General features: G+C 38.8%; 1 protein-coding gene across 1 annotated transcript; it reads right to left on the bottom strand.

Moving 5' to 3' along the window:
• Window positions 1-1,876: 1,876 nt before the first annotated feature.
• On the bottom strand, window positions 1,877-57,478 carry LOC308053369 (myosin-IIIa-like; the record flags this gene model as incomplete). Its single annotated transcript, XM_080364219.1, has 23 exons — window positions 1,877-1,991; window positions 3,811-3,981; window positions 5,367-5,407; window positions 7,905-8,014; window positions 17,762-17,900; window positions 18,610-19,543; window positions 20,447-20,477; window positions 23,680-23,766; window positions 24,415-24,577; window positions 26,068-26,179; window positions 28,227-28,432; window positions 31,172-31,251; window positions 36,313-36,466; window positions 42,908-43,055; window positions 45,093-45,303; window positions 46,239-46,365; window positions 49,659-49,773; window positions 52,091-52,293; window positions 53,018-53,101; window positions 53,186-53,290; window positions 54,395-54,511; window positions 56,011-56,110; window positions 57,474-57,478. The coding sequence occupies 23 exons, from the start codon at window positions 57,476-57,478 to the stop codon at window positions 1,877-1,879; spliced, it is 3,558 nt and encodes a 1,185-aa protein (XP_080220345.1).
• Between the last annotated feature and the right edge of the window lie 4,924 nt (window positions 57,479-62,402).

The following is a 62,402-nucleotide window of genomic DNA, read 5'->3' as shown; positions in this document are numbered from 1 at the left end:
CTGCACTTTCCACCCGAGCCAGTTCCCCACAGGAGCACGATGCCCTTGCTTGCCGTGGCTCCGTCCCCACTCAGCACAAGAAGGATTTCAAACCCTAACCCTAGGAGGGGGGCAGGCGAGACCACACCAGTCCAGGGTTCGGTCCTGCCGAGAGCTCTGGTCACCCAGGCCCCGCACTGCTCCCCGCACCCAGGCCGGGGGGGCTCCCAGGCTGTGCTCAGCCGAGGCCATTGCTCTCGGCCGAGGCCATGCACCCACATGGTTACTAGGAAGGTCCCCCTGAAGTCTCACGGCAGTGTCCTGATGTTTTTCAACACTGCCCTGATGGGAAAGTAAAAGAAAACCACTCCAGGCATCTCTGAAACTAAAGGTCTGTTCCAGTTTCCAGATCACATCGGCTTTAAGGAAATGTAGACGATAATTCAGGCTTTTCGTGGTGAGAGGCTGCTGTGAGCTCTTCCCCGCCTTGCTCACTCACGCCTCAGTCCGGTGTTCTGTCAGTTCTGGGTGTTAATTCAGATACAGCCAACCACATAACTGCTTTGTGCATTTTTATTTAGCTTTTAATGATACATGAGAAAGCAACTTTAAAACTGATTTCAAAATTTAAACAATTTATCACAAATTTTACACTGCAGCGAATTTTAATCCGATGCACATCCTTCTAACTAGTTAAAGATCAGGAAGCAATGGTTACCTGTCTCTGGGGAAAGGGGCAAGTGTGTGGTAGGAACGGACACAAACCCAACCCCTGTGGCTTGCTGCTGCCGCCAATTGTAGTATTTAGGAGAGCTAAGCAACGGAGCAGGATCAGGGCCCTATACAGCATCATGAAATTTGCTTTCTCTTGCTTTGCAGCTGGGAACATGCAATTATGAATCCTGAAAGGAAGTGCAGCAATTCTTAATATCTGTGTGGTTTCTGTGGAATAAAGTATTTTGAATAAGGAATGGGGGAAAATTCGAACACGGTGGCTATTGCTTTTATTTCCACTTAATTTCTAGTGGAACTGATTAAGAATGATGATTACATTTAGGCAGCAATCAACCAGAAAGCATATTTCTATTCCTTTCTTGGCACCCCAGAGATTAAGATTCCTAAAAATCTAAAGCAAAGGAAAACAAAGCAAACACAATTTAAAAGTTTATCATTAGTCACAAAGCCCAGAGGCAAAGGAGAAGGCTGGATACACTTCCCATAAATGGACATCTCCAACATAAGGATTATACACACAATATTGACCTTTAAAACTGCTACTCGCTTTACAGTAAAGTCAATAATGAAATAAACTGCCACAGTATGCTATCCAACTAATCATTTATGTTTGTTTTCATTAGAGGGACACTTGCCACACAGTTCATCCCAAAATTTAGGCATTGTAAACCTAAATGAGCAGAAATTCCCCTATGGCATTCTTGTAATTCTTCTTTCCTGTAAAACAATTAATTAAGAACAATAACTAAGGTTTTTTGAAGGTGCATATGGGAATTTGAAAGCTTGACTAGGGAACTATAAACTAAATGATCTATTTTAATTGAATGAGGCTGATGAAATGCTAAAAAAGAAAGAAATATGCATTGAAGAAAGTAAACTAGATTTAAGGTGCTTAGTGTCTAATAATTTTAAGATGTAGCACTGGCATCTGAAGGAAATCTGATTTTTACACTACATTTTCTTAAAGGATATGAAAAGTGACTGACAATGTCCCTTTGCAACGGTGTTGGGCTGTAAACCACAGTATACTCACATGAACACACACGTTGTAAACTTGAAACATTGGAGAATAAAAAAAAAAAAAAAAGGAAGCACATGGTATAAAATGATAAAAAAGATTATGCTAATAAAAGCCAAATGGCAGCAGGAACAGCAGCAGCAGCTAGAACTGCTGGATAAGGCGCCGGCGCTGTGAGGTCTTGCGCAGCAGCCGTCTGTAGTCATAGGGATTATCTTCGGTTTTACTCTCTTCCAGGGGGCTTTCTGCAACCCTCGACCTAGGGATTAAGCACAGAAGTGTTTCAGAAATTAAAGTAAGAATATTTACCTTGGCAAACACGCTTAATCAACTGCTTAACTTCCTCCCTTGGGTGGGGGTAGGGGGGGAAATAAAAGGAGACAGAAAAAAAATTAACTGACTTTGCTAGGCCTCTTCCCCGGCTGCATAAAGCAGGCACCTCGGAACAAACACATTGTACACTAAGAGTGGATGAACACAGAAGAACAACATGTTCTTCTACAAAGGAGACATAATAGAAGGACATTAAAATGTTGAGAACATCGGGGTGCTGTGCAGTAGTGTTTTCCTCAGGGTTACTGAACCAGATTTTCAGCTACCATAATTGTGTTTGCTCTGTTTTTAACCTGCCTGTGGAGCTCACTGTACATGTCCTTTTTCTTTTTTTATTTTGGAAGCCACCTTTGACAGGCTGGAATGGTGACCTGGCACCAAGTGTTACCACGAAGCAAAATTAAATTAAAACTCAGTTATTTAAAAAGTGTATTACTCTGAAATAACTACATAACATTGTAGTGTTCTACATTAGAGGCATACCTCACCACTGGTCCTACACCAGCACCAAAGTTAAACTGCCAAATAAAAAATATTCAGTGATTCAGTTCTGTAGATTGAAATGGCTGTATAGTCCTTATCCAGATGAGCCCATTCAAGAGCTACTGAAGTGCAGAAATGTTTCTTAATTGCATTCATCTGCCCTCAGAGGTAACAGTGTAAATGTTAAAGTTACACAGATTTTTTTCACTATAGCTGATTAGGATGCAATCAAAGCAGCACACAGTAAAAGGTAAGAAATCCCTTTTAGCGGCAAAATTCTCATTCGTCTAAACCAGAGCTCAGGGTGACACGCTTGGCATAATTAACAATACTAGAAATGCAACATTTTCCACGGGATGTAAACAATATGGTATTTCCCTGTTATTATCAACTTCCGTGCCTTCTCAACCCTTTTCTAAAACAATTTCAAATCCTACCTGAAAAATGCCAAAAAAAAAAAAAAAAGAAAAAAAAAGTAAGGGGCATAAAATATTCCACAACATTTCCTCTGTTAGTATGGATACATTTTGAAACTCAACAATCATCCCAGGCTTAGTGTTTCCCTTAAGCCTTTGACCTAGATACTTTCCAAGTTCTTCTTACATATCTGAAGACACAAGAAGATATAAACATATAAAGATGTATAAATATGTATTTGCATGTGCCATGTGTGCGGGTGCATTGGCAAGAGCGAGAAGCTGAATTCCTTAGCCCAGCAGACCTCACGCTCTCTGAAGTGTGTGTGAAGAGAGGAGGCTGAGCAAGCCCACCCTGTAGTGCTCTCCTCCTCCTGCCCACCCTGGTGGGGTCCACCACATGCGATGGACACGTGTGACACAGGACAACACAAGGAGGCAGCCAAGCTGGTGTCCTGTCTGCAGAAAGTGGGCAGCAAGTTGAGCACACATCCACCCGGTTTAAAGCCCAACTGAGGCAGAAATAGAAGTTTTAGGTTCTGCTTTAGTTTAATTGATTTTAGATCAGAGATTTACAGTAGATGTCCACCCATCTCATCTGGCACTTGGGAAGCCAAAAACTAGCAGGTAGCCTGAACACCAGTCATATAGCAAGCATTTTCCCTGCTGCATAAAGATGAGGAATTTTCAGCTATACATTTTACAAGATAATTTGACAAGATTCCATGAATAAAACAATAGATTTATGTCTAATTTGTTTATGTCTATCTTTCTTTTTATGAATCTTTTGAATATCTCAACAAGTATATACAACATTTTCCCCTATTATTATTTTTTATGAATTACCGCTCAGTAGCTCTTAAAACTGAAGTCCTGCGCTCAGTATCTCTTAAAATGGAAGTCCGGCGCTCAGCTGGGTGTCTCTTCCTTTTTATGGTACAACCACTGTCCTTTGAGGTGGAATCAGTAGATGAAATTTCTTGGTAGTAGATATCTAAATCTAGCACTTTGCTCAGGCTGTCAATAAATAAGTACACTAAGTTAACAGTTTCACTTTTCAATATTATATTCCACATTCAAAAATAAGGCAACAAATTAAATTATTAGTTGTGTCTACGTGTTGAGGATCTAAGAAAATATGTATTTATATATAAGCACAAGAAATGAGTCTCTGAAGCGTGATTCCTGTATGATGCAGATATTGAAAATTTAGAAACGCTAAATACTTTTAGATGTTCATAAAGTAGATATATATGACTGAAATCGTTTGGGTTTGCCATTATACTCATGGAGAGTAATTTTCATGGTATAATTCACCTGACCTATTTTAGATATCTCTTTGAAGAGGAGATGAATGATTTTCCTAAAGATTACCATTTTTTTTTTTTTTTCTGAGTAGAAGAAGAGAGTCTAAAACAATTAGTTCAGATATCGGTGTCAATAATGTAGATGTCTGTTATTTTGTCAGATGAATGCTATCCAGGGTATCGTGTGTACAGAAAAAAAACAATCCCAACATCCCGTTTAGAATGGCTAGAGAAAAAAGAATATCCTAAAAGCAACAACAACAAAAAAGGTTCAGAATTGAATTCTGACATTGGTAGAAAGCAGAAATAACTAACTGATTCCAGTTGTGATGTTCTACTAATACCGAGTCAGCACATGAAAGAAGATGCAGCCATGGAACTGGTTAACTAGATCTAAAATGATTGAAACCTAACTGAGGCCAAATAAGAAAAAACACTGGGGAGCTGCCCAAAAGCTCAAGTATAGAAACACAAATAAAAGGAAGCTATGATGTATGTCAGGAGGTGTGAATGAGGTCTACAGCACACATAAGGATCCAAGATACAGAAGGGCAGAATTTATCTATTGCTTCCTTCATTTCTGCAGAGATCCATCAACATAGGTTAGGTATATTGTCAAGAAAAGACTTTCGGTTGAAATTTGAATAGCTATTCTTAACTGTTATTAATAATTCCTTTTTTTTTTTTTGTTAATTTAATGATCTATTTCCAAACAATCATCTGTTTTTTTAGGAAAGAATTTTAGCAGGCTTTGTATTTTTGCTCATAAAAAAGAACTGGTTGCTCATTTGCTTTCACTGCAATTTTAAGCACCTTCAATTATTTTCTGTGTCAGAACTAGCTTTGATGTGGACCTTATCTTAACTTATTATTGTGCTTGTGTTGCCATGGTAAAGGGCCATGCTATAGGAAAACTGAATGACTGAATTCTATAATGGATTTTTGTCACTGAAAATTGCATATTTTAACTTTGTATACAGTGTCCTTCCTGTGAATCATCAAATTACCAGGCTATTTTAATGCTTTATTCTCCTGGTCAAGAACAGCTAAAAACTATTTCTAGACTACTAATAGTGAAATAATGAAAAAAATTACCTTTCTTTTCTTGGTCTCCGTTTTTCATCTTGTATTGATTTCTAAGAAAATACAAAGTAATTAAAAAATACGAAAGCTTATGCAAAGATACAATTTATCGATATGTTAGGTAGGAGAGTGTTATATATTTTTTGTTAAAAAGAAAATACAGAGAATCTAATTTGCTGAGCAAATGCCTCAGAAAAATCTCTTTTCAGGATCCTTGCGATTAAGAATGAGATTAGCATTGTTACTCCCAAATTTCAGTTGCCATACCGTGAAAAAAAGCTGAAGTGACCGTGATCAGAACAAAATGGAGATCTAAAACTTTCAAATATCTGTAGTTGTTTTAATGAAGTGGATAACACTATCTCACTGAGGCAAAGGTACTGCGATGCCATGAGAATTTCCATGAATACAGGCAATACAGCGGGAGCAGGTATAATCTTCTCATTAATGTCAATGCAGTCTTGTCACAGGTTTTAGTAGACCAAATGGACATATAAAAAGCAATATACTAGGTGGCAAAAGCACCTTTAGGATATAAAACATCCAGAAATGCAGAAGGGAGAGATGTAAAGGAAATACAAATAATTTCTTATCTCTGTCCCTGCAGCCAAAACAATGCTATGATGCAGCATCTAAAGCATCATCACACTTCAAAAGCAATATTTTTAAGTGCAGATGGTCTTAATTTTGATCTTCTGTTTTTCTTGCAAACTGATGAAAACTTATTAGAATTAGAGAATTGTACCACTGCAAAGCCCCTGAGAACCAGAAATCCTGATGGGCTGACACTTGTGCAGGTAAATGCACAAGACACGTAATTTTAAAATGATAGGCTGATCTAAAGAAATAACCCCCAAAATAAACTTTTAGTGCCTTGTATGAGCCATGGACTATTGTCAGACTTTGTTTGTATCTGTGCACCACTTGAGCCCATTTGATATGTAAGGAGATGAGTCAGAAGGCAAGGTGTCTAATTCATATCTGTAACATGTGAGAGAAATAATCTGGTTTTGCAGAAGACAGAGGAAATTTTTCAAAAAATGCATTGTTTTAATTATTTTTTTTTTCCTGGGCTTGATAATCATCTGCAAACACCTGCAGGTCACAAAGATTTTTAATAAGGTAGAAAATTCATGATAGCTAGAAAAGCTGACTGCCCTCAAGTTAGAGCTCAATGGCTTGGCCAAGGTCTGAGAATATACAAACTAGTAGGTCTCATTTCTAAGCTTCAGTGTATAGATATTTATACTGAACCCTTCCCTTACCAGTGTTAGGAAGACAGGCTTCTCTTTTTCACGGCTTCATGAAAAACACAACTAATTGAGGTTAATATTGATTAATGCCTTGAAAAACTGCTGCTAAAAATTTGTTTTAAAATTCCCTGGCATTACTGCAGTTTTTGTTTGCACTGATGTGACGGCTGTTTTCTGACATTGAGCTGGTCATGTAACAAATAAGCTTTCAGAAAATATTATGTTCCTGACAGTATAGTCTCAGCTTTCTAAATGCGAATTTACTTCAGAATTACACTTCACTTTCAAAATTTCCTAATACAGAATTCAGTGTCATGTCTTTCATTTCAGTCCTTTATGTCACCAGTCTTGCTTTCACAAAACGAATCTTATTCTTACATGCCAATTTATTTTTAAGAATGTCATTTATTTTCAGAATACCATGGTTCCAAAGCAGTGTTATTTCAAAGCCACGATAATAAAACATAGCTGTATTTGTCTATTTTGGTATGCCAGACACAGCTCTCCCTGAAGGCCCTGGTGACACCTTCTGTTGAAAGGAGAAGCAATTGCTACGGTTAGTTTATTAGCTGGGCTCTCACCGGCTGTTAAAATAGGTCACAAAGATACAGCCACCTCGAGCAAATGAGTTTAATTGCTTTTCTGTTGGAACTGCTTTCTGAGCTGCTTTTACGTTTTCTCTCTGCTTTCTTACCTTTTTTTTCTTTTAAGGGCACTGACGTCAAGAGTGGAAAGCAGCCCTCGGTATCTGAACTTGGACCACAGGCTATATATAGAGACACTCAAATCCATTAGTCTCCTAGGCTGTTGGTATTTGCCAGTTCCTTCATAATCACAATCTGACACATTTGTAAAGGAAGTTACAGTATGCATACTAATACAGCCTATTTTAATATTTGCTCTCTCTGCAAGATCAAGCACTAATTTAGACACTCAAAATAGCTCTCCGAATGAACCTGTTTCTCTCTCGTGACTTACAAGGAACTACAGAGACCGGGCACTTAATGTGAGTATGGAGAGTCCAAATGCTGCTTATGTATATAAAGAATCTGCATATGTTTAGGTACAAAACTAAAAATTGGCCTGACCCAGGGCGCAAATCAACCTTAATAATATAAATTGAACCTTAATAATATCAAATCCAGTTCAAAATGTGAAGTCTGTGGACTGACTCCTTTCCGGACGACAAAGGTCTTATGTTGTGGTAGAAATGAATACAGGAAATCGGGCAATAAGAAAGACAGTTTAGGTGGGAATTATCTGACGGTCTTAGCCAACAAAAGCTTGCTAAACTCACATGTATTAGAGTGTAGTAGGTGGAGTCCTCAGGATTATTTAATGTCTTAGGCTTCCGTGGCCTCCTTGGGGGTCTCTGCTTTGGGCGAGAGTCTTCTACTTTGGCTGCAACTGTAAAAAAGCAGAAGATAGCAAAGCTTTCTTCTTCACAGAACGGGAGGCTTCAATAAAAACAGGAGAGAATTTCATAAAAGAGAGAAAAAAGTTCCATGTAGCCAGTTTGACTGCTTGCAGTGACCCAAGAAAGCAAGCGGGGCACTTCCATGACCAGACTGGAAAGGGGAGTGGGTTTAACCGTTTGAGGCCTGACTGCCACGTGGACACGTGCCGCATAACGGATGTCAGCCCAGCAGTATGCTGGGCACAGGTTTCTCCTTCTGAAAAGGGTTGATGCTCCACATTCCAAAAAAGGCTCTGAAAGGTAATGGCTACTGGAAGGTTACCATCTCCTAACAGGGACCTGGGTGGTGGGGGTGATATCTTTTCAGACTCAAGTCAATCACTAAGGTGCCGAATGATGGAATTACCATTAGACTTCTGATTCAGAGGTTAGCCCTCTACATTATCAAGGTGTTGACTTTCTGCAGGGTCTCCTGCTGAGGCTGTTCTGTTTCAAGCCAAATCATGTACCACTGAGCAATACGGTGTGACCACATCCATCGCATCCAATGTATTTTTGTTTAGAGTATTCAACTTCCATTTCTATAAAAACTTTCTGCAAATGTGCAAAAAATGTCTCATTCTAATGCAAACAAAACCAAGATTTTAACACAAAATGGAACCGCTGTCCCCTGGCAGTCTCCAAACTCAGAGTTAGACAGTGACATGGGGGTTATACTGGTTGGCACATAGCGAACTACATGAATGTGTTGGATATTTGCTTGTTAAAAATCTATATGCAATTCTCACTGTTCTAAGACATAGGGCTACTAAGGGTTCATGGGCTGATAGGTTCTGAGACCGCAGAACTGACCCTGGGGGGTTGAGGAAACACAAATGAATAGCCTGGTGAGCATGATCACCTTACATTCAGCTCCAGCTATAGGAGAAGTTAATAGGGGGCTACGTGAATTCCTTTCTGATGCAGCAGGTGGGTGTTGCAGGGCAGCAGAACACTTGCAATAGAGATGGGTCATAGGGACACATGTAGGGCAATGAGTGAACACACAGCACAAGGTCTAGGCACAGTGAACCATGTGTCCAGGTATATTGCATAATATGGTGAGGTTTTAGATTGTTCCTGTCCCATCACAGAAGTATTCAGAGAACAGTCCATGGGAGAAAAAACATCTCCTTTCTCATAAATGAATATAGTATGAGGGTGGCATGAGGGTCTGCTCCCAATGAATTGCTGAGGTGTGTTTTGCCGATCTAATCCTCTTTCACATGAAGTGAACTCCATAACCCCAATGTGCTAACTACATGTGATTGAGTCTCAGAAGGAAGAATGTATTTGGTCTCTAATGACCATCAGAAACCATTTTACATGACAAAAATAAAAACTCTCCCATGTACATCGGGTATCTTTTTAATTAAGGAGGTGGTGCAATCATTTAAAATGAGAAACGATCAGCAATACATCAGTGTTGACTCCTGCAAAATTAGCTGTGCAAGTTTTTTGTTATGTGTGATAAATAAAGGCTTCTAAAGGTCACGGATATACAGAGGAGGCAGGATTAATAATGTTAATTTAAATTGTAGCTGGATAATGATTACATTTGTTGTTTTAGTTCCTTATCTGAAATGCAGACTGCTTCTCATGTAATGAATGAACAAATATCTTTTAACATTTTGCACTTAAGAGAACAATGGTGTTTTTCTAAGCCAGGGTACAGATAATTCATGTTAAACAATGACATTTAGATGCAATAAATTCATTTCAGTAACCTGCATTAAATATAAATCACATTATTTGATTTGAATAGGTATAGCAGGCTTGACTGTGCTCTTATGTGGGCTGTTGAATTTCAAGTGGGCCACCTGGAGTTATCCAAGCTTCCATTTGTGACAGAGGCATATCTTCCTTATTTTATTTTTAAACACAACAGGAGCCTAAGATGGAAACAATGCCTAAAAAAAAAAACCCCTTAAAATTCAGTATAGTTGAATAGAAACACTTAACCCTGTGTCTGTAGGACATTTTCAAAAATCGTACCAAAAATCTTGACTGCATGAAAATCTGGAAAAAGAAAATGAAACCAAATTAGGAACTTTTGGAAAATCCCAAGGAAAATGCTCTCATACCTAAAAAGAATTATCGTTCCCTAAGAATTCATCACTATATTTGCTTTTACATTATTTAATTCATCACTGTCAAACACACAAAGCATTATCGTATTCTAGATTACAATTTTTTCCAGCTGAAGTTACTTGTATACTTCTTGCATACGTGCTCTGCAAAGAAGACTCCTCTTACATTCAAAAACCATCATTTCGACAATGATAAGGGTTTCGGTAAAAATAGCTTTTCATCTCAGCTTCTGTGTTGTACATATGTATGAGCTATGCAAAAGAACTGAGGGGACAGAAATACCATGTTGGGGCAGCCAGACTTCTAAGCTTGCACCTCCATCGTTCCTTTATAAAATTGCAGAGGGCTGGAAATGCAATTCTCAGTGTTGTCTCCAAATCACACAGTAAGTAAAAAATAGTTTGATGGATTTAGCTTTCTTTGTTTCACCAGAAAGTGAACCTGTGATTTTCTTCTGTACTTAGATTTTTGTGTTCATTGCTACTGAAATAAAGCTGATGTGGTAGTTGCTTGTATTGGATAACTCACTGTGCAAAGTAAAATTTGCTTTTTCATTAGTTGCTGGTAATTCCAGAACTCGTTTACTTAGTGGAATTAAAGGTGGAAGGCAAATTAGATACCCAAGCCCGATAAATGGTTAGTTTGATGCGCTTGTTTTCCAGATGGCCTATACCTTTCTGCAGTAGGCAATGAAGCAGAAAGCAGGAGTAAAACCATTCACTTATTAATAGGCCAATTATGTTGCTTCTAGAGTCCATTACAAAGAAGAGCTTTCTATTCAAGCTCAATCTCTCCACAGTGAAATATCTTAGAGCCCATTTTTCCTTAGGACTGCAGGTATCTCTAGCAAGATCTGGCCATGTACTTCACATGTAAAGGGAAAACCAAGGCTTTCTCTATCTAATAAACATTTAACTACATACGTCACAACATTGATATGAAAACCATTCATAACAGCAGCTGCCAAAGCACTTTTAAAATGTCAGGCGGGCACTATCATCCCAATCCTACTAGCAGGGTAAATGAGACGCATAAAGCAAGACACACCGAGACTTGTTACGTCCCAGCTGGTCGGTACCACAGCTAGTGCACAGGATACGTCCCACTTAGCTGGTGGCACAGCTAAGGAGCAGGACCAAAGGCCTGTGCTGAGGCTCCCGGCTCTGCAGCCAGCCTGTGTCCTACGGTTGTATCTACCTGCACAGGTGCTGTCTGTGCTGTGACACATTCCTGTGCCTTAGAAGCAACGCATAGGAGAAACTGGAAACAAAAACATTTGATGCTACACAAACATTCATTTTTAAAGGCTTTACCAACAGGAAGATGAGTTGAACAAGTTGAAAGGGACAAAGATTTTCCTCAAACTGCCCAAGTGCATGCAGTCAGTACTCAATTAGTCAAAAGAAAGATGTTTTGCTTTTATTTTGAACCTTAGCAAATGTCAGCAATGCTGTAACCCATACTCAGGAAGTGACATCTCTCTGCTGCCCAAACCTGAAGCAGACTGTCAAAACATACATTTGGTCAAGTGATGACGGAAAGTCTAATAAAAGTTAAGGTAATTCTCCATGACAGTGAATGAATTACAGAGTCAGAGGTCAGCAAAGGAGTGTGCATGGTGTGGCTGCCAGGTAACATTAAAGAAGGTTTAACAAAACTAAGGAAAATTCCTTATTCTTATCAGTATCTCAGCCAGCTTGTCTAACACCACTCCAAAGGTTCTTACATAACTTGCACACACAACCTTGGACTCTATGGCGTTCAATTACAATGTATTACTACTTTCACACTCAGTCCTCACTGAAAGCTCTAAATACACTTAAAAAATAAGAAAAGGGACAATGAAATATAGGACCAGCTCATTTCATATATATACATCCTGAATACCACCAGAAACTACGGAAACTGCGAAGAGCTGCATGTGCTTGAAACATTCAAGTGTGAGCAAGAAATGCTTACATAAAGATGAGACCGTATCAACAGCCCTTTAGGTTGAACTGTGTCTACACATTCTGACATACGATAAGCTTGGAAGACAATAATCTTGAGGAATCAACAACCACAGATGCTAATGTAAATTAACATATGACTTACAACAGATCTTATACTGAAGACTGGAGAAATAGTGTGGTTACAGCTGTGATAAGCATCTAAGTGATGAAAGGTCTCTATTTACTAGGCCACCTGGCAAAACAGATAAAACTGTCTTCAGGTCATTTAAGTGAAATGTTACGTGTTTGATTCAGTGTCATTCCACATCTTGTGGGGATAGGAAGTATAAAGACAGGCTCAGAACAAAGCAGGAAGAAAAATAAGAGGGAGAGCAGTGAACTGGAATTCCAGGATTTGACAACAAGAAGTGAACAGCTACTACTGCTTACAACATTTATGTGCATACCTTTTTACTGTCCTAATAGTACACAGTATTAGGATTTAGTTACTCAAGTTTGGGATTTGCACATAGAAAAGCACTGCTCTCTAACATTCTGGTCAGAAATTTTTAGTTATTGTTTATTCATGGGATGTTTACCACAGCCAGGTTTGGAAATTACAGTTGATGGGTGCAAATACTTAGCAGTCTGGAGAAAACAGAGGCATTATTCTGGCACAGACCTACAATTAGGAACTGCAAGAGACCAAGAACTTCCTGACTTCATCCAGCAGGAGCTGGGAGTGCTGGATCTCTTGCACCTAAGTCCTGTGAGATCCACTGCGGGAAGCAGTTTCAGTCTCTAGCTGACACTAAAACTCTCATTTCGGAGCATCTGGTGACCTGGGATTATTGCTATTTAGGAGAGGATGTTTAAGGAAAATGGCTGTACTCCACTTCTGTGACCTCCCAGATCTTATACTCTGCATGGATCTGACCAGTTCCCCACACAGATCTTCTGTGGCCTGGTGTCCACTCCAGTAGCTGACAATGATTGAACAGCAGAAGCACTTGACTACCCTGCTTTTCTCCAGTCCCACCTTGGTGGTCCCTGGCTGGCCACTCACTTGTGAAGAAAGACCAGCCCGTGAACACTGCTCTGCTCGCCCAGGGCTACATGGGCTCCCTTCTTGCAAAGGCTGCCCACAAACCCCACACAAACAGTGCTGCGGCAGCCTACAGCAGGAGGAATCCTGGATGAAAACCCTGCCCATATCACAGCTTTGTGTTGCTGAAAAAGTTCCCAGCTGCACTGGAGTTCCTTGCACCATGTAAATTTATTTCTAAATATAGAAAATTCTCTTCCTGAGATTTTTGTACTTGAACTGTCATTTAATACTTACAAGGATGAGCGCCATGATTCATCTGGAGAAAAAAAGAAAAAACTTGCTACCATAATGATCAAATTCTCCTCACTTCAGGCTTTGACCTCAAAAAACTTGACAGTGGCTCTTTGTGCATCTCTTCTGACACCACTGTAATCCAAAGCTCACTAGCAGTCCAAAGTTGCAGTCCTGAGATGCAGCCATTATGTTTAGTTGAATGCATTTAGCAAGCAAATATAACCTACTCAGAAATTCAAGCCACAGGAAATGTTTATTCCAGGAAACTTGTGCAGCTTGCTTTATGGATTTTTATAAATACAAATAAATTCACTTAAGAACAACTTAACCTTGTGGATTTAAGATTATTTTTTTTTTCTCATATGTTCTTTAAACTGCAGGCTTTGTATTTTTATTAAAATAAACAGTTTTGAAAATCTGAACATCTGTCATAGTACACCATCCAGCTGCCCCACAGTTCCTCCTCTTCTGTGGGTAGCAATGTAATAAAATATTTCATCAGAGGAGCCAGTAAATTCTCAAACTGAACAATGGCCATCTACCCACTGATGAAGGCAGATGAGTATTCCTATCTGGCATAGAGCTATAAAACACGATTCACATGTTATGGCTGTAAAACGACATATAAAACTAGTGAAGCTAAGGAAGAAGTGTAAATAAATGTAAATGACCAAAGTAATTACAAATAGGTAAATGCTACATGATTTAAAGAACAGCTAAAGCTAAACAGATATTGCCTTTGTAAAGGTAGGACAGCAAAGGTAGTCCTAGAGGGAAATCAGTAGTAAAATAATATTCTTCTGTAAATATGTGTGTATAAATTACACTGTAACACATAATGTTGGCAAGAATGTAGGAAAGCTCCTCCCTGTTTAATAGACAGTAGATCACTCACCATGTCTACTCGCTTCACTTCAGCATGATAGTCTGCAGTGAGTCACTTCAAGTGTTTGTTTTATGTAGTTATCTTCCTATATAGCATATAGGAAGAAAGTATGATATTCAGAATGCTGATAACTCCTGTGCTGTAGACAGCCCAACCTAAATGAACTGAACACAGGCCTGTTTTTACTTAAATATTGTCTACATCTAGTTAGGTCAGGTTTTCTATAATAAACTTCTACTTAAGAGAACACAGCTTTGTGATCGGGCTCTGTAATGCTTAGGCTCCAACTGGCTTACAGGCAAGCTAGGGAATTACCACAGTGTTTTCCTTCAGTACCCTGTGCATTGATCAGATCTGGAATGGAAACAGTCTTCCTGTTGTAGGAATTACATTCAAATGTAGAAAAAGAAAGTTCATGTTCCACACCAAGAAAGGTCTTCCAGTGGACTGGTTAGCAGTTAGAAATCTGGCTGTGGGGATGTGAGAAAACAGGGCCTGGGTCGCTGCTGCCATCGCTCCATATCCCCAGTGAGCAGCTGAGCCTGGTGCCCACTGTCACACTGTGCTGCAGTGAGTGAAACTTCATGTCATGGCCAGGAAGGCTGGCAGAACATGGTGTCTGGCTGAAGCCCAGACGGCCTTCTTTCTTACTTTTTCAAAGTTCAATGCCTGGCAAAAGTCACCTTCATTACATTTATCGTGAGTAGCCATACAAGTTGTCTGAGGTGTTTGGGCAAACAACAGAAACCAGGAAACACAAACTATGGCTGCCCAGCTCAGAGCAGTGGGGCAAGAGGGACAGAGGAGCCAGACCCAGCTCCAAGTGTGATACTGCCTGGTGTATCAAGAGAGAGTTTGCTACAGAAAGACTGGGAACATGAGTTCTAACAAGAACTGAATGAGGACTGTTTTTGGGGTGGTTTGACTTACTGGAGCAAAGCATTCAAGTGATTGACTGGCAGTGACCAGGCTGGAAGGGCCAGTTTAGTTTGAGATAGAGGGGCCCAGCTCATGCTTTATGATGTTTAAGGGCAGGTATCAGCAGGTGGGACAACTTTAGTTGGCCTGTGCTTTAGTGGCAATTTCTCTGTAGTGAGTTCAGTTATAGCTTCTTAGTCAAATAGCACCCACTACTCCATTTTAAATGCAGTCACCTTTGAAAAGAGTAGCTCCTCTCAAGCTCTGTATCCACCTTGTCTACATGCCAACTTGCACCAATTTAATAAAAAACAAAGCGTGTGTCCATCATATTTATTTTGAAAAAAAAATTGCAAAAATTCTGCATGAGGCATGTGTTGCTGACATTGTTTGCAAAAGGCAGTCAAGACAGCAAACGTTCAATTTTTGCATCCATAAGATAAAAAGCTGGGGACTTGTAAGGCATCAGAATTTCTATAAAGATTTTGCCTGGTGCACAGAAGAGCTAAGTGTTGTTTTGTCACATATGCAGACATTTGTCGGGAGAAAACATAGAGAAAATAAATCCTCCTTTTGTTAAGGCCACACAACATTAGCTTGTAAAAAAAATCTTATTTCCTTCTATTTATTAAAATGAGGCAAAAGACCTGATCTCTTATGCAACTCAACAACTGTTTCAGTGTTGTCGTAAAAAGCATTTTGACTCTGTTCGAAGAAATGTATGACATTTTTCATGTCAGTGTTCAAAGGGATACAATGCAGCACTTTCACACACACTACCATTGGCAAAACACTGTATTATAAGATGACAGAGGTTTAAAGCAGTGGGACAATTTCAGAGATAAAGGGAAGGGAAGTGTCTGACTGGTCAACACTTTAAGCAGGTTTGCATGCACAGATGACGAACTCTGGCATCCTTTTGCTTCCTGTAGAGCTACTTAAATTTATAGCAATGTGAAGGGTAGACTGCTAAATTTTGCACATGGCATGAACATAATGATATATTTTCACCTGGTTCACTTGTGTAAGTAGTGAGATCTTTAACTGATAAATCAGGGATTTGTGTATTCTCTTTCCCTCTATATATCTCTCTTCTCTAGCTTCTGTAGGAAAATATGTAAGAAAAAAGAGTTATTTTCCAAAACGTGAATTCCTCAAGTTTATCTTGTCAAAAATCAGCAATATTTAATAGAGAACTCAGTACAAACCTGTTAATGACAAATACGAGCACTGTTCTGTCTTTAATGAAAGATAATGGCACTTATTTTTCCATTTCACATCTGTCTTCTCTTAAAGTCTTTGGTTTTGGAAACAGGTTGAACTATATGGATTATCTACTACCAGCCAGTTTGCACTTAGAGGTTTAGATTTTGTAAACACCAGGCCCTCATTTTAGCATCTTGCCCATTTGAGAGAACTGCAAAGTTGGGGTGAAGTACTTTTAGGGTCTCTTCAATGTAAGAGTGGGAACAGAAAGAAGTTTCAGCATACATGACAACTGAATCCACAATGTTATAATGAAAATAGTACAATTAGCTCTGGGCAGCAAGGGACAGTCCTGGACATGGCCCCAGATGAGCAGGGAGGAGCAGAGATCTTCCCCACAGGCAGTGCGGTGGCACGGGCTGGCACAAGTCCCCCTGCAGAAATGGAAACCAGCCCCGTCATCTGCCACATTTGCCCTCAAATTCCTCCACATCTGCGGCCCAAGACACAGGCTGAGGAAGTCTCTTATTACATCTATTCCAACTGAAGAGACGTGAGCAGCTCAGTCAGCTGTTGTGGATTTCCCCATGGGCACAAGCCTTAGCGATCTGCCTGAATCCCATGTCTTCCACCTCGATTCTCCCGGTACTCCTCTCCACTGCCGCCTAACCTGCCCCAAGTGTTAATTGGCCCCGTTAACTGGAATATAAACAACTTTAGAGTGTATTTTCAGAGGTAATAATGTCCTCTTAAGTGTCTGAGTTAAATGGATGCCAATTATTGATGAAACTTTACTTGCAATTTTAAGAACATGCCCACCAACATGGTTACAAGTTTTGACAGCCTCAGTTGCATTTGGGGATAGTTAAAACTTTACTCAGCATAAATGTGACAAACTTTGGTAAACTGTTTGACACAGTATCTAAAAAGAATATTTTGTTTTTGAAACATAGTCCCATATCTTACCAATAGCACACACAGATGAATAACACGAGTAAAAAAGAGCCAATGAGGAATATTTACCGAACAAAAGTATTTCTAGAGATGCTATGTCTACCTCTCACAATGCGTCATTCACCAATCTAAATCAATACTGAAACAAAATATCAAGAAAAATGGTGAATATGTAAACCACAATAAAGTTTGGCTACTTCTCTGGAAACTATGTTCCAGACGTATACTGACACAGTACCAAACCAAACAGCGTGAGTTATACAAGAAGCCAGAGCTAGCTCATTTAGCCTTTAAAGTAATGACTAGGAGCTGCTTCTTGACAGACCTGTTTACAAATGAGAAGTCTGCTCACAGTAAGGTTCAACATTACCTGGCTGACAAATATGAGAAGGAAGTCGACCATTAGCTTGCTTATCTTTGGACAGCATCACGGGTCTCAACTGATGTGACAATATCATTTCATTCAATTTTTGTTGCAATGCTAGGTAATCTTCAGATAATTTCGATATCTGAAAAATATAACACAGGATTTTACATTATTATATAAGTGCATATGTTCCAAGGCAATCGAAGGTAAAACAGTGAGAATGAATTTAAAAGGTATTGCTCCACCTACTGCATTTAGGCTCCTACCGCACTTATCTTCCCTACTCCTCTTAAAAAAAAAAAAAAAGAAAAAAGAAGAGAAGAAAGACATGTAGGAAACTCCACACTGCAGCCTAGTCCTGCAGGTACTTTATCTTGGGTCACACATGTGAGCAGATGATGCCTTGCTGATGCAAAATAGCTTCTACAGCTGTAGGCAAACTTCTCTGCACATGCGTGAGTCTCTGACATTGACACACCAGCTTCTATTTGCATTTACAGAGACATTTCACAAGTTAATTGATTTAATACCTTGCCTGGTAAACACACATTTCGACAAAGGCAAAACTGCTGCATTTAACCTAAACCAGGTTAAAACTAGCTTTTTTTTTTTTTTTTTTCTGCCAGTGCTCTAACTTTGCCTTTCCCTCCTTCCTGAAAAGGGTACTTTCTCTTGCAGCTCAAAATATGCATTTTTATAGAACACTTATTACAAAATCTCAGTCTCAGTTTACAGAGTGAAATTTTGCCACTGAAGCCAGTAAAATAACTTTGCCATTCTGTCATTGCTCAGAGTCTACTGAGATTGCCCAGAGTATTATGCTCAACATATGTAGCTTATAAGCTTCTTACCTGCCGTGAAAAGGCTGCCAAATCACAAGCCTCTTTCTCTGAGTCTCCCTTCAGCGTCTTAGAGTTTTCAGCCTCCGTATTGGTGCTTTCCTTGTCTTTTGTTGGTTTGGGATCATTATTTTGAACGTGTACTGCTTCTGTTGGCTCCTTTATAGTTTTCTCTTGAGTTTTGCAAGGTAGTTTCCCTTCTTTTCTGAGTTGTCCCCTTCTTCTGTAACATCGGTAACTGCTCTGAATAACCACTGCTGCCTTCTCTTTGTCTTCTGAACCTTGTTTTTCTGCCTCAACTTGCTTCCGTGAGCCTCTTAGTGACTGTCTTCTTATAATTCCTTTATGTCCTGTAGGCACCACTGCTTCATGTTTCAGATGGTTTCTTTCCACATCTCTGTCAGTCCTGGGCTGGACTACAGCAGATTCTTGGTTTTGTCCATTTGCACTGAGCGTGTCTTGATTACCTTGCTCTTGCTGGGAACAAGGTTCAGCTGTGACTTTGACACAAGATTTCCTAGACAGCTCTTCCGAAGAGGCTTGTTCTTCACCTTCACCAACATGTTCTACTGAAGGGTTCTGCTTCACAGAAGCTCCCTCTCCTTTGGTAAATGTTTCCTGTTGCTCCTGTATGTTCCTTGTGTCAATGTACCCAGAGCACTCACTGTCAGTAAGAGCATCAGCTTCATCTTGAGTCTCCTCGTTTGCTGCCTCTTCCTGTGTATCATTTTGAGCTGGCTGCAGTTGTGCTTCAAGGAATTCCACAGCAGACAATTCTTCCTCTGCTATGTTTTTGTGCTCTTCCTTCATTTTTTTACGGACTCTGTAGCCTCTGTAATGGCTCTGAACAATGACAGCTGCTTCTTCTTCTGTTTTAGTAAGGGCACTCTTCACTCCAGCTGGACTTTCCTCTTCAAGCTCTTCATCCTCTTCCTTTTCCTTTTCACTAATTGATGCTGCATTTTCAGTTTGTTCCTTTCTAAGTGATTGCCTGAATGGAAGAGAGTTTTGGGCAAAAATTATAGCCGAAGGAGATGAAAGAGAATGACAACTTTACCTCTGGTGGTGTTTGTGTACTAAATGTCAACCTGATACATTGTAACACTGGAAAGACTTAGTGCATAGAGCTGGAATTGAAGTCAGCAAACCAATCTCTGTCTTTCTGATGATTATTATTTCTTAAAGTGAAAAGGGACATCCCCTGTTAAACTGTTCATGGAAAATTGCTAAGGGGACAATCTTGGCTGCATGAGGGCTGAAAAAACAGGAAATAATTAATTTAAATGTTAACAAAAACATAAGGCAGAAACTTCTGAGCACCTCAAATATGCATAAATACATACAATACTAAATGTGTTAATGAAAGAAATCTGCCCCAAGTCACACTAGAAATGCAAAAAGAATGATCCTTGGTCTAGGTCAAATTTAAAAGATCTTTTCCCTAGAATGTCTTTGTTACTATCAATAAAACTTCAGTGCCAGGTGAAACCTGCCACCCTTTTCCTTCCCTCTGAAAGACTGTGGGCTCCTTCACAGCCTTTTGCACCCCTCTGGACTAGTGTCCATCTACTTAAATGCTATCATTGAAAAAATGATGGTGATGAGGAAAGTGCTACTAGCTCCACTTCAGAGACTGGGACTACAACTACATTGTGGAGATGTTTAGAATGTGATTGACCTCATCTAACTTTTAGCTGTTTGGTCTGAGCAAGGCAATATTGTTGATCTTTCCCTATTCCCTGGGCTTAAAAGTATGAGAAAATTGGCTACTGACGTTAAAAACCTCCACATAAATGTACATTGCCTCTGCATACATATCTAGAATAATTCTAATTTGTTCAATCTTTACCTTGCATTGCCGCTCTTCATCAGTCTACTTACTGAAAAGGGACACATTTGAATGACATAAGAGATCGAAAATAGCACTACCTCCTCCTTTTGAAGATCTTCCTCTCCTGGTATCCTCTGTAGTGAGACTGAATTGTTATTGCTGCTTTGTTTCTTGTCTCAGCTAGTTCTTTTCTTTTCTTCCTGACTAAGTATCCTCTGGCAACTGATAAAAATTGTAATATAAAACAACCTTAGGCAACAAGCAATAGCTGTCCCACGCATTTCAGAAAGTCAAATGATAATAGTGTTAAACACAGAACAATAGCAAAATATGGACCATAGTGGTTATTATGATTACATTTAATCTGAAATTATTCCGTCCCACAAAACCTTTTTGAGATTTCAGAAAGTTGTACTCCTTCTACATGAGGTTACAAACAAGCTCTTTCTTTGTATTTTATTGGACTAAAGAAAATACAGGAAGAGGCAGAATGATGCAGAAGCGCAGTGCTATAGAAGTGCCTCTAGAACACAGTGCTCTCAGTTTCATGTACCTGCTTGGCCTGATTCAAGCAATTGATTTGACTCAGTCTTTCATTTCCCTGGGAAATGCCTGATTATCAGGCTACAGAGATTACCAGGCTCTCTTCTGGCACAGGCTTGAAATTAGCTGAATATTCACTAGATCAGAGAGAAACTGAAAATTTTATAGCTCAGCAGTTACAGAAGACTTAGCTCATGATCCCTTTGCAAAGACTCATTATTCAAAATAAAAAAGCTCAGCCTGGAAGATGTGCTAAGCTCCACAGTGACCAGGTACACTTTGGCTTGTGCCTTGTGGGAGGCACAAGTCCAAGTTTCTGGTCTGAATAAGGACTCAAACATGGCTATTCCCTGAGATGTGTAGGTGCTGAGTAGTCACTAGGGGCTAGATGCAGTTGTTGGCACATGGGTATCTGGTGCCATCTGAAGTGCTCCAGGATAGCCAACGGATCTATGTGGAGCTGGCAGAAACAACAAGACAGATGGGACATTCTGGAGAGAGAAAGCTGGGTATCTCACATGACATAAAGCTAAAGGCCAGGCAAGATAACCCAGGGCACCTCAAATGACACTAGATACCAATATGGGGGCAAATGAGCTGAGCATTTGGTGGTTTTGAATAAAATGAATCGAACTCTAGGTTCTGCTGACTATAAGAAGAGTTTAGACACCTAGGTCACTTTTAGACATTTACACTGAAGTGTCTTAATCAAAAACTGAACTGCATTCAGAATGTTGCCTCAAAAATTCCTGAACTTGCAAATAATTCCCTAATGGGAACTGGCACAGTCTCCACAGTGCTCTGATTTGGACAAGTCTGCAATTCCAGGGATTCAGCACAAATCTGCCAATCCCTTGCAAAGTAAAAAGAACATAGTATTTTATCAAAATATTTCTGTTGAACTCTAATTCCAAATGCAGTACCAAGACTATGGAGACAGAGGATTCAGGTGATTTAAATACCACAAGGAGCTGGTAGATAAGGGAGCTCTTACTCCAGCTCTGCTGAGAGCGTTCTGCATCACAGGAAAAGGTCAAGCTCACTTAAGAATGGGAGGGGAGCATAAGCAGCCTATTCCAACACATTAGTGTAACTTAGTGCTAGGTTTTATTTGCTTTAGCATTCCGTACTCAAAATTTAGACCATCTTGGGCTCCACCAGATGTGTTGGTTCAGTCTAAGAAGCACTGTATAAATGGGACATAAGTTACATCTTGATAATTTCATATAGAGTAAAGGAGCCCAAATACTTATTGGAAGAGGCACAATTGGTTTTTATACTGCAGTCTGACAGAGCCTTAGAAAAGTGCAAATTGTAAAGCATTTGGAACAGTTCTAGAATTTCTTGGACTTCTGAGACAATCCTCATTCTGTTTTCATGCAAAAGCAATTCAACAGGAGTCATTGTGAAACAAGTAACATTGTCAATGGACATACCAATTAATGCTATGTCTGGTCTTTTTAGACTTATTCTAGTTCACTTTTGAAGTTTCTCAAGAACTTTGTTGTGAGACAGTAGCTGTCTTAATTTTGTTTTCAAACTGGAAGAGGAGTTTTGTATTGCTTTAGAGATAAATGCGGAGGAAAGGTGTGTGACCTGAGAGCACTAAATAAAAATAGACTTCCATTTTTATTCTGGCTTCTCATGCACTGAAGAAAGTTGAAACGAAACTGCACACAAGACAGAGAAGGTGGACAAGAAGAAACATTGGGGAGATCAACAAACAGAGAAAGGTGGTAAATTTATACTTTTGCATTTGCTAAATATCCCAATATAATTGACAACTTTCAGATGTGTAATTATTTTTGGCACATCACTGGATTTATTCTGGTTTTAGATTGTTTTCTACATCAATTAAGTTTTACCAGCCTCAGTGAAGTGCTCTTCAATACACAGTAACATTAATAGATGCATCTGACAATGATTAAAACCAGCACTGATGTCAGTAGATAGTCATGAAGATCTATCTGAGGCAGTGTGAATCTAGGTAGCCTGGATAATGGCAGCACCAGCCTATATTTGGGGTTGCCACCTTTGTAATTACTGAAAAGTGCTATGTGGATTTGTGCCAGCTGTTTTCAGACCTGTGTTTCTCTAGCTGTGCTGCTGCTGATTTCGGAGCTGCCTTGACTACACCTGGCTTGGGGACATCTCTGGCAGGGATGGAGGAGACAGAAATAGAGGGAGGAAAAAGGGATATCACATGGTATACATCTGGAACCAAGGTAATTATTGCTGCAGAAGAGAGGGAATATTTTGCTAGGTTGGATTGGGCGATGGCAAAAAAGAATGCAAGACATGAGTGAAATCACAGGTGTGAGACTTCTCAAATGTAACTATTACTGATATGTTACAAAACCTATTCCTAACAGAACACCATGCTCACACATTATATGTAGATAGTCTCATGCGAGGCTTCAACAATATCAGCCGTAATACTCAGACGTATCAGACTAGGAGTGAAAAACCTTCATATGGAGTTTAACTTCACATCTATGGAAAGTGTCTCTAAGCCAGCTTGAGGTACAGGGAATGGAATACACTGACCTGTTTCAACCACTGTATACAGCCATACAATAGACAAATTGTACCTCAGAATGCATAAATGAGCACAGTCAATCAGTGTAGCTAGGTAGCAGCAAAGAGTCTGAATCAACATATTGTATAGAGATAGCACACTAAAAGCCACAAAAGCAAATAATTCTTACTTGCTTGAAGTCTAGTAATATATTCTTCCACTTTTTTATTATGTTTTGCATTTGTGTATTCTTTACGAGCAACAAAACCCCTGTAAGCTGAAAAGAGATGTCAAAAATTAAATAATGCATTAGATACACAAAAGGCTGCAAGAACAAAAAAAGTTTGGAAGGAATTACAGACTTCCATTAAAATATTCATAAATATTTTCAGGCTTCATATAATAAAAATTGCAAACAAGCAGTAAATCTACATAAAAACTATGTTTTCTGGCAAGCAAAGTTATTATGAATGAAATTAATACAAAACACAAGAGAATCAGAATGTAAAATACGATGATGTTTGAAATGTATTAAAAATTTAAGTTGATGTCTCCATCAACAGTGTAATTGATCTTATTATCTAGGCTAGTTAATACATTTTATTTTTATTATAGTATATTATACAACCTTGTAAGAGCATGCCAGAATATTATTAATAATGGTATCGTCTGTGCAATCACGTCCTTTCATTGTTAAAATCGCCTTTTAAATGTAACATTGATAAACGTAACTTCAGTAAAGAGATTGTCATAAACTAGCTAAAAGAATTTTTTTCTTCATAAGAACAGATATCACCAAGTATAAGATATTTTGTCAAATGTAACAGCAGGAAAATAACAAAATCCACACCCAGCATGCACATCCATCTATCAACTGTACACGCACTAGCTTTGAGCAAAATGTTTAATATTTTAAAGCTATTACCTGATTGTATTTTAATAGCACTTTGTTCCCTTTGTTCCTTTATCTTTTTGTATCTCCTTGAACCCAGCCACCCTCTGACATAAGCTTGAATCAAAATAATCATGTCAACTGTCTCCTTCCGCATTAAATTTAGCTGCTCCACATGATAGTATTTGAGGAATACCTTAAAAAGAGTAGGCAGACAAGCAAAAGTTTTAGTTGGCCTCGCAGGTCCTGTATGCGCTCAATCCACTTAATCAACTGGAGTTACAAATTGGTTTTAAATGACGAACAGATTATTTAGCTGTAGTATCTAAAGGATCATTCTTGTTAAAGATAGCATTTTGATTGTTTTGGGTATTAGTTTACCTTACTCTCCCCTTCAACATCTGTTGTCAGTCCCCGCTTATTCATGCTTTCATGGGAAGATGTGCAAAACTTCAGTCTGTAACTATAAACCTGTTTTCAAAACTATGAAGCTGACAGTTTTGCTAACTTCACAAATCTGATGTATGTTACACAAATGTGACCCAAATATGGAACCTTCAACCTCTCTGCTTTCCAATGAAGTCTCAGGCATTGTTTATTTACTAAATTGCTTTTATCAAGCATGGAACTCATATAATCCCTGAAAAACTAGTCCAGCACAAGGGATGCAAACACATTCCTGATGTATATTAATATGAAATAAAATGTGTAGAAAGAACTTGTGCAATTAAGACAATAATTATGCTTATTTTGCAGAATTCCCCTGATCTTTGATCACTCATTGGTACAGATACAGGTTAACCCTAATTTAAGTAAATGTAAGCTATAGATTTCACATCTCAGGATCCGCTTCCTTAGGCTTCATGTTGCCCATTAGCCTCACTAAGTCAGCAGAGGGAAATAAAGATTGAGGAGGGAGTAACTTCATGGCTTCTGTCCCATCCACGCAGGAAGATGTCTCAGAAGTTGCTCCTTCTCCACTGAGGTGATTTCAGATAGTTTAGGATCCATCTGCCTCTCTATCCATATCCTTCCCGGGCACTTCTGTTACATTAGCAAATAGAGAGACTTAGAGCAGTAACTTGTGTGACACTTTTCTCTGGCACACCTGAGATCTGTCAGTCGGGGGTGGGTGGGTGGGTGTCCCTCTCTGGCACACTGTGAAGACTAGTGAGCCAGAATCAAAAGCAAGAGTATAGGAACAGTCATGTGTTTCCCTTATAACAAAGTCTTTCCCTCACTTCACAGATAGGGGATCATCCTCCTATCTCTTCCCCAGCGCTCAGCAGTCTCCCACAGGTGCCTCTGGCTGGAAAGCCCAAACTTTCTCCTCTCCCTTTGTGGGTCTGATTGCTCCAGGGAAGAAGTATAACTTCTTTTCCTTAAGAAAGCCTGCACTTAGCTCTGTAGGATCTTTACTACCACATTTTTTCAAAGAAAATGCAAGCAGTGTCATTGTCACATATTGCTTTGCAGTGCGGCCTTGCTAAAGGTGATCAGAATTTGAACACTTTACAGGGTCAGGATTTCAGCCAGGTATCAGGAAACAGTACCCAGCAAGGGGTGTTTTTTGTAAACCAAGAGAGAGCAAGAGCTACCCCACCCAAATGGGTGAGAAAGCAAATTGCTTAATAAGCTAGCAATGACATATTACAATAATGTAGATATAGCATATGAAAAAATTACTTTAGTTTTTCCAAGAACCCAGTTGTCAAGGTGGGCTTTTTCCAAGATGGCAGCACAGGTTTCCGGGCTGACTGGAGGATCATCATTTGTTTTGTAACAGATGAGGTAATACCTAAAGACAAATACATGATTCTTTATTCCATTAATAGTGAGCGATAGATGCAAATACATTTAAATAATTGATTTAAAATAATGAAACAGTTGCATGAAAGAAAACATAGCACTAAAAAAACCACAACAGCATATGAAAGAAATTGCTGTGATTTATATGCAGTACTGAGAAATTCAATCTAAAGTGGCTGAGTGACATATTGTACACCCTGGAGGGTTATTTTATACTATATTAATACCAGAAGGCTTTTAAAAAGTGTGCAACCCAAGTAGAGCTGTGCAGCAGTTCTTTGCTGCCTTGGCTCTCATAGCAAAATAAAAATATTTTAAAAGCTTTTCTGCCTAGCTTATTTCAAATCTAGAAATGTCATGAAAATTTTGAATCTTATGTGCTGGACCAGCTACGTTTGAGATAGTTAACATGATGTGAGATGCATCTCAGCTCTTGTTACCTCCTTGGATTCTGCTTTGCAGATCCTTTTGGAACACACATGTGCCATTATGACATATCATATGTAAGCATTTAATCTGGCAAATTCATTACACAGAACTAATTCTGACTAAGAAAAGAGGTCAGGATGCTCATGCACAAATATTACCTGTAACATACCAGCTCAGCTGCTGCATAGGAAAGTTCCTGTGTGTTCTGGGACTTTCCAAAATGCTCCATTACAAAATGCACCATACCTATCTTGTTGTGCCTTTTTTTTTTTTTAAAAAAGGAAAATTATATGAATTATGTGTGCTTCCTGACAGTACATTCTGCTTTTTTCTTGTTATTCAGCCTTCATACACAAAGCTTGGGTTGCAATGGCTTTAAATAGAGGCAACAATTTCCTCATGGAATAATAAACCAAGAAACGATGATTCCTGCATTATGATCAATTCCTACAGATTATTTTTATTTTTTTCTTTTTTACTGGACAATGACTTAGCTTATTTTTATTCTAACAAAATAATTTTGCCATTATCCGAGATCTACTTTTAACTCTCAACTATTAAAAAAATAGACAAGGAGATACACTGAATAAAGATCCCTTTTTGTTTGAAGGCTCAGTGCCAGAGACCTGCACAGCCTCACTGCAATCAGGGGCACCCTCTCTGGAGAGCTATCCTGTTATGTTCACTGCTTTCCTCTCTATTACCCAAACAGTAATATTTTTTATAAAAAGCAGTGACCAAAGCCACCCATACTCTACTCTTCCAAAACAGTAATAGTCTCAGGATTATTCTTGCCAGAAACAGTGCTATAAAAACATCACTTTGTCCTGCATTTTGTCCTCGTGCACCTGCAGCACTCTGCTGCTGGCTCTCTGCTTCTGCACTATTACTATCAAGTGCCTCTGTCTGAAGGGGTGTTAGTTGTTTCTTCCCAGTTTCAATTTACATTCCATAAAGCTCAGTTTCAATTGAGGCAAATACTCAGGGTCTTTATTTGTAAGAGAAAAGTACAGATTAAGTGCTCAGGATTAATTTTTTTGGGTGGAGGAAGAGGAGATAGTAAAAGCAATTTTAAAATCATAGTGAGTTGATTATACTTCTTGAAAAGTTACTAATACATAGAAATTATATTTTAAACAAAATTCTGCACTTAATGAACTTCTCCGCCCTAGATTAGCAATACCAAATTATCATCCACCCTGCACAAGCAGATGCTGCACTGCACAGTGCTAAATGTCAGGAGCTAGAGAAGCTGTGGTTCTCCTTGTATGCTATTGCTCCAAATTCTGCCCTTTAATTTAAAGCATTAAATTTCTAAACCTCAATTCTTTGAAGAAAACTTGCAGATTATAAGCAAGGCAATTTTTATCCAAATGCACAGGGAGACTGAAACAACCATCCTGAGATGCCTTATCTTCCCCCAACAACCCAAAACAGGTCACTAATCTTCTGCCTGAACTGCTCTCTGTCATCCAGTCTGTAATCTTTGTCACAGGAAATGTCTTGTATTTTTTTCTTTAAAGATAATACCAAAGATACTGATGATGCTTAGCAAACATCAGGCAGCAATGATAGGAAAGAGAAAGGCTTCTTCACATCAATGTTACCGTTTTATGAAGTTAGCGAAGAGTATACGGTGTGAATAACCCTGTCTTCGAATTCTTGCTGTCTCCAGAATTCCTGTGTAACGCAGCTGAACCAACACTTTTTCTTTATCAAACTTGTTTGCCTGTCGGTCATTGTTTGGCTTAATGCACCTGACAAAATGAGGCTGGCCGACGACCATTTTGGATAACAAATCCATCAGAGAATACTGCAAGAAAATAACAAGATATCTGCCACCAGGATGTTTATAAAACTTGTATATAGGTCCATGTGTATCTGAAATTTTATTTCATCCCATCAGAATCATGTCCAAACCCATTTACATTTCAGTAAGCTAGTACTTCGATGGTAGATGAAGTAAATGACCCAATAACAACTCTAGCTTTGATAAGATCTCTAAGTTACTAGTGTATACTACTTAAGAGAACCACTGATTCCATATGGATGTACCAAATTACACACAGAACATTCTCATGAGCTGCCATAATGTCTAAATACAAAAGAAACTCTGCTTACACTTATTTGCTTCTCTTGGAGCCTTGTTAGGTAATCACAGCTCACTTTTTCTTCTTGACACCTATTTGAAGATCCTAATTCACCCAGAGAGTAAATAATCTTTCTATGGACGGGAAGTATAAGACCAGCATTGCCATCCCTTCATTAGACTGGAGGAAACTCAGGCCACCCTAGAAGAGGGGCTGGTTAAACTGCTCTGATCTAGCATGTCCTGTTCACTGTGTAGGCTGATGGTGATACCATAGCTACCCTGCCAAGAGGAAACTTCTGAGGAGGGCAAAACTAGAAGTACACAAATCACAGTTCCAAAGTTGCACTTTTCCCACCTCAGTAGGGTACCAGCCTAATAGACAGGATGCAGTTTGTAGCTCCCCATGCTAACTGAGGGGAATCTGGCTGTAAACAACCTTGACTGGTGTTTTGTAAAATTGCTTCATGGGAGGATCTTATTGAAACACAAATGAAGAAGCTCATTCCTCAAGATTCAACCTGACTCAACAGAAAGAGGAAGCCAGGAGGTAATGCAGTTCAGCAGTAGGTTGGATACATGAAACTAGTGTAGGATGTCAAGAGCCATATGTTTCCTATTAAAAGGTGCAATTTCATTCTGGACAGACGCTGCTCCATGCAGCAAAATGCTTAATTAGCTTCATCACTAGTGTGCCAATCGAACACAAACAAGTAGGACACACTAATGGATAATTTTTTTTTCCACTCAGTCTGAGGTGGCAGATGCTTCTCTCAGTCACCCACAGGTTTCTGTGTATGAGTAAACAAATGAGGCTGAATCTGAATCTTCATTTCAGAGCATTAGCTAGCATGATCTGAGCAGGGATTTTCACTGCAGAAAATAATAACAGAAAAGTGTAAATAAAATTAACCCATCTGCAGCCTCTGATGCTAGATGGACTAGTAATGCACTGAATTACAGACTTTAGCTCTGAATGAGATTCAATAATTTTTTCCATCTAGAACTCTAAAACACCATCCAGCTTTGGACCACCATGATATCTAGGCTGAAATTACCCTTCACAGTCCAGAAAGCTATGCAATTGTATCTACTAAACAGAGATCTTGCTCCTTATTGTTCTCTGTCATAGATGCAAATGAACTCTTAGAGGTCATGAACATCACCTCGGCCACCTTCATGTTTTTACTGGGAGATATGACTAAATAAGAGTCGAGCCCAAGTGAACCAACTCTGTGCACCACTTTGGAGGAAAGAATGCTCTTCACAGCTATTTTCTATTGCAGGAACAGCATCAAAGCCAGTGCTTGGGAAGGTCTTAACCACTGCTGAACAAGCCACAAGGATGGACTCAGGGCAGCCTCTGAGAAGTGACCATCAAGATCTTTCTCTGGAGCTCCTGCTCCAAATTGACTTTGCCTTCTTGCTTCCTAAACTCTTAAAGAAATGCTATACCACTAATGTCCAACCTCCCTTTATCTCCCTCGGTATAAAAAAAAAAAGCAAGTGAAGGATTAATATTGATCATCATATATCATCATGACAGAAATGTGGCCATGTAATCAAGTATAATTCAAGGTTAAACATCACGATCTCCTCTAGATATCTGTACTGCACAAACCGCTGCACCATATATGCAGTTCACAAACTCTAAAGGGATCACCGTTGACTCTAAGTCTACAGATGCATTTGAAAAGGTGAAAGAATAAACACTGATTCTACTCTAGAAAAATTTATTAAAAGATCTTGTATCTTACTCTGAAATAAGAAGCGACTGTCTGTGTTTTCATACTGGTCGTCTCTCTCGGATGATGTCCAGTATCTCCTGCTTCATGCTATAAAGTTGAAGAAAGAAATGACATTTTTTATCTCTGTTGAGCCTGTAGAGCCCTTTCCAATGCCACAACAAAGTGTCCCTCAGAGAATACTATTAATTAAAAAAAAAGTCTTCTAAACAGAAAACGTTACAGCATGATCACTAGCACAAATAATTTACACCAGTACATTACATTACTTTGCTACACAACACACAAATATTCACACACAGAGGACACAATTTGATAATGGGGCATCTAAATATGTCACAAATAACCTGACAAAGTCTGAAGTCCTGTCTGTTATTTTATCATCATTGTTATTTTGGTACTTCTCTAAGAAACTTGACTATACACCACACCAACATTTTAATTTCTCTTTTTGCTACAACACAGCTAGGAAATAATACTTTTTCACAGAATTTGTTATAAAACTATAGCCAGAAAGAAGGGAAATGTTAGGTTTTTTTACCTCACGGAAGGGATATGAATTGCACAACACAAAGATATCCAGCTAAACAGAAAAGAAAATAAGAGAGGGAGAAAAACCAAGGAAGGGGTTACTTGCTTACTTTTAGTACCAATAACAGTATTGCCTTTCTAGTTTAAATTAGGGTTCAATGCAGAATCATAAAGTCAGTTTTCTTACCTTTGTATGACTGATTGATTTCTGGGGGGTCCACATTTGGTAACTGATCGTAGTTTTGCTTTTAGTGTGTGCCAGGTTACCTACGGGAAAATGAAAGAAAACAACCTACCAAAGTGCTTATATCTCATCTAAACTAAAAACTACGCTAAACCACTTTATTCATGCCCCAGTGTAACCATATGACTATAAAGGTCGTTGACTTTTTTGGAGTATGTCCTCATTTCCCCCTTTACTCTTGGGATGGAACAAGCTCTGAAGAAGTTGCATGAAGATGGAACATAGGCTGAATTTTCCTCCTTCAGCACTTATGTCACCTACTAGAGCAAAAAAATAAACAGACTGCTGTAGAAGGTAAGAAAGACACATCTTAGAGCATCCATGTGGTTTTACACTAAGGATGTTCTTGCACTATTGTAGTTCTAAGGCTACATCTTATATTAGTTAAAGAGAAAGAAAAGCTAGGACCCTTCTCTGGTCCTAAGGGCAAGTGAAATGGCATGATACAAGTCTATATAGATAAACTCTATATTTCACTGCTCTTTTAACCCCTTGGTAAAAATAAGGTTGTATCTTTCTACAGAGCTTGTTGGAAATCATTTCTGGTCTGCACTTTCTCTTGAAGGGTGCCTGGGCATTTCTGTGAGACCACTGGCTGACATGGTTCAAAACTGTCCCAGGGTAGCATGCTAGCAATCCAAATGGGCAATCCTTGGGGGGTGTTGCAGCTACTGTTGACTGGCTCTGTTTGGTTTACTAGTGTAGACATAATCTTAGGCCTCTAACCTTGAAATTCTTAATCAAGCAAGTAACTTGAAGGACTGGGTGCACTGGAGTGGTTTACACAGACACTGGTCTTCTAAAGGAATAATGAAAATTCTGATGAGCTTTCCATCATGTCACTCCATGTTGATAAACCCCAACCATTGCTGCATGCTCCCAGTGCTTCTCCTAATAACACAACACCTCTGGAATCTCACTCTCCACTGGGAGTGCCTGTAATCTCTCTGTGCTCAGCTTCTACCAGTAAGAGGTGGATAAGAGTTGGATAAATAGCTGCAAATATACAGCATGCCGAGCTAATGCGTCATATATTATGTGATGATATCAAGGGCTAAATCCCTCTTGGGCTTAGCTGAATATCACAGGGTAGGAAGGAGAGACGATTACTCACACCTAACTTTAGCTATCTGAAACTGAGGTGTTTGCAGGATCCTCGCTGTGTTCAGTGGAGAGAGGCACCTTCAGAGAAGATTTATCCCATCCTGAGAGAAACACCTCAATCACACTCTGGGTAAACTTTTGCATTTCCATGGATTCTAGATGAATAACTGAGATCAGAAATCTAACTTTTAGTTGGCTATAGCTGGATGGTTTTGAAAGGCTACACACAGTATTTCATAATACTAATATTTAACAAGAAGACTAAAACAACTTTCAGAGTTACCTTGCAAAACATTACAGAAGACTTGTGATCAGTCCTTGGGACCCTTTAGGCCCAGACTTTGGCTCTACAGAAATTATAGTTTAGTATCTTAGCTGATATGAAAAAGAAAGTTCAGGCAAGGACATCGAGTTCAATGTTTTTCCAGGAACGACTTAAAATGGAACTTCAAGATCAAATTTTGCGTTCCACCAGCAAAGCTCCCTTTGTGAAAAACAAGACCCTTGCCAAAACCTTAGTTTCTGTACGCTATGATAACACTCTAGAGAAATTTCCATTAGACTCTTCCAATTTTGCCTTTCTGTTCTACTATAAGTACATCTCCCATGTAGTTGTACAAGAAAGTAATATTGTAAAGTACGCACTGTATGGCATCAGTGCCATCACACAGGGAGTAATACAACACCATAGCAAACTAGTTGTGAAGAGACTTACCCATCATCTTAAAATGGCAGGTAGGACACAGTGCAAAGGCCTGGTTCAACTATGGTGTTCAACTAAGGTTCAACTAAGGAGTAATTTCTGTAGAGCCAGTCATATTCCTCCACCCCAACTTAAGAACTCCCCAAGGAAGGGCTCCCTACTAGGACCCCATAAGTTATCTACTGTAAAAGGACTAAAAGACTGGGGAAAAAGAGGAGTGTATCCTCACTCTTTGTAGCGGATGTTAGGAGCCCCAACCTTGGTTCTCTACTACTTCAGAGAAAAATTGTACTGAGAGAAAATAGGCAATTTATATATGCCCTGTCCAAAAAAGGCCAGTGACTTACCTGATCCTTTCTGTTCAGTCCTCAACAAAAGGGATGCACTCCATTCCCTGTCTTGCTCCCCTACCCTGAAGAGAGGACCCTGAAAGAAGCCTCTACCATTTCCTTGGCACTTGACCAGACCAATCCCTCCCCTGCAGCTTGAGATGGCTGGGGCTCCATTCTGTATAGATTCTAGGGTTGGAAAGTTAAGCCACAAAGTGTATAATGTCATCAACAAATGGTCATATGAAACCTAGCAGTGGTCATCACGAAGGCTAGAGAAGAATAAGATTACCACAATAGCAATACCTGTTTTTGTGAGAGGATGGGTTACCAACTGTCGCGTCAGATTGTTTTCAGATGATCGCAGTAGCAGCACAATATCAGCTGGCAGAGTATCTCTATTTTTGGCTAGGAATCCACTTGCATTATATAGAACCTGTTTAAAAATGCATTTATGTATCTTTAGAGCTTTTGAAAAGTAATTGTAAATTTAAGCACTCTGACGTGGTTTTTAATATATCAAGATACACAAGTAGTTTTTCAGCCATCAGCCTTCTTCTTGCTTACTGTCCTTCTTTTGATCACTGGAAGTTCTAACTTTTGAATACTGAGAACCATTATGATACAAAATCACTAAAAGCAAACCCATCATTCTAAAGCACCTTGAGACATTTATTTTCCCTAATGCAGGTATGTTAATATAAGTTTTAGCCAGTGTGGATTTATCACTAGGACAAGTGTATTGCAATCCTCCTTTATGCCACTACCTGTGTAAATGCACAATTAACAATGCACTTGATTTCAACAATACAATACAGCATTACCCATATGATTGTACAATCTTTCTGTCCTGTTCATATTGTGCTGTACTGGACTCAGGACTTACCACTCTTCCTAGAAGTTTCTGTATTAATTGTAGAGGAAGTCTGCAAAATCACGAACTGCATATTGACAGTTGAAATCTCTAAAAATACCAGGAACTGTGTACCTAACTCAAAATGTACCTCCATGGCTCTATGGCTCTACCTCAATGATGCTGTAAAGGATCAACAAGAAAACCTGGCCTGTGAAGAAGGGTAGAAGATATTGACATAATTTATTTAGAAAAAAAAATCCTCACAAAACAGCTCAGTAACAATCTTAAATTTAAAAAATAAAGGTTGTAGATGAAGTAGAAATAAATAGTTCTCCAGTTCCACAGTAAACAGGACTAAGAGTAATGAACTTACATCACAGGAATGGAGATGTAAGTTAGGCAGTAGGCAAAACTTCCTTATGAAAGAGCTTATTGAACATTGGAAAGGGCTGATGGGACACTGGTGGAATCCCCACTTTCACTGGCTGGTATCAGGAATGGTACAGGGAGAGCTGGTTCTCTACTCCTCAGCAGTGAGATATGCAATGCTGGTGAAGCATAATTCAGTTGGAGAGAAGGTTTGGAGGAGTTACTGCAGACCTTTTGTAGCTGACTGTCTTACACCAGGTGCAAGTTATCATCCATCAGTGATGAGCAGTGTGTTGCAGCTTCCCAGGCCAGCTGCTCCAGCACTGCACAGACCTACTCCATACCTTTGAAAAGAGCTGAAAAGGAGGTGGGAGCTCTTGCTTTTACAAGGCAAGGTTCAGGTGACCAGTGGCATCTTTTCAAGTTACTTTTGATGTGTAAGGCACTGTCAAGATTTCCATGTTAGCCCTGAATAGATGAAGGTTAAGAACTAACCCAACTGACCTCTTCTGTTTCCTTACAGCCCTACCAGTCCACAATCCTCAACTAATATAATTAGGTCTCTTACCTTTCCTGCATAGTGATAAATCCCAAAGGTTAGATCTACTCTTTTGGGTCTCCAAAAATATTTTGACTTCAAATTATCTTCAAATTTTTCTGAAAGGAAACACATAGCTTATCTTACTGGAGTTACTGTACAATATTCGTCTTATGAAGCTGTATCCCTCTAAGGATATTGCCTGGCTTCTCAGACAATGCAGAGGCACAAAACAGACTGATGTTTTTAAGGACAAAAATACCATGATGATCTTGTAAGAAAAGGCATTGGACAGAGAATATGGAAGCTCTTGGATCAGTTACTTTGTACCAATATTTTCTGTGAAACCTCAGAAATTCATTTGCCTTTCTAAGCTTTTGGTCTTCATATATGGAATAATGTAGTAATCCTTCCTAAGGATTCCTCGGGGAATTGTGAGGGAACATTGACCAGTTGACTGACGGCCTCTATACTGTAGACTAAAAAGAATGAGGATGGAAAGACAACAAGGTCATATAATTTCTTTAGCATGGGCACCATTACTGGATTTATCAGGTTTTGTGACTGGGAGTTGCTTAAAACTCTCATCTGACACTTTCCACATTCAAAAATGAGTAAAATGAGGATTTATCTGCACAGAAACCCCACTGAAATAATTAAGTCAACTCCAACTGCAACTACTCAGCAGCATTGAAATATTCAGGATCTGAATTACAACACATTTAGGTGTTTTAATTTTAATTTATTAATAGAAAAAAACAGGAAGCATAATTTGATGAAAGGCACTGAGGCAGGTTTGCAGCCATTACTCTTAAAAAGCACTAAAATTCTTGTTCAGATACGGCTCACCAAAAATCTCAAAGCTAAACATGATTCAACTTTGAAAATAGCCTTCTTGGCGTATGAACCTAGACTTTTAACTCAGTTTGATCTTCACCTTTCAAGCCCTGCAGCTGAAAATTCCTGAAGGCAGAAGAATTCAAAATCTGGATCAGCAGCTTAGGTTATTTGTACTCGTGATGCTTCTCTGTCAGACACTGCATGCTTGCCTCGCTCAAACATACTGTGACACTGCAATGTGGAATCACTGAAAACATAACTAGCATATAGCCTAAACTGGACATGACAAACAGAAATCTAACAGGGAGACACCCTGCAAAACTGTGAAATAAACCATATACTTACCTACAAGTGTCTGATCTGTTGCTTGAGGGAATCGACTTTCCTCATCCAGCAGGGACAATAAACCCATCGGTTTCTGCAGGAACATATCTAAAAGGGGCCTGTTGTCCTCATATTCTATAACTCTTGCATCAACACCTTCATATAGGTATTCATTCTGTAACAAGCAACAGAAGGCACGTTTTGTCTATGTATACAGAACCACTTCAGAAAATAATTCACAAACTGTCAACTGTGACAAATTAGAACTACATTGAAAAAGTATGCCCCAGGGCTAAAGACACCAAGATTTTCCAGGAACAAATGTCAGTTGGGATGTATCACACTGTCAGGCTATAGATTTTAATTTGATGTTGGATATGTAAGTGCTCCCTGTGGCATATTTGGTAAAATAAGATGCTTTCCAGGAACATGCAAGAATTAAAGGAACAGAGCTGAAGATGATATAGTGTTTGCAGATGGACACCTCAGTGTCTATTTACTTCCCTGATCTGCAACGTAAAAATATTTCTTAATAATTTAGAGCTACATTTACATTCCCAATTGGTTGCTCAGATCTATGTGATGTACAGTGGCCAAGATTTACAAATGTGCCTTAAGATTACAGAGACCTCACTTGTTTAATCCCTTTCCTCAAACACCTGGGAAAGTTCTTATGTGGAGAAGAATGGTGCACACACTTTCTAACAACTAAAGAATGGTGTACATAACTTCTAAAAATTAAATAAATTGTCCAAGGTTGGCATCTACAGCATTTTCACTCCTTTCAATGAACTAGGAAAAGGTATTCCGTAAGATTAAGAAAACAATAGAAAAGCTGGCGAATGGAAGAGCTGGTGGTGTTCTGTTTTGTTTTGCTCTTTCCTTCTGAATGCTGCAAATATCTTTGGATTCCTAGCAGACTGAGAAAAACCTGATAAGAACTGCTGTGTCCACAGTGTGTTGTGATGGTTTTCTCTTGAAAATAATTTAAATTATAGCTGAAGAATACAAGAACGACTTTCTTTAATCCTTCAGCAAGGCAGAGGACAGTCATAGATTCACCAAGAGAAGGATGCTCTAGGGACTGCCAGCCGTCCATTATTCTCACTGGCATTGCATAATGCAGTAGCAGTTACCACTGCACAGCGCTCCCATATGTGCCAGGGCTATATCACGAAACACATAACTGAAGCTTTTGATCTACTTTAAAAATCGTCCCTCTTCCAAAGGATGGGACTGTATAAAATGTTGTATTAATGTATGGTGTTAACATTACAGTTGTGCTATCCTGATTTCATTGTGAGAAGAGTGTCATAAACATGAATGATGGCTAATACTAATGAGCTCAAATACCTCTAACCCTGAGAGACCTCTCCTTCTGTGTCATTCACTTGAGTCTGCATAAGAAGGCAATTACATTGAGCATTTTGAAAAGGAGTTAACTGCCATATACAACAGAAAAGCAGATGTTTTTAGACTTCATACCTTTTAATCTCTAAGTCAGAGAGAAACAGCAAAATTAATAAAATCAAAAACACTGTTCTGGAAATACAGGCCCAAACACATAAATCTGCTGATTCATTTGAAAGAGGACACAAAATATATAACTAAACCCTTCCAGTATCCAGATTGATCTAACTTCCCAGGACACTCTTCACTCTCAGGATAGGTTATGGCTCAGTTTGTATGCCCGTTCAAGGGTGTAAGCAGTAAGAATCTCTCCCAAAGCCCTATGGGGGCTCCTCATCTCAGACACGTAACATTAAGTTCACTCATGTCTCCCCTGGAGCAGTGGACAGGTGAAGTTTTGCTTTTTATTTTGACCAATGACCTGAGTAGCAGGACAAGACAGGAGAGCAATAAATGTATCACTGATACAGGCAAGAAGTTAATTATTTACCTGTAGGAGCTAGCAGCAGGGAGGGAATAAGTCTGTGTTATCTCCCAAAGATAACACTAGAGTAGGGGCAGCTTAACCGAGGGCTATGGTTGTGCTGACACACAGATGGTATGTTCAGGAAACCAGCTGTTACTGCTTAGGATTATGAAGAGCAGAGTTATCAAGGGAGAAAAAGGAAAAGATTGCTCAGGATGAATCTATCAGAGAAGAGTGTTCTGTGACACTCAGACATCCTCCAACAAGCTCTCACAGGCAACCTATCTAATGATTGATTAACTTTTTCAAATGCTTTGTGTGGGAGGCTGGTTTAGAGAGCTGATAAAAGAGCTCTCTTCCAAACCGAGAGGAGTTCTGTAATAGCTGTGCTACTGCACCGTGACAGCAGCATCTGACCTCCAAGCCTGCAGCATATGTGACCATGCAAACTTTTGTGTCTGCACCTTGACAACTGAAAGAGCATCAGTGCTGATGGTTTCGGCAATGCTGCCATCTGCCCAGGAGGGTATGGAAAGAGCTCACTCCATCACTTCCCATGGGCTCCTGGAGGATGACTGATAACCAAGTTGTCCAGGCACTGCTGTGACAGATGGCTCAGAAATAAGATACCATATTACATTTTCTTACGCAACGCTGGTCTTCAAACATATTATTAGATACAAGCAGCAAGGATAAAAGCCTTAATGATACACATCATCAAACCATAATAAAATAAATCTTATTTGAATTAATAAGCTGAATCAGCTACAGGATTCTGTGATCCCCCATGATGTTTTATGACAAGAAAGCTCCTAAAAATAGCAGCTGCTCATTGAAATTCTAAAGTATAATCCACTAGGAAGCATTCCTATGGATAAGATGTCAAAGAGGATGGCTGAATTACACTAATACTTGGGCTCCTACCTCATCTTGATATTGCATGGTATCTTTTCTATGATCAAAACTAGATAATATTAGCTTGGGTAATTCAAAGGAATTACTTAATGCATTAGGAAATGGTCTTCATATTCAATAAAAAAAGTTAATGGCATTTTGCTGAGAACATGGTATGATGACACTTTGGTTTAAATGGGAACACTGAAGACTTATTGAGAATGAACATTTTCCAGCTTAAAGTAGAAGATTAAATTGTCATATAAATGTAAAATAAACAATGCATATATTTTATGCCAAAAGTAGCAGCCTTACAACTGACAGTAAACTTGCCAGTTCCCAAAATATTGTAGGTATTTGACGTTATATCTTTTACTTTTTATGGAGGAATCACAAATGAGAAAGAAATGTGAAGGTTATCTTGCTGTGCAATGTTACCTGCAGATCATGGAGATGACAGAGCATTAACTTACATCAGTACCTCCATGTAGGAGAAACACCTTGAAGGACAGGATTGAAGAAGTTGTGCTTTGCTCAGTAGTAACCTAAAAAAACCTTGTGCCAACCTGGGTCCCCAGCAACAGGATAGCTCCATCAGCAGGGCAGTCAGCTTCTGCTGAGCAAAAGTCAAGGCAAAGGTCTCAGTGGGCATCAGCTTTCTAAACATAACTCCTGTCTTTCAGTATTAAAGACACAAACCCTTACACATGTGTAAAGTCAGGCAGGCACATCAGCAAAGGGCAGGGGTCATCCTGTTGTTTGGCTTTTGCATAAGTCATACTTCGCATGATTAACAAGAACAATGATATGCTGAAATTTTAATTTCAGTTATATGATTTTGAAAATATTTTCCTTTTTTATGTATAGAAAATTTAGGAATTATTTTCCTGCAAATAGCTTTCTCTTATTTGTCAGCAGGGAGGACCTGTATTTGCAATTAAACTACGTTACTGGTGCTAACACGGGAGAGCTCTTACAGTGAACAGAAAAGATTTTGAAGCCACCTGCTTTCTCAAAGACTGCTCTTATGATGTAAAACTGAAACAAACACATTACACGTAAGTGAAAAGTTATGCCTTATAATGATTATGAATCATACTGCAAATCATCCCCTGCCATTAGGCTGTAATGTTGAATAATACATTTGTCATTTCCTGGTTCTGAAAGCAGGGGGATTTACACCCACACTTGCATGAACTTAACCTGTATAGCTCATTCTGCATTGCCACAGTAACAACTTTGGAGACTACTACAAGATAATATAATGAAGCTTGATATAATCTGGTATACTGGTGACACAAATTAAAGTAGACCTCTTACTCGGTTCGTGTTAAAGGCAGAATGCGAACACTCATAATAGTAATATTATCACTGGTATAAATGAAATATCAATGGAAATGTGAGTATTAGCACCAGAAGAGTCTTAAAAGAATGGCCTGTGATTTGAATGAAGAGCATCTGTTCACAGCAATAAAATCAAGGAAACTGTTGTTTACATCAAGACCAAAAAGCCTGCACATGTATAAAAACCCCACACAGCCAGCCAGCGAGTGGAACACCCTCTAAACCTGACAACAGGAGGATGACAGCAAGGTTACGGCACATCACATAAGCCTTTCCTTTTCCCACCAAGGAAACACACTGTAGGCATAATGATGTTTATATTTCAAATGAGCAAAAACTGACCTTGCTTAAAGATTCTAGAGGCTTAAATAAGTAAGGTTCTGAGCCAAAGAACTGCCCTGTAACAACTGTTGACTGCTAAAGGGTGTAAGAGATCTGTCCAAAAACTGTCTCAGCAAGGAGAACCCAAGAAACATGATGAAGTCTTGCTAGTTGGTGTCCCTTATTCTCTGTGTTGCTCACAAATGATCCTGGTCAGACCACTTGAACACACACATCTTGGTGCTTTCTATGTGAGTGTGAGTCAATGAAATCTATGTGAGAATCAGTGGGAGTGGGTAAAATTCCCTTCCATAAGGTCTCTCATAAGGTTTTCCCTTTCTATAAGGTCTCTCATTGTCATACTAATTTCCTACAAGAAGAAATGAGTAAACCATGTGTTGTCAAAAGGTTCATTTCCTCCCCCCTCGCCTTCTCAGTAGCAAAACAACCACTTGATCTCTCTGCAGTGGGGTGTGTGCAGGAGAACAAACTGTTCCTACTAGATGGTGACACCATAAACCTCTGCATTAACATAGGTCTGGCCAAAATGTTCTGTATTAGGATACTTAGAAACAAGTAAAGGCAGATCACACTGACTAGGACCCAAGTTTAATTAAAAAAGAAAAGGAATATTAAGCCAGTATTTGGATGTACAGGGGTAGGGTCAGGAAAGCCAAGGGAGGCCCATCAGCAGCAAAAAGGCAACTAGGGAAAATGTGGGTCTGCTGCTGAACAGGAGTGGATGCCACAAAAAAGGCTGAGATACTTGATGTCATATTTGCCTTGTTCTTGACCAATAATCCCAGGCCGTTGACATGAGAGGGAAAGCCTGGAGCAAGGAAGACTTACCCTTGGTGGGGGAGGATCAAGTTGGGGTACATTTGAGCAAAGCGGATGCACACAAGTCTACGGGACCTGGTCAGTGCCTGGATTTGACAGGAATAAATACCAGTGATGCAGTCGGTGCTATTTCCATCTACCAGCTGTTAGAAACAGCAGTGACCAAGTGCTCTTTTTGTGTGAATTTATGCACTTTGGAAAGATGCCTAAGTAACTATAGTAGTTTACGCTAATTTCTCTCTGACTTTTAGATGGTATTAAGGACAAGGAATTAGTTGTGGATGAAAATCTCTCACATAAATCTATAAAAACAACCACAAGGTCTAACACTGCAAGACAGCATTTCTTGAAATAACTGGAAACAGGATAAAGCATTGACCTGTATTAAAAAAAATCCATTTTACATATAGATATATAACCTGTAGACTGACACATGCATGTACACACCTGCATACACAGACACATTCCAAACTTGCATATATCTCATCCTTAAAAAAAGCAGTGATTAAAACAGACAAAATACTCTTTTTCTACTAATAGTTTAAATTGGTGTTCAGGCAGATTTTTGTCTATGTATCATAAAAGCCAATTATTCCAATAAAAGAGAGAAGGTATTATTTCACCTAAAATTTGAATGACTGTTCTGCTCATATAGAATTCTAGAATATTTCTATTTTCTGCAAGATTAATATTTTTTTCCTCAAATGTGTTATTTCTTCAAGTAACAATATTGAACAATGATTTAAAGGTGATTAGTTTAATTTTGATGGAATTATTTACAAAGTTGAGATGATAGTTTTTGAGGTTTTTCACTCCCCACTTCAATTTCATGAACTTTTATAATTAAAATTTTATTACTTTTCTCTGCTTTACATCAAATTATTTAGAATAAATCCACTATTATTTAGCTTAGATGATCTAGTTCCTGAATAAGAACAAAATCACTAGAAGACCTTCATTTTTTAATAATGGAATTTCAGTGTTCATTAAGGTTATTAGTAAGCTAATATGAATACCGCACTTTAAAAATTATGCTACCACTCATTTTTTTTTTATCATAGAATCACACATCATATCACTCAAGAAAGCAACACTGCATTTGCATCAAACTGATTATCACTGTTATGTTGCTTGCATACTGTAAATTTCAAGTTTAATGCATTTTATGTAGGCATTTTAATCGCAAATAGCAAATACTGCTTCACATAATACATACTTGGAAACCATTTGTTCTAATTTGTAATCTACAGCGTATTATGGTGAAGGAACAGTGTAATTTCTTGAGACAAGGTTTTATATGCTCAGCAATATTAAAGCTTTATCAAAATGATCAACACATACCTGTTCCCACGCAAAGACATGTTGATTGAAGTAGAACTGAATTTGTTCATTGGCAATGTTGATACAGAGTTGTTCAAAAGAATTTTTTTTGAAATTCTCAAAGCCAAAGATATCAAGAATTCCAATGTTCAAACCGTCATCGTTTCCACTGCAAAGATTGAATAAACTTTCTATTGTTGTATCTTTACAGTGACTAACTTCATTATTATTCCACCAAAGGAAACAATGGGCTAAATCTATATGCCATTTTAACAGGATAATTTTTCCTAAACAAGCTATCTCTTAAAATAACAATCCATTTTTTTTTAAACAATAAATGCACATAAATTCAAACGTGACTATACTTGCCAAACAGATACACCAAATGTACACCAAGTCACATAGTGACTGAATCAACTGGTAAGTGTATAGAGGATTCAAAATCTTACTTTTAAACTAATATTTGCTAGTTATTATTCTGTTGTAAAAAACTGACTACAGTACAGGAACAACATGGAGTTCTTTTTGCTTCTTTTGTAATAAAACAGGCTTTACTCACTAGCATCCTGAAATCAAAGACTGCTGTAATTAAATACAATTCCTTCATATTATTTATTCACAATAATTAAAACTGCTTATTTTAACATAAAAGTCAAAAGAATGAATAGCCAGACCTTCTATGCATCTAAATTACTATTTTAAGCATTGGAGTGTGGGTATGAATTTAAATTCCAGAGAAGTACTACTAATAAAAGTTTAGTTTGAAATTTTAGCTAAGGCATTCTGAGAGATAAGCGTTTATTTCTGCAACTGGATAGAAGTTCTAAAATTGAAACAAAAGATTAGGAAGATATATTTTATATCAAACTGAAGTTGACATTAGCATTTTTTTTCCTAGGTAAATTAAAAAGAATAAATCACATTCCATCTATAAAACCCCTTTGAGGGGCCATGTGAAACCAACTTTCTCACCCCCCCCAAAAAAAAAGTGTAGGAAATCAGATCTGAAGAACCAGCCTCAAGATACTAATGAATAGTACTTGAAACTCTTTGAGAAGTCCATCTCAAAAATTGAATCGTTTAATTGTGGAGGGATCAAAGGTGTTTATTGATTTTGACCTGACTTTGGTGACCATTTATCTGTCTGGAAATTACATTTTTTTGTGAATAGACTGCTGAAATTTGCTGCCTCATTCCTTCCCAGAGCTAATTACAAAAAATAACAAAGACAAATCATTTTACTCTCACAAAACCAGAGCAGACTTCTGTGGCAGGGTGTTTGTGTTTTTTGTTTGGTTCCTTTTTGGGGGGTGAGGTGGGGTGGGGTGGGTTGGGTTGAGTTGGTTTGGGTTGGTTTGGTTTTTTTTTGAGTGAACGTTTCAGGTTAAACTTTCTCTGTCCTCACCAGCACAGTAAATATTCAATTTCAAAAAGGTTCTGCAACAGACAGTGCTGCATGCACTTTATTCTATCACTTACTAATTTGAATATAATATTTGAAAGTTCAGACAAAATTTAGGATTGCAGCCTTGGCTTTCTTCAGTTGATTTAAAGAAAAAAAAATCATCTAGAAAACGCTGATTTGCAAACCAAAGCTATTTGTTATTGATATTTCACTTCAGGTAGTTAGAAGTTTGCCCCTTTTCACTGCTATTATTCAGCCATAGAGAGACCTGACCTTTAGGATCTATAGTGTAAGCCACATAATTTCTTCTTTGATTAATCTGAAAAATGTGTTACATCCTCATTGCCAATATCTTTCTTGTCTGCGTGTTCAAAAGTCACCCTGTAAGGGTAGGGTGGGCATTAGCCTCAGTGAATGTGTTTGAAAACCACTCTCACATAGGTATGGAACCATGCTTGTAAGAACAGCAACAGAAGCACCAGCATGGGAGCAAGTAAGAGCAGAATAGGACCTGTGTAACCAACACATAAATGTCAAGGGTCAACTCTGTGTACAGGGGAATTAGTGTAAAGGAAGAAGTAGTTAATGTCATTTACAAAGGGTCAAGTGAGAGAAGGTCAAACAGGAAAGCACAAGACACCTATGCTATCCATATCTACTAGATTTTCACTGCATACTACGAATAAGATAAAAGCTTTTTTTCTAATATGATGGTGTCAGAAACAAAAAAGTAGCAGAGAAAAAGTAGATGAGAACACTTGTAGGTGATACTATTCTCCATGATGGAAAAGCTTCTTTTACCTTAAATGTTTGTCAGGTTTGAGTAAAGTGTTGATGCGATTGACTATCCAGCTGAAGAGGCGTCCGTACAGTGCTTTGGCCATGGCATCTCTGACATCAGTGGCTTTTTCCACAGTGTTGGGACGAATAATTGTTTCTCCTCGAGTCACCACACAGTGAGAAGTGAGGGCTTCTTGCAGTTCATCTGCCTGGATACACAGTAAGGATGCGCCTGGGAAGGAAGGTCACAGGCAGGGCTCAGAGGCAGACTTTGGAAGGAGAAATAGACATTTTTGCAATCAAGGCTGCAAGTGCAACGTATTATGAATAAGGGTTGGAACTATGACTAACAAGGGTGTTCACACCAAACAGTTGTCAGTATCTAGTTTAGTCGCCAGCATTCCCAGCTTCCACTGCAGTCAGTGAGTAAGTGATTAAGAGCAGAGGCCTTTAGGTTTTAAATTGCTTTATAAAGAGGGCTATTCCTCCAAACTGTCTACAGAGAAATCAAGCTGACTATGTCAGGAGCATGTAACTTGTGAGGTGTGAATACCTCTCTCAGTTATAATCCATCCATATAAGTCATTGCTGTCCTCCTTTTACTGCTTCTTTTCCAGTTGCACAATATTTTTCTATTTATGGCAGAAAATGTGTAAAAGTATAGAATGAAGACTTAATTATCTCCCCACCTGTAATCACTCTGAAAGAGTAGCAACTTCCTTGAGAATTTTTGCCTCTTTCCCTCCTCTGCCTCCCTGCAGCCTATAACGTAAGGTATCCCTTCCAAAGAACTGGTGAGCCATAAGTAATGACTATCTGAGAAAGAAACTGGGGAGAAAAGCTATTCAAAGTGTTAACGAGGTTCTCCATCAAATGTTCAAATAACTTTGGAAAAATTCCAAAGATTTTCTATTCAGGCATCTGCAGTATTAGTCATATTTCCTGAATGCCAGCGAATTGTTTAGTCAAATAAGGTGCATAACATGGACAACTTTTAAATTTTGCATTTGAATTCAGGTGGGCTTGGAATTAATCTATCTTAAGCATTTAATTATTCGTGCAAAATTTCCATGTGAATGCAATTTTCATTGGTAACTCTCTAGCAATAAAATAAATTTGCTATCAAAACACTACACAAAAAATCTCAAATCAAGAAAAAACACTCACAATTCTCAAGGGCTACCGGATTGGAAATGTTGCTCTTGTCAATCATATGTTCAGATACCACTGCAGAAAATTCAATGTTACCCACATTTAAAATGGCAGCCAGGACACTGTACACACTTCCAAGTTCCTGCAAAGTATATTAAAAAAGATGCAACACTTAATAGCCAGACAGAATTGTCACTTTGGTTTGTGTGACGGGCACGCATGTGTGTTGTTTCCTAAGCCTGGAACAATCATTGTCCCTCTCTTGACTGCCTCCTGTCCATGACTTTTAGGAAAACTTTTCTCAGCATAGTCTTTCAAGTGTAAGACACCTAAAAAGAGCAAGGTAAGCTACAGCCTCATCTCTCTTCTATACTTGTCTATGGGACAGGGCTGACATAGAGCAGGGGAAGCACAAAACAGCGTAATCCTCTTACACAGAAGGAATTCAGAGGTTATTTACATCTACCCTTCACTGTGTCTACAAGCATAACTGTGCCTAAAAATGTAATATCTACAGCAAAATATAAAAAAAAATCTGCATCTATATTTCTTTGATGATGGAAATTAAAGTGACTTCAAAGAACAGGTCTGCAACAGCGCTCACCAACAGCATTAGAAAAAGTTTAACTGGGAGAAGAATGAGATCTCACATCTCTGGTTTGCCAAAGCGCTTTACCCTTAAAAATGTCACATAGGAACTCTGTACTCACCAAAGCACTTTGGTATGGATTTTACTTAAACATATTTAAATTTCAAATTATTTAGTAGGTTCTGAAGAGGAATTCTGCCTTGAAAATGGGCTAATACTAGTCTTGACAGTCAAGGGATATATACAATAAATTAAGTACTTACATATGGCAAATAAGGTTATATTTGCAATTAATGAGACAGTGCTTTCATTGCAGGTTTGACTTAGATTTGAACTGTGAATTTTCATCTGAACTGTGAACATTTATCAGTATACTTGATCATCTGAGGTTTTAAGCTAGGAATCTGTGATATTACATATCCTGAGGCATGCAGTAATAGTATATTTTATAAATAGTTTTATAAGTTTTATAGTAGTTTTATAAGAATCAGTTTTGTAAATTTGATTGGTATTTTATAATGATGGACTTATTATAAATGCACTGCATTTTATCCCTGCTATTAAACAGCTTGCTGGTACCATGTCAGGCATCATTTACTCAGATAAAATCCTTAAGTGCTCTAGAATACTTCATCTTGTTTTCAACACTTTCAGAAATTAATCTAGCAGTTAATAATTATTTCAGTGACAGCAAGACAAACTAGATAAGCTCACTCTAATAAATTACGCTCAGTATAATTGGCACACAGTTTACCTATGTTTTAAGCAATCATTTTCATTTTAAGCTTAGGAACTCAGAAGAAATGTTAAGAAAAGGATAGCTTAACTTCTGCCATGATTCTGTACAGTACAAACAGCTGCTGACATTTTTGTGCCCTTTTCCAATGTGTTTGAAATCTGGCTTGATCTGTTTCATACAGCATGATTATTTTTCACCTCAGGCAGTCCTTTCCTATTAACTTTGCCATGCAGCCTGAAATAAAACACTGATTTTAAGACAGGGAGTATTGACAGTAGCTGCTATAAAAGCCTCCCAGTCAGTCAAAAACAAATTTCAAAGAAATAAAGCCTTGTTTAGGACTCAGTTTTAATTGGAGTGGAGAAGATATTCTGTCCAAGGTTTTCTGCTAATAGAACATGGAACATGCTTATATAGAACCTCCTCTGTGCACTGAGATAAATGTCATAGCTTAAGACTGCATTACTAAAAAGTGAATTTAGAAAAGGAACTCGTCTTACAGTATCTTTTTCTCACTGAAAATAAATTGTCTCTGCACATGCATCCTGTATCAGAATCTTAATGGGGGAAGAGGACTCCAGTGTTCCCTCCCTCTTGCATACACAGCCTCAGATAGACTAATTCCCCCTTTGGAGAATGTAAGACAGGGTAACATGGATGTGGCTCACATGGAACCACAATTAGATTGCCCCTGGCACTCAACCTGCTTCTGAAACCATGGTAGTTCTACGGGTAGATAAGTCTTCACAGATTCAGCTCCCGGTGGCTTGCTGAGTCAATCAAGTGAATATCCATGCCAGAACTGCACAATGCGGCCAGTGACCTAGTTCTAACTGGATCTTCAATATGTAAGAAAAGTCATCTCTTCTGGATGATCAGGATTATTGTTTCCATCCATCCCAGTGAACAAAAGAACTGGGAACAAAAACAGGCTTGCTGCTTCTCATGGTATAAATAAGGACTTATAAAGGTCTCTGGTGCTGTGACAAAACTGCTATGAGTGCTGAACTGTGCAGATCCTTCCACGCTGCTTCTGGAAAGGTGACAGTACAGGTGTGAAAGGATGTCTGGTATTACAGATGTGATATTACTAAGTGCAATAGTTGTGAATAAGCATGTAGAGGAGAAAAAGACTGTGAACTCCACAGCTACTGCAACTTCATGCAAAATGAGTATGGAGGAACAGAATAGGTGAATGAATCTGTTCTGCTAGCTATTCAAATATTTACATTGAGGAAAACCAGAAATATTCAACTGAAGTGAGCAATTTTCTGTGAAAAGCTCCTTACAACATGCAGTTTTGTCAAGAAAATTAAAACATACATCCATTCTGCAGCACTAGTGCTATATTTCACAGATACTATATGGATCATACTCCTATTATTGTTTGTGATAAATGAAGTCACAGGTAAATACAGTTGTGATGCACCACTTCTAAGAAGAGAGAACTAGGGTGCAGATGGGATTTCCTTCCCTTGCATCCTACTTTATAAATCCAGAGGCCTGTTTTTATTTTAATGATACTAAAGACAGCCCAAGGAGAGGGGTTTAATTGCCAGTAGAGCAATTATATGGGATTATAAAGAAAGTATGAGTTCAGTTAATCTTTAGCGAGGGGATTCACTGCAAAGAGATGTAAAAACTTCATTCACCTTTGCCTCTGGAGTTGTGAAAATGTATTGAGTTCATCAAAACTCAGATCAAATCAATGAATTTTTAGAACTCTCACCATGGACTTCATCTTAAAACAGAGATAAGCCTCATATTCACAGGGCTAAAATTATAGACTAATAGTTTCAGCACCATTTTCTATGCATTTAATTTCGAAAAGCCTTTTTTTTCTCAATTACTCAGCTGTGCTATGTTCACTGATTTCAAAGTCTTGTTGACTAATACCATTTTATTAGTTTATCGATGCCTTGAAACCTTAAAAATTTAAATGTGGTAATATAACAGTAAGTTGGCCATGCAATATCCTAAAACATAAACATACTACTGCTAAAGGAAGAAAATAACAAGGGAGATTGTTTGAATGCTTTATACAAGTTTTTCCTGATTAAGGTAGCCATTAAAATTCACACCAAAAAAAAGGGTTATCAGCACTCACCTCCAGCGTAAAACCTATGACTTTGAAGCATTGCTCAATTAATTCAAATTGAGACTTATAGAAGCTATTGTTCATGAAATCTTGCACTATTCTGAAATGATCATTTTGCAGATATCTGAAAGAGTTGATGGATGCAGAATGTAAATGACATTGAGAATTCAACAACATCACATTTCTTAGTAACCGGTTTATGTAAAAAATAAACTGCATTACCTGGGAGGTCTATATTCTGGCAGTTTATAATGTGCAAGTTTTTTCTTTTCTGCCAGACCAGCATAAATATAATAAAAAATATGGAAATTTTTCTCTCCTCTGAAACAACAGAAACAAAAAACTGGTTTAGCAGTGTAACTATGTTACATTTACTGATGACATACATGCTATTATTAAATGTTATTTTAACACGGAAGACATGCAAACCGACAGAGCACTCTGAAAGAAGCTTTATTACACAAATGTCTGTGAACACGCTTTCTGTGCCATTGTTCTGAATCTTCCAGGGTGGCTGCTCAGTGCTACAAGCAGCTAAATGCCGCTCAGCCTTTGATGCAATTGGTAGATGCTGGGTGAGATGTTGTGCGTTGCTCACCCACACACATTAAATGGGCTGCTTCACCTCCAATTACTTAAAAATAATCTGACCATGGGAGATCTTTACACTCCTGATTCACTGAATCCAGTATATTTGCTGTGTCCTTTAGCCCTGAACCCAGAAAATACATAAGCAGACATTCAGCAAAGGGCCTTAAGACTTGGTATGCTTTGCCTAAAATTTAGGTGGCCAAGCCCAGGACAAAAGGGTTATTCTTGCACATCCAAGGTTCCTGTGCACCTTATGAAGAAGAGCTAGATGCTTAGGTGGAAATTTGCAACCACCACTGAAGCCTGAGGTGGCCAAGTCATTTTACTGTGGACAGTCAGCAGTAGAAAACAAGACCAATTTAGAGGAGTGGTAACAGATCCCCCTCTTCCCCCTGTGCAACCATGAGGTTGCAGAACCATGCTTAGCATGCTCTGAAACCCCATTGTGTCCCAAGGGTTTGTGTATCTTCTCAGAAAGGCAGGGGAATCTGTAGGTTCCAAATCTCTTGCCTTTAAGAGTATCTGGAACTTGGGTTTCCCATTTCCTGGGCAATCAGTCACTGGCTTTCTGAAAAAGGTCATTCCTAGCTCTCTGTGTGAGTTTGGGAGTCACATTCTCCCAGAAGAGCAGAACAGACAGGCCTGGCAATGCAAGTACCCAAACGCCAGTTCTCTGCCCTGACACAGCTGTATGGACCAGCCACACTGAGACCTCCTTGAAGGGGTAAACACACTTGACACAAATGGCTTCAGGTGCCTTTGGAAGTTCATGTCTCAAAATTTAACCTCCTACATGGCTGTCACGCTAAACAGTTCAGTGGCATTGTGTGAATTCAGACATACATGTACATAAATAGCATCTGAAGCACGTAAATGCTTTGCTGACTTCCTATCTCAGCATGTGGCTAAATATAAATACAAACTGACAGCCACAGAACAAACACATGAAACATTATGGGAAAAAAAAATGATATTTTAAGAAAAAAGCTGATTCTGTTCTGAAAAAAAACCAGTTTCTGTGGTTATGTTCAACTGGGGAAAACAAAACCATTTAATAAAATTGCCTCTAACTTTAAATTGTCTGTTGAAACATTCCAAATGATACTGAGATGTTCTTCACATCACAAATCTACAACAGGCAACAAGGTCATGCTGAACTACAAAATGAATAAAAATGAGTAAGAGATCAGAAAAGGTAATTATTCAAATAGGTGGCAACATTTCTTGTCTGAAGTCCATTTGTTTTATTGTTATTACGGCAAAATATTTTTTATCTGGATGTGCTATATATTAGGATCGAAAATGCATGTCAATAATTTAAATTAATTGTAATGCCATTTAATTTTTCTGTCATTTTATATTAAGGGATACACACATGACAGAGATGGATTTGTTCTGCGTTTGATCCATAACCCTTTATAACCAAACCCTATTGGATGCTCCAAAATGGAAAACAAGCATTTGGCAAACAAACAAACAAAGAAAGCTACAATACTAGAGGAAACATAGAGGAATTAAATTCAAATTATATACTTAACACGATACTTCAAACTTGCACAAAGAAATTTATAACTGAACTGTTAGAAAGTTTTTAATTCTTTACACGTTCTGATACACTTCATATATCACATATGCATTTTTATGAGATTTGTTTACATAACTCAGGAGGCAATGAAAAAAAATCAGGAGTAGTTTTCAGCTAGCTTACAGATTTATAAACTGCTCATCTATCATTTATAAGGAAAAAACCCCAATACTTTATCCATCTTCATGTTTTGATGTAAGATAATTTTCTGCATAGGCCTATTCCATAACCCCCAAATTAGGTCAAATATATTTTTTATACTTACACTGCCTGGTGAACAACTCTGGATTTTTCAAGGAGATACTCTGAAATCTGAGCTCCCACTACAGTGCCACCACAAGTGAATTTCATTTCCAAATACTTTCCAAATCTGCTTGAATTATCATTAATGATAGTGCCTGCATTCCCAAATGCTTCTACAAGGTTATTCACCTGCAGGATCTTCTCCTGTAGAGTCCTGTTATTAGCCTAGATATGAAAAAGATATTGCTTAAAATTATCACTAATCATTAAACTACATTAATTCTTAAGTATTTCTTTCCTCTTCTAGTGGGTATTGTAAAGTGTGACATCATCAGGGCAGCCATTACCATGTGAATCGTCTGGGAAGAAAGGCATATATATATAATCAAACCTGTCAGAATATAGCACTCCGCAGCACTAATGACTGGCTGGAAGAGATAACACACATAATGATAATGACAGTATTGGAACTAATAAATTTCTGTGGTCCAGCACTCTGAGATGGCTGGGCTGCTTTTAGGATCCTTGTTAGCATCTGCTGACTGCTGTGCTGCACCATACCAATAGATCAGTTTGCTTTAATCTCACCTGGGACATGTAAAAATGGCATTTTATTTAGACAATTATGCTGGTCACTTCCAAAAATGAACATATCCCACTGACAGCAATCTGGTTTTAGAAGGAGGTGAAAAGATAGTGTCCTGGTTTCAGCTGGGATAGAGTTAATTTTCTTTCTAGTAGCTCAGTTTTGGTTTTAGTAGAGAATAATGTTGCTAACACACTGATGTTGTGATTGCTGGTGGGTCGTCAAGGACTTTTTGGCTTCCCCTGCTCTACTAGTTACACAAGAAGCTGGGAGGGGGCAAAGCCAGGACAGCTGACCCAAGCTGGCCAGTCAGTCAGGTCTAAGATAGCAAAGACTGACAGAAGCATTCCCTTTGAAACGTACCTTGCCCAGGACAGTGAGCTGCTGAACCAGAAGATGGGCACTTTGCGTCTTGCCAGCTCCACTTTCTCCAGAAATAACGATACACTGCACAGAACAAAAACATGACTCTGAGCTCATTACATATCTCTCAGCCTAGCAAAGGATAGAATTAAGACAACTCATCTTTACCTGATCAGAGTTGTATGTCACCATGGACTGATAACCTATGTCAGCAACAGCAAAAATATGAGGAGGGTTGGCAGTCCGTTTGGCTCCAATATACAGTTTGGAATGCTAAGTGTAAGAAAAATTAAAACATTATCAGTGCTCCTTAATATTTTTTTATAGTTTAGGTTTATCTTCAGATTAGTGCACAGCATGCTGAGGTTACCAGCAGGGGTGTTTTCTGATTGAGCTGTTACTGCACTCACTATACCATGGATCTGTATGTACTTAGTACTGTAAGAACTGCTAAAAACAATGAAGCACAATTTTGTATTATGTCAGCCCTGATTATGCTATGAAACTCAAATTATTAGAGGAAAATTTAATGTTGCTAGACATCAAGGACCAACTTACAATTTCATTTTATTTATACTTCTCATCCTCTTAGTATTTCTGCACGACATTGATGTCAAATTTTAAGCTCCCTACCTGTAGAATCTGATAATTAAACGTGCCAATTATTGTATGATCAGACTTTCATATCTGTCCCCTTTTGTATAATGGGCAGGCAACTTGACAAAAGTTAAAAATTTACAGGGCTGCTTTGTAAACTGTCCGATCAATTAAATAGCTGTGGCTTCCCCAGCTGGTGTGGGAGGAAATGTCCCCAACTCCTACCTCCAGCCATTCAAGCTGTTCTCTGTGGGAAGTGGAATGTTCCCACGCACAAAGAGGGGCAAGATCTACCTGAAAAAATGCACTTGTCTGTACAGATACTGCTTCTGAACTAGCTGCTCTGGTCAGCTAGTACCTTTGTACTTGTGGGGTGCTGGTCAACAAATCTTATGAAGCTTAGCACAATTTATCTCAGAATTAATGTTGAAAGTCACTAGAAGAACAATAAGTTAAAAAATCCTATTTCTATCCATTGACTAAAATTGACAACTTGCTTAGATGTAGCTTTTTACACTTCAGACATGAAACAGACATGATCTACACTACAGACATAAAGATAGTAGAAATTAAATTCATTGGAATTTCTCACTTCTGTGCTGAAATTCAGGACATAATAAAGATGTGTGTCAACATGCACTTGAAGGGACTGGTAATTCTGTTTTTCAGAGTGAACTGAAGTAAAACTCAAGAATGGTCTTAATTTATGTTTAACACAAATATTCATATTTTAATGGAAATTAGAGCTAGTTTAAAAGAACCCAACCTAGATTTTCACACCTGTGAAGAATAAATATCTATGTTCCGAAACGGATTGACAGCAATGAGAATGTCCCCAACATATGTGTAGATCTGATCCTTGGCATAACTCTTCTGCAGCTGCTCTGTTACTGTATTCTGATGGAGAAAGAACAGGAACACTGAATCACATGGGGAAAAATAATAGGACAATGTACAAAATATTTATATAATTACAATGAGTGAGGATAGAGGGAGAAGGTGTAAATAGTCAGGAATGCAATTAATCATGATCAAAAGTGAGTAACACTCCAACACACTGGTATTCCTAATTTCTTGTGTCCAAACTCACTTTGAACAATATAAACTTACAAATCCACAAGTGGCTGTAGACAAATGAGTTAATAAGTACTGCTTTAATTGAATTAATCAAAAGTTTCCATGAGACATGCCTGTCTTCATTTCTAACCACTCATATGCAAAAGAGGTTTTAAATTGGATTACAATTAGTAAAATATCATATGGTCAAATAATGCCTTTAGGTGGAGGCTTCCTGAGGACTTTCCTGAGAATGCTCTACCTCTGAGGAGATGTGATATACTTCTTGCTCATCTGGGGTTTTTGTTCCTTCTCTTTAGCTCAGTTTATTTATATGCTTCATGGCAAAAGATAAAAATCAGTCTTGCTAGCATATAGCTATTCCCAGTATTTAAAAAACATTTAAATCTGAGCTTTGTGCAGTAGATAAAGTTTGGACTAGCTCAATTAGTATTAACTAAACATTAAGTTACTATAACCAAGCCCTTGGATGATGGAAGATGTTCTGTGAGCTGTTATAATTATGCAGTTTACCAGCCCAAGAGCCACATTTAGTATTCTGGACTGACGAAAATACAGTACAGCAGAGAAGTTTTAGAGATTAGAGAATGTGAATTATAGTCTATGCACAGCCTAGTAGAGGAAGAATGACAGTTTGTTTACAACCACTGATGGCCTCTAAGACCTCTAGATAATGTGCTGAGTTCTGATTCTTCTTTCTGGTTTTGAAGCCTAAAGCATAAACACAATGGACTTCCCCTCCAGTATGTATGTTCTCCTGTTCCCAGTGGATTCATTTTCAAACCTTGACAAGCCTGTGAGATTTGTATCAGTAATTTTGTTAAAAGTTCACCAGAATGCAATGACAGGTCAGAGCCCCAGTTGACATAAACTGTTGTCAATGGATTCCCACACTAAGCAAGTCAGGGAGAATCCAGCCTAGGAGAGTATGGTAAGCTGGTTTAAGACAACTCTAGATGTCCAAGCAACAGGGGAGAAGGTGCTTGTCCTTGGACCAATTTTAGGTTAACACATCATTACAAACTAGGTATTTAGCTGCAACAAAATCCAGCAATATAAACCCTGTTAAGCAAATGGTGCTACAATACTGCTTGGTCTAAGGCTGTAACTGCAGAGGGTGTTTTAGCTTTGAGTTGGAACTATTCCTGACAGCAAATCTCATCTAAAATATTTGGCATAAACTAGCAAAATGCCATTGCACATTTACTTACACAACTGAAGTGTGACAATATAGTTGAACTTGAAAATCAACAGCACACCATTGTGTTTTAATATGTGATTACCCCTCTTCAGGAAAGTGTGAAAAAGGAGGTTCTTACCTCATCCAGTACCTCCAAGGTTGCTAGATCATCTACCTCTTCCTGGTTTGAAACTAGTGACTTAGTGTAGTTCCCTTTCTTTGTATGAATACGTTCAAATCTAGAAAAGAAAGACATGCAATTTCCTGATGTACGGAATCACAGATCTTGCAACTGTAACCATCTTGAAGGCAATTCAGCCAAAACATTCCAGCTTTCCACTGTTGGAATTCAAACACATGAATCTTTCAATAATGGGATATAGCCTCTTAGTGCAGCACACCTGTATTTGACAATTCGACATCTATGGTTTGATCACACAACTGATATCATGAAGCACTATTTTACTGTTTCAGCCCCCTGCTTGATCACACTCCTACATCAGCTGCAGGACTGGAACTATGCAGTACAAGGAAAAGAACATATTTTATAAAGCATGTAACAGTCAAACTCTGGCACCTACCTGCAAAAAGAAAAATGACCCAGATAAAAATTATGGATAGGACAAAACCAGGGGTATATGATCAAATAGGATGCAAGGATGCAAGGGTGATGCAGACAATGCATTCAGGATGGAAACATTTCTAGCTTAGTAATGACAATCCTCTAAAGCCTGGCTGAGATGGCCACACTGTAGAGCAAATGGCTACAAAACCACTGGGCTATGTGAAACATACCCTGCCTAAGAAGAAATTTCTTGGACTCTACAGGAAAAAAATCATACAGAATAAAGTAACATGTTTTCAAATTTTTTCTTATCAGGGTTAAACTTTAATTAAGTATGTCTTAAAGTGAAATTTCTTTTCTCTTTTAATCAAACAAAAAAAAAACTTTATGCAGTCGTATAGAAATTAGAAAGAAAATTCCCAGAGACTTGGATCATTCTCTATCCAAGAGTAAGGGCATTGCTAAACAAAGCAAAAGCAGCAGAGAATGCAAGGTTTACAATTTGCATTAGTTATACTTGCTCTGTGAGATGGGGAAAATCGGGGAAAGGGAAACCAGATAAGTAACAGCTGAGTTCACAAACTAAATCAAGCTCAGATGTGCAATACAGCACTAGCACAGAAAGACTACCAAGTAAATGTGATCTCCTGGTATGACCTCATTCCCGTTGATACTATAGGTAGGAAGGCACCATTCAAGCACATTGTATGTATACCTTGGTAGGCTGAGACAGCAGGAAAATTGTGTTGTATGAGACATACTCACTCTTTACCTTGATTCTAGACAAGACCAGGGAAATCCTTTATTTAATTTTGACACTGGACATATAGCATGAGTAAAAGCAGTGTTTTCTACCCAGGCAAAAATGTTAATATGCAGTGAACAAAGGACAGGAAAAAGAGGGCAATTGTAGCAAGATGGAAAGTTAGAATGAATGAACATCACACTGATAGGGCAAGCTAAGGACTTCTAAACTCCCACAGTAAAATTTACTGCAGAGTTTAATGGGCCGTACCCATTCCACGAACATCACCTACTTCATGGGTGCTACTTCAGGTCATGCAGGCGGAGCACTGATGTGGTATGCAGCTGCAGAAAGTCAGGCAGAAACCCACTTGGCATCAGTTACTGACTGCCACAACTGAAATGGGGCTGGAAGAAACAGGTAAATAATGCTCTCCCAAACTGTGAGTGCAATCAAGATCCAGATGATGGAAGTGCAGGCATGAGGGCCCTTAATCTAGCACTTCTTACAGTTCCTCTTGTCTCTAATGATCATTCCCTGAGAGTGACAGATTGCCCTGTCCTCACCCAGCTGCCAGTACCAGAGCAGTTTTTTTTCTCCTTTAGGCGGGTAACAGCTACCACTGGAGTCGTTGCATTGTCCATAGTGCAAAGGCAGGAGTTTCATACCCACCACAGCCAACTGATTCTGCAACCTTAACATCAAAACACAACCATGTAAGACTTCATTGCAAGAGCTAGCACAGATTCACGGCCTCTGTGCCAATACTGCAGCCCAATACCAAGTGTGGAAGCTAAGTGACCACGGAACACAACGAACAGTATGGAACAACAGGATCTACATTGCCCTGATGGAAGAGAGGGACCAAGTCTTTTCAGTTTTACACCCACCTATTTTGCAGACTACTCGCAAACTGCTGTTAGAACCCTGGAGCTGCATGGGAAAGCAACCCGCTTCCAAATGTTTTATTTCTTTCAGTATTTATTACAGGCCAAAAAAGACTGCTATAGAAACAGTCGTAAAGATGATGGTGAGGCTGAATTACATGGAGGTGAAAAGCAAGAGGACTACTACACAGTGCAGTAGCAGAGCCTTATTGCCGCCATGCAACACGGAACCTGCAATGCGTGGGCCTATTTCCACATGAGCAGCGCAAACAGACAACAAGAGATGCAGGAGGAGAGCATGTCTGTGAGGAGGGAACAAAGGTGGATTTTGCTGCAATAAATCCATAACTGGACAGTATTTGGTATGTATTTAAATACGTTGAAGCAGAAAACACACAGGAACATGAGTGGCAGCATCAGAAGTGATGATGCAAAGCAATTGGCTTCTCCTAGGTGCAATCTCTTCCTCCCTTTCCTTTGGAAACATTTGTACTGCAAGAGCTGCTCTGCTAGTACTGTCCCTGAAATAACAATGTGAGACAATTTTTGGTTGTATGTACCCCCAGGTTGTATTAAAAATGACATGGTGATATTAAGAATTAAAATAATTCTTCAGCCTTGCATGGTCTGCTGCTGCTGCTTGATTTGCATTTACCAGCTAAAGGATATTACTGGATTCAAAGTCAGAGGTGCAGGCAAAATCCTACCCCCTCAATAGAAATCTGTCCCCTCTATAACCCATGCCCCTGTTTATAGGAGCAGTTTCAGCTGAAAGTTTCAGTTTATTCAGTTGAAAGAATTTTTCCTTTGTTTCTGCAGGAAGGTCGTTTTGTGTCCATAGGATGCATCTAACATCAGCATGACTTTGAGAAAGACCTATCAACGTGCACATGAGGGAAAGATGCGGGAACTGCAGGACTACATCAGGCTCTGCTGCTCTATTTTTGCCATTGCCGAAGGAAGACCCAAAACAAGACATCTGTCAAGTTATGCTTTCCATTTCTGGTGGAATTGTTACACACTGAAAACACTTCTTTTTTTTTTTTTTAAAAAAATGTTACTGCATATCAGTGAGAGAGCGATATTTCCCAAGTTTGTTTCAATTATAATTTTTAATTTAATGTAAGAAGTTAATAAGTGCCTTGCAGGAAGGGAGTGGAATGCTCCAGTCCCGGAGACTTTTGTATTTATTTTTTTTTCTTTTAAGGAAATGATCTCTATTTATGCCAAGGGAGTTTAATTACATAAAATAGATTCTCCTGTAATCCTCTTCAGCTGACATTATGAGAACACTAGCGCTTGTTAAACCAGATTATATTCTCCATTCTCAAGAGTACAGCAGAGCGGCAGATTTGCAGAACACAATATTTTTCTGCTTTGCTGTGAAAGGGCACAGACCCCTCAAGGGCAGTTATACTGCTTCAGTTGCTAAAACTCCAACCACTTAAAAAACCCCACATCAGTGCTGTTGACATCAATGCTGAAATTTTGTTATTGTCATGCACATCGACATTGTGAACTGAAATAATCATGTTTCTCTGTTCTGTTCAGAAATTATTTGTTGGAGGCATTAGATCTTGCAGCCACGCTCGACAAGCAATTCAAGCAGCTAAAGGCCAGAAACATCAACCCAGCATGGACAAGAAAATGAGTCAAGGCAGCATTGTTTCTGTGCATCCTCCTTCACACTCTCCTGCTTATCTTTCAAGATTCAGTTAAATCAAAATGAGGCAACTGCAGATTTTTCTTCTTCAAATTGTCAGAATGTATTTAAAAGATTTCTGATAGTTCCAAAAATACCATGAAAAGGGAAGTGTGACTCATGATGCCCTGTTGAACTCTCTGCCTAAACTGGTTGGAGAATCATGTACAGACTAAGAAGTGACAGGAAAAGGGCTAGCCTTAGTCTGGGTGTAAAGAAGAAACTAAAAATAATGAAGTTTTCTGTAAGGTGAAGGTGGGAACAGCTGTACACCTCCCAGCAGTTACAAATACCATTAAAAGTGACAAAAGAAAAAGAAGCAGCACAGAGAAACCTGTACAGGATCTGCCATTGCTGATGATTCTGTTTCTCTGGAGGCTGCACAGAGCAATGATAATTCACACTTAAAATCAAAATTTTGTCTTCAACAGATGTACCTGGTGAAATATGATTAGATAAAACTATAGTCCTATATCTATGCAAAATCTGTACCTGAATTTAGGAAAGTGTATTGATAGACTCCAGCTGCATCTGCACAATGCTTTGCAGACAAACCTGTGCTCCCTCTGTGTTTAAATGATTGCACAGCACCAGCTGCTGTCTCAGGGAGCTGGGCTCAAGCTTATGTAGAGCTGCTGAGAGCGCAGTGCTGCCCAGCAGAGCTATGGGGCTTTTGGTTCAGAGGTGCCCAGCTGGGTCATGTCCTGGTCTGCACAATCTGTTTGCCAAAGTCTGTGCTGGTTTACCATGCCCTGCAAAAATGCAAATTATTGATCCTTCATAACGGGTTCAAGAAATAGCTGCACCCATGACAAATTTCAGGGAAAAATATGTGTTCTTAAATAAGCAAATTAAGTATCTCTAAAAGGATTAGTTCTTTATTGCCCTCACGAGTCAGGCCCCTGGTCCAGAGTCAGAACCATACTGAGAAGACAAAGGGGAAGCTCCAAAAGTGAGCGATACCTTGTTAGATTAGAGAAATTAGCTGCTGAGTAAGTGGACTGATGTGACAATAAAGCAGCAAGCAGTTGCAGAGCATTAATCTCAGGGAGTCCTGAATGCAGGAGGAACTACTTTCTCCTGTTTTGCTTCAGGAGGTAAACTATTCTCCATTCAGGTATTGCTCCTGCTCATTGCATTGTATAGAATGAGACTGGAACCACTCTAGAGACATATGGGACTGGAGATCTGTTTAAGACCTCTGCTGCCAGAAACTCTTTATTCCTTCTACAACCCGAGAGCAGTTTGCAGCATAGCCATCCTACACTGGAGTGTACTCAGTGCAAGAATACACGCTGCTTGTTGCTACAACAAAGCCCGCACTCAGGAGGGGAAGAAGTAGCCTGAAGTAGCCTGAAATGCTTCAAGATTACTCTGGAACTCCAAAGCCTCAGGTTTAAGCCCCTACTCTGACAAACACTTCATCTGGAGACTTTGACCAAGGCAGCACTGGACCCTGTGAGAGCTATCCTACTCTGCTCCTCATATTGCCTTTGTCAAGCTGGTGTGGTCATCTCCCACTCTGCGCTACAGCCTGCACTGCAGAGCTGAGCCTGAGGGATTGCTATCAGCTGCCTTCCACTGGCAGGATGAGTCAGAGGGAGAAAGACAGAATAACCAGAAAATAAGTGACATAATTCTGGGCAATCAGGGAAAGTAATGGAAGAAAACTATAAGATACTCCCTGCTTTTAATGCTGATGAATAAACTGACAACCACCTTTGTACATGTTCTACATGAACTTCTACGAACTTACTTCTCCAAAGTTTCCAAACAGTTAAACAGAAGAACTGTTTAGTACCCTGTCCCTGGATTTCAGCGTTATCTCTACACGACCAATACGAAAGGACAAACTCTCAGGATAACTCAACTCACCCAAAAGCCCTTGCTCTGAATCACTTTGCAGTAGAATGGGTCTCTTTCCCACATGTATTTAGAGGGAATATAAAGATGAAGCTCTTAACTTGGGGACCAGAGCCAGTTATGAAATCTAGGTGCAGTGAATATCACTCACAAATGCAGCTTACTCTGGAATGAGTCATAATTCCCAAGAAATACACATTGTACTAATCATTGCATATTTCTGCAGAGATTATTGTAAGAGCAGTCAAGATTAAGACAGCCAAACAACTCAAGATAAAAGTCTTACAAGCCTGACTGTCAGGTGTAAATGCGACAGTTCTGAAGGCCATTTCAAAGACAGCTATTTCTGTCGCAAAGTGAAACTCTTGACAATGCAGTTTTTCCCCCTCCTTTGGCCTAGCAAGAAGTATATTTTTAGAACAGTTTTTGAGTATGTGCTGCAGCACTGATTTCTAATAATTTTTCTCATCACCAATTATAAATTTTAACAGCTACAATGTGACTTACAAGAATGTAAGTATGTGATTGAGGGATTGGCTAGAAATGAGGGGAAGCTTAAGCAGTGTCCAAAAGTGAATCATAGAATAATTTCATTTAGAAGAGACCCTCAGGATCACCGACTCCAACTCTGGCACTAAACCATGTCCCTAAGAACCTGTTTAAATGCCTCTTAAACACCTTCAGGGATGGTGACTCCAACATTTCCCTGGGTAGCATGTTCCAATGCTTCACAACCCTTTCAGTCAAGAATTTTTTCCTAATATCCAAT

The sequence above is a fragment of the Nesoenas mayeri genome (assembly GCF_963082525.1).
Source record: "Nesoenas mayeri genome assembly, chromosome: 2".
In the NCBI taxonomy this organism is placed as follows: Eukaryota; Metazoa; Chordata; class Aves; order Columbiformes; family Columbidae; genus Nesoenas; species Nesoenas mayeri.
The sequence above is the reverse complement of the archived record's forward strand: the minus strand, read 5'-3'. Positions and strand labels throughout refer to the sequence as shown.